Genomic DNA, 72,089 nt, shown 5'->3' with positions numbered 1-72,089 from the left:
GCTTTACTATACGATCAAGGGAAAGAATACACATACCTTTGAAGACTCATCTTCAATCTCCCTTGATCACGAACGCTCGAACAGACTCCAATACTCCAGCACAGGAACGCTCGAACTCAGCAATCTCCAAGATCACGAACAATCGGCAACCACCACACGAATACCACGAACTCATCGAACGACCTCCAAAAACCTCGACGATGTCGAGTTGAGTACGACACCACTACAATGGCTACCTTGGTATTCTCGGTGTGAGAATCCAAAAGTGTGGGCTCTGTGTGGACTTGGTTAGAGGACGAGACCAGAGGAAGAACAATCATGTAAACGATTGAGCAAGTGGGAGATAACAAGTCTATTGCATAGACGATGCCCAATCGTTTAGAAAAAGCTCTACGATCGTTTAGCAAAAGCTTTGCGATCGTTTAGCTAATCGGTCAGCTGAGTGATTTATCGTATAGAGTCACTCTACGATCGTCTAGTCTTTTTTCAACTATCGTTTAATCTCATTCACTTGACAGCCACCGTGAGTGATTTTCGAGAATAGAAACTCAATCATCAACTACTAAATTTAGGAAAATCTTTTTCCTTTTATCTCACAATTACCATGAAACTACCAATAACCTCCCACTTAATTGATTATTAGAGAAAAAAAAGATAATCATCCAATAATTAATATTATTATAAATATACATAATAACCAACTTACCATATTATATTTATAACCTATAATTTTAATATTTCATCTCATGAAACATATAAACCATAGTTCTTTTTCTATTTCATGGTCCTTAATGTAAATCTCATATACCTTAATCCTCCACTAGGTGTATCCCATACATCACAACGATCATATCATATATAATTGAATTACCTCTTGTCAATTTGAACATTTCAAATCAATACTAATAACTGGTTCTCAACTTGATTCCATTGAGCTACCAAGGGGACCTTATGAACCTGTAGCTCGAAGCTCCAAGGGTACATGAATAACTTACTAAACTCTTTAGTCACGATATCCACCATCCCTTAATTGCCAGGTATCTACTAAAGACCGACAGCTGAACTCTCCTTACTACAGATATATTATGTGTCCATATCAACCAATCAACAGTACGGTAACCCTTCACAGATCGCTTGTAAGTACAGCTGGGCCTATAACCGTTATGCCCCTATAGTTACATCTAACTCTTTAAGTACCACCGATCCCTCTAATGAACATAAGTCATAATCCTACTATGACTGAGTCCTCTCTTCCAAAGAGAAGCTGTGGCCACTATGTTCAAGCCCTAGAATCAGCCCTTAAGGGAGCAATTTATCTACTTACCCCTGCTTTGGGAAGGAGTGAATTCCATCTTGTGTAACTGAGTTCTCAGCTCCCAAATTAGACAAGTCCCCAAAAAGGTAGGCAAGTTAGGTCCAATCTGGCTATTCTCACTCATACTAATCAAAGGGTCGCCTTCAAAGACAAGAGTTTCCAAAACACTCAGGATTAAGGTCATGTTACCTATGGTCGTTTAGGTGAGATTTAAGTCTTCAGTATCAATGACGTTATATACAAAGATGAATCATCTCGTGGTTCGGTCTTATACAAACTTTTTGTATAGGGCCCTCCCGTTCACATGTCTCCACATGAATGGTCATGATCTACCATCTGTAGTAGTTCATAACATTTGCAAACCTCTACAAAACGGGTCGTATCCGTAGTATCACCAGGATCAGGAATCCCTCCTTAATTCTTATACTACAAACCTATTTAGGTTATCACTTAAGGCATGATCTACTTGTATATCTCATATACATGCTTAAGTTTTCATACGATAACTATGGAGCTTTGTTTATTGGATATGAGTAAATTCCATATAAAATAACTCTTATTTTATTCATAACAATGTATATAAATCACAAACAATGAGACTCTGGGAGAATTATGACATCAATCCCAACAGAAAAAACTCAGTTAATAATTTTAACTAAGTGACTTTTTAGGTTTGCCCAATAGTAACATTTACCTTGGATAGTTTAACAACTTTTGATCATCATCTATTAAACTATTTAACGGAGTCTTTGACCAAGTATCGCATGCTTGCAAAAAATCTATCTAATTCACCTTTTCAGGTAGGTTCCCAGGTAGGGGTGTTCCGTTTCCGTCAGCTTAAGTACCCCAGCCTAAACAGAACCCACCTTAGACAAAAAGTCCATTATAGATAAATTTAATACAATTTTAATCTTTTATTCCAATTAATTTAATCTTATTAAACCGATTTAAAAAGATTAAACCAGGTTGCTAATCCCATTTGAACCTTGAACTTAGGTCTATCTCAATCCAATTTTAAAACCCTTTTAAAACATGAGTTCACCCTAAGTCCACATAACGCTTATAACAGAAACAACCAAAACTATCCACAATGAAAAGCAAACATATATAAGGGATTCATAATGCTTATAAACAGCTTAAGTGTCATGCTCCATGCATTGTTCATTCATTGCTACTTTTTATATAACACTTATACAAAACAACAACGAACCAAGAAAACAGGCTTCCGTTCACCCTTATATTATAACGCTTATAATATAAAGATGATGCATGAATATGCTTACTGCATGCATAAATATAACTCCTATATTTCATGATGCATGTGAATGCTCTCTTGTAATTTCATCATGCCATATTATAACACTTATAATACATGATGTATGAATAATTGCACAACCTAAGGTGGGTTTCAAATCTATATGTCATACATTATGTCTTATAAACCACATACATCTCATGTATATGAAGCAAAAATTGATGAACCAGGATATTTCGCCTCATATCCTCAAAACAAAAGCTAACTATTACAAAAGCAAAGAGTCACCGGTTCAAACAGGCGAATCGGGTCTTGAACCGTCCGATCGAAGTCTGCGTCTCTACTGGTCGTGTACCAAAAACTCAAGTGATCATCTACACGAAAGATTAAACGCTTTACTCAATCGTTTACCAAATCTCCTAGAGCTAAACAATCGTTTAGCAATGATTGTGTACCTTTTACTATGCGATGAAGCATGAGGTACGCGATTGTGCAGCGCGCTTAGCAATGCAAGCCTTATACGATCATCTAAACAACAACGATGCGATGAAGCACTAAGCGAGCGCCTAAGTATCGTATATTGCGTGATCGTGTAGTCAGTAACTATGCGATGAGGCATGCTAACTACACGATCATTTAGTGCATACGTCTTTTATTAGACGATGAGCATCAAATGCTCCCACTCGATCGTTTACCTCTAGCGCTACGCGATCGGGAAACCAACGCTACGTGATAGAGCAAACACTTTACCCCATCGTTTAGCATTATTTTAATAAATACTACACGATCGCATAGAAAAATCTACACGATCGTTTAATTAAATCCCAACGATCATTTACCTGAAGCTACACAACACGACCAACTCTTGGTCTTGTTCCTCGCTGAGAACTGCATCTCCATGCTTTGAAACTTCATCGCGAACGATTCAACAAACTCAAACACTTGGAATTACAGACTTGATTGCTTGTTAATTATGCCCACAAACACAGGGACCCTTACAAATTAACACTTTGTAATTGAAAGAAAGCTTTAAACAGAGGCAATTAAACCCTAGACATTCATCAATGCCATCCACAAACGCATTTAACAATTAAACGCAATGCAGAAAACCCACTACGACTGTAAAAGAAGTTCAAAACAGAAGAGAAATTTGGAATATCAGAACAACCTGGCTCTGATACCAATTGAAGGAAATCGGACAGGAGGATTTTCATGAGCATCGAAATGATCATTCCAAATTCCATTCATATTTGAACATACACAATTACAATCAAGAAACGAAAACTTACAAGTCATGCACAATACGAAATTACATCATGCTTTAAAATAAGATCAACGGAAAGAATATCATACCTTTGAAGACTCATCTTCAAATTCCCTCGATCACGAACGCTCGTTCAATCTCCAAGACTGCAACACACGAACACTCGACCACAGTGAGCTCCACACAGCATGATCAACAGCGACCACCACATGAACACTGCGAACACAACGAACAGTCTCCAAAAACCTTGACCTTAGTCGGGTTAAGTACGACACCACCACAATGGTTACCTTGATATTCTTAGTATTAGAATCCAAAAGTGTGGGTTCTATGTGGACTTGGTTTGAGGAAGAGATCGAAGGAATAACAATTGTGTAAATGATTGAGCAAGTGGAAGATGACAACAGTCTATCGTATAGACGAATGCCCAATCGTTTAACAAAAGCTCCGTGATCGTATAGCAAATGCTCCGAGATTGTTTAGCTATCGTTCAACTAAGTGAACTATCGTATAGTGTCACTCCACGATCATTTGTCTCTCTTCAGCTATCGTTTAGTGAATCTTATTCACTTGACAGTAATTTCATGAGTCTTTCCTGAGAATAGAAACTCTCACAACATCTACTAAATTTAGGAAAACATTTTTCCTTTTATTTTACGGTTACCATGGTAGTCCCACTCAATTGGTTATTAAATAAAAAGATATAATTATCCAATAATTAATATTATTATAAATATACATGATAACCAACTTACCATACTATATTTATAACTTATAGTTTTAATATTTCATCTCATGAAACATAAAAACCATAATTTTTTTTTATTTTTTATTTTTTTATTTTTTTTATTTCATGGTACTTAATGTAAATCTCATTTACATTAATCCTCCACTTGATGTATCTCATACATCATACCGATCATATCATATATAATCGAATTTCCTCTTGTCAATTTGAACTTTTCAAATCAACACCAAGAACTGATTTTCAACTTGAATCCATTGAACTACAAAAGGGACCTTATGGACCTGTAGCTTGAAGCTCCAACGGTACGTGAATAACTGACTAAACTCTTTAGTCACGGGATCCACCATTCGTTAACTGCCGACACTCCACTAAAGACCGACAACTGAACTCTCCTTACTACAGATATATTATGTGTCCATATCAACCAATCAACAGTACGATAATCCTTCACAGATCACTCGTAAGTACACTTGGGCTAATAACCGTTATGCCCTTGTAGTTACATCTAACTTCTTAAGTACCACTGATCCCTCTAATGAACATAAGTCATGATCCTAATATGACTGAGTCATCTCTTCTACAGAGAAGCTGTGGCCACAATATTCAAGACCCGGAATCAGTCCTTAAGGGAGCAATCTATCTACTTACCCCTACTTCGGGGAATGAGTGAATTACATATGAGTTTTCAGCTCCCAAATCAGACAAGTCTAAAAAAAGTTAGGCATGTTGAGTTGAAAATATGGTTACTCTCACCCATACTAATCAAAAGACTACTCTCAAAGGCAGAAGTTCCCAAAACACTCAGGATTGAAGTCATGTCACCTATGGTCGTTTAGGTGAGATGTAAGTCTCAATAGAGACTAGTCATATCATGGTTCGATCTTATACGAACTCTTTGTATAGGACACCCCTGCTCACATGTCTCCACATGAATGGTTAGGATCTAACATCTGTAGTAGTTTACAACACTTGTAAACCTCTATAAAGCGGACCGTATCCGTAGTATCACCAAGATCAGGTATCCCTCCTTAATCCCTTATACTACAGATCTTTTTAGGTTATCACTTAAGGCATGATCCACTTGTATATCTCATATACATGCTTAAGTTTACATATAATAACCATGGAGTTTTGTTTATTGGATATGAGTAAATGCCAAATAAAATAACTCTGATTTTATTCATAACAATGTGTACATATTACAAACTATGAGACTCGGAGAATTAGGACACCAATCCCAACAAGTTTAATTCTACCTCAACTACTTCTTTTCACTTAGGCCAATCTTTACAATTTAAACATTCTTTGACAAATTTTGGCTCATAATCCTCAATTTAAAAAATAATATTATAAGCAGCATTATAAGCAAAAATGTTGTCAATAACTATATTAATTTGATTCCATCTCTTTCCTATCGTGACATAATTATCGAAAAGTTGTTTCATCTTCTTTGATATCCTTGTGAGGAGTCAAAATTTGGATATCTTCTGGAATATCCATATTTTCAACCGAGTTATTGACTACTTTTAATTTTCGAGGATTTTTATCTTTGGAACCTACTGATCTACCACGCTTCAGGTGCATTGTTGACTCATTAGTTATGACAGTTTGTTGTATTGGGATATCAATTTTAAAGGACGTATTTGCAGCTGGTATATGTGACTTAGTCACTTTCTTAGCATTTATAAATGCACCTAGCATTTGATTTGCCATATTTTGCATATTAATTATCTTTTGAACTTCCAGTAAACATTGATTTATATGGGGATCTAAATGAGACAATGGATACACGTTCCATGTAATATCTTTTTCCAACTTATGAATTCCTTCACTTAATGTTGGAACATTTGTCTAATTAAAATGACAATCAACAAATAGTGCAGTAAATACTCACCCATCAGGGGTTCAAGATATCTAATAATTGACAGGGAGTCAAATCCTGTTGGGTTTCACGCCCTAAAACTCATAAATAAAAAGAAAAGTAAATATTTGGTTGTCATCAATAAAGATTATCGATCACAGAAAGTTATTAGTGAAAAACTCTCTCTAAAATTCTCTCAATAAAAATCACACTATTCTTGTGATTTTGTTTTCCCAATTTGTGATTAGTTCCCACAAACCAATAACCCCAATTTCTCAGAGAATAGAGAGGTTCCCAAGTGGTGGTATTTGTGAATTCCATCTCAAGAAGAATTGATCTTTTTATTTGAGTCGTCAACAAGAGTAAGTGACAATTTTCATTCCCTATAAGATTAAATTCCCAAAAGGATAAAGCATGCTTAACCAATTTATACAGTAGGTCGAAATTTTTTATATCTCTATTTTATTCTGTATGTTTTGCTAGTGTATTGGTATTTTGGATTCTAAATTAATTTCAAGTTGGGTCTTGGTTCTTCCGCTGCGTTAGGGCTTTTATCCCTACAGTTAGTATCAGAGCATCTCATTGAATTGATTTAGAAATTTTAAATTTTGCACTGGTTTGGTGGGTTGAATTGCATTGTAGAATGTGGTTTGCAAATGAATATTTAGGGTATAATTTGACTTAGATTCACATGTTTTGATTTGATCAATTTGTAAAGGTCTCTGCGCTTTTTTGGGCGTTTTATCATGTAGTCTTTTGTAAGTCCGTGTCTAGAATCAAGGCTATTTACAATGAAGATCGAGATCATTTTTTGCCAAAAATGGAAGAATAGTCACAAATCTGCCTAAATTCGCTTCCAGATGTCACACAATTTCATGAGGATTTGCGAATTGCGTGGTCCAGGTTGGTTCACGGTTCGTTTCAGGTGGTTCAAGCTGGTTGGGTCTGATTTTGTGCTGGGTTGGCTTGGTCCATAGTTTTGAGGTCTGGATCGAAGCTATTCGGGTCGGTTCGGGTTTGTCTAGTCTGATTCTAAAGCGACATGATTTTTTTTTTTTTATATAATTTTTGCAAATTTAATTTAATTTATTGCTTTATTTTATCCTAGAGGCCAAAATTATGAGTTCATTTGCTATTTAAATGCTTTATGGATGTCATTTAGAAAAATCCCACCATAGGTTAAGCATGATCATGCATTTTAATATATTGTAAGAGTTATAATGTATGTTATTATTGCATGATATATAATTAATTTCATGAGTTATTTAATGTATTTTGTTATGCTAAATACGTGGAATTGCACAAGCATGGTGGATGACATTAAAGAGTTATATTTATTAATGTCTTGTGGATGCTTGTTAGATTTTCATGAATTCTGATTGATATAAGTGTTATATTAATAAAGTTGAAAATCAATTTGCATTGAGCATGACACATCCATAGAATAAATAAAGTCAAGAAATGCATGTGATATGGTTTTCTAATTAATTAGAATTTGATTGTTAATTAATTAAACCATAGAAAGCATTATTATAGGATTAATCATTAAATTTTGTAATAGTTATGAAGTTAATGATTAGTAATCGTCAACGTATAATAAAGAATTGCATGCAAACATAGAATCTTAGGGAATTGGAATTAATTTTAACATGTTTAAAATTAATTCAAACTTAAGATTACACTGATTCTAATAGGATTAGAATTAAGTCTTAGGTTTTTAATAGATTTAAATTATGACTAAGTAGGACAAATAGAACTTAAGGTTATAAGGGAACTCTACCGGTGAAATTCTATCTAGGTTGGAGGTACTTAAGATGACGGTTTACGGAACACCTCCTATCTGGGAACTGACCCGGAACTTAAGTTGAATTAACCTTAGTCTTGTTAGCATGCAATGTCACTAGGCTAATTAAAGGGTTTAATTCACCTAGAATATTAAAGTAAAGACCTTATTATAAGAGTTATAATAGACATAGACTTAGATAGACTCATTAGCCCGAATTTTAACTAAGTATAATAAAACCCTAAAACGGTAGAACACTTTAATGAGAGAACAATGGTATCCTTTGACATGGAATCTCTCCTAACTGAGCTACAATGTAGTTAGAGAGGATAAGCAGGTATAGGATGTTTTTTAGTTTTTTTTTTTTTTTTTTTTTTTTTAAATAAATATTTAAGTTTATATATAGTACTTTCTCTCACAAGTTTTTATGACTTGTTATTCAATTCTTAATATTTTCATAATTTAAGTCAAGTTCTAAAAACAAAAAGAAAAAATAGTTTCCAGAGACTTGTTTTTATTTTTAAAATTTGACTATAAACTCAAGTGTTTCTTTTAAGATAAATGAACACTATAATAGAAAATAGTAAGAGGAACACACATAAATTTCAGAAATAAAAAACTAAAAATGAAATCCTCATCAAATAGGGCTTAAGAGATCTATTAAAGATTTATTAAGTTGAGAGATCTATTGGCATAAAATTTAAAATTGAAAGACCTATTAAACATTTTAAAGATCAAGAAACTATTAGTCACAAAATTGTTTCATAGGTTCTTGAAATAAGTCTTTTTTTTTTTTAGTACAACAGTAGTGAGGATGACAAATAGAACCTTCAACCTCTAAAGAATAAAACCATGCTAACTATTCTTGAGCTAAACTCATTTTGGCTCTTGAAATAAGTCCTTGAACTACTAAAAGTATATAATAAGTTCATAAACTATTAAATACAAAGACCTAAAATAATTAAGAATTTATTCGACACAATTAAAAGTTTAAGAATTTATTAGACAAGTCAAAATGAGCATAATTCAGTTGTAAGTGGTATGTACTTCTTCCTTTGAGGTTGAAGCTTCCAATCCCTCATATCCTCGTTTGTACTAAAAACCTATATTAGACAAATTTGTAAAGTATAAAGATCTATTTGACACAACATTGAAAGTTAAGATACGTACTTAAACAATTTTAAAGTTTAAAGACCTATTAGAAATAACTATATCATGTTGACTCAAGTCGTCTTTCTTAAATAAAAATGTCATTTTTTATTGTTTTCCAATAAGAGAGTAGATGTCAATTAACATATTCGTGTTGGCCATATAAATATAATTTTAAATGCAATTTTTAGTACAAAAATTGTAAGAATATGAGATCAAACCTCCAATTTCAATGAAAATAATACATGTCAATTATCACTGAGCTAACTATATTTTGACCCGTTTAAATACATTGTTATATAATATTTTGATTAAATAATACTAATTACAAAAATATAATTAATTAATATAGAATTATCAACTAAAATATATTTTACTAGATAAACTCATTCCTTCTAAAATAGATTATTCGAATTATGATTCCTTGATTACATAGGACACATGCCTGATTATTTATTATTATTATTTTTTATTAATTATTTCTTCTTCAACCTCTATCTTTCTCTTGCATTTCGCTTTCATTTAATCTTCATCTTCCCCTTACCTCTAGCTTTTCTATGCAGAAAAAAATGGATTTCTTAATACAACATATTGATACTCTTCTTCTTCTTCTTCTTTTCCTTCTTTTTTCTTTCTCATTCTTTCTCTATTTATTTTACAAAAAAATTCCACTACAAAATTTGATCACAATATCATCGTAGCTAATCGATTTGAAATCAAAGATTTGCATATATACTTTATGGTGGGATTAATTTTGTTGACAATATGTACAGTAAAAAAATCGAACCTCTAATTTTAAAGTTGATATTACAAGCATTATATCAATTAAGTTATGCTCATTCTTACGAAATCAATAAGTAATGAATACAAAAAAAACGTAAAAAAGAGTGAATCAATACACAAATTTACAAAATCGATAAGTCATGGGGTAAAGGGAGAATAATTTCATTAGAGAGAATGTTATAGAATATAGAATGAATAACATCACTAGGGTTAGAGAGTTTGTATAGTGCATTCTCTAAACCTTGAGTAGAAAAGGAAAATAATTAAATATATGTCGAATACTTTAACCATATATTCATTGGTCAAGGCATACTTCTCTAAACCAGTACTTGGTCATTCGAAGCGTCATATAACATATTCAAGGCATTCCAACATTCATTTGGGTCACAAACTTCAAAGTTAGGGACTAAACTTATAATTTAACCATATATTAATTTGGTATATTTTGATTGATTAAAGAAAAAAAATATTTTCTTTTTAAAAAAATCATTTTTATTTAATTTGTTTTGATATAAACTTTTTAAAATTAACTTTGTAAGTGTTTCAAAAGCTGTCTTGATTAGTTGCCAAATACTTTAATTTTTTTTTTTCAAAAATGACTTATTTTCAAAACTAGAACACTTGAAAAGTTAAAACAAACACACCATAAAATCTCTGGATTAAAAAAAAATTATAATTATATTTTAAGTTGCAAGTATTGTCCATAAACCTCGAGACTTGTTTTTATTTGGTTTCTGAATTTTCTAAATTGTCTAATAAATCTCTATAACAAAAGAATTTAGGTTGAATACTACTTTGTTCCATTATACTTTCATAGATGATTCATTTTATTCTTCTACATTAAAAATGTTCACTTTAGTCCTAACTTTCAACGGTTCAATTTGTTCCTTGATATTAGTATACTATTAAAAAATTAATAAATTTATGAGGTGTCATTTTCTATGAAACTATTAATTGACTCATATGAGAAAATACTTAGTATTACTGTGGTATGAAAAACCTCCATTCATTATTTGCCACAATAGTCAAATTTAAGAATGATGTGGAGTCCATGAAATAAATAAATAATAAATGAATAAATTATTTAATGATGTATCAAATAATGAAGAAAATGAGATGACTAGATTTGTTTGCGCTACGTAGTTATTTTAAGTTCCAAATAAGATAGGTCAAATAACATCCCAATTTTTTAAAACCTTTAATTTAGGTCCGTTTGGTGTTTTTTTGTTTTTTGTTTTTGAAAATTAAGCTATAGACATTACTTCTACCTTCAAATTTCTTCATTTGTTATCTACATTTTACTAATTATTTAAAAAATCAAGGTAAAATTTGAAAACTAAAAAAAGTAACTTTTAAAAACTTGTGTTTGTTTTTTAAATTTGGCTAAGAATTCAACCTTTATACGAAGAAAGTTACAAATCATAATAAGAAACATGGAGAAAATATATTTAATTTTCAAAAAGAAAAAACAAAGAACTATGACCTTGTTTAGTAACCATTTTGCTTTTTGTTTTTATTTTCTAAAATTAAGCCTATAGATACTACTACATCCAAATTTTTTCTTTTGTTATCTATTTTTTTTCTTACCAATGGTTTAAAAGACAAACCAAATTTAGAACTAAAAAAAGAACTTTCAAAGAGTTATTTTTATTTTTAAAATTTGGCTAAGAATTCAACTATTGTATTTGAAAAAGATCCAAATCATCGTAAAAAATTTGGATGAAATAAGTTTAAATTTTAAAAAAATAAAAAATAAAAAATAAAAAACCAAAATGATCATTAACTTTTAATAAGTTTTTATACTTTCTTAACCAATTTAAAATTTTCAAAACTTTGAATCTTATATTTCTTAGGAGTAGCAAATTTGACTGAAATTGCTTCGTAACACAACACGTATCTCTGAATCCATGTCGGTTTCTTCGCCGCTTCCTCCGTCGGCGTGGTTTCTGATTGTCAATGGAAAGAAACATCCAACCCCACATCTTCGTTTTATCCCTTTCTTCAACCGGTATCAATTTTCTTCTCCCTTTCTCCATTTTCCTCATCACACTACGATTTTTTCTTCTTCATAATCTGTTGAAATTATCTTTGTTTCTCTACGTTTTGGGATTTGATCGTTGCATTTGTCTATCTTTTCATAGTTAATGTTCACAGCCAAATTTGCCATTTTGGTTTAGTGAAGGAGTGTTTGATTATTGGAAGTGGGGTTTCAGTACAACATTTAATTGTGGTTTTAATTGGTTTATATAAGCTTTGCCATTTTCTTTCTTCATATTCTTGGTTGCTCTGCTTGTAGATGATTTAAAAAGTTGCAGATGAAGTGTTTGATTGTTTACTCAATGAAACGAAAATGGGTTTCATTCTGAATTTCCGATTCTTACTTGGATTATTTTGAACAGACTTCTTGGCCCTTGAAAATTTCCTTGAGCAAGATGGCTGAGGTATGATATAGTTTAAGTTTCACTTCTAACTTTACTTGAAACATTGCTGTCTTTCTTTTCAGTTTATGTCCACAACTATTTCACTCTTAAATTGCTCTGAAAATTGCCAACTTGTAAAGAATGAGTGATGTTTATTTTGTTTGTGTTTACAACTTCACAACACAAGGAGGAGTCTCACAGGGTTGTATTGAATTTATACGACCTTAGCTGCGGATTGGCTCGGCAGTTCTCCAAACCATTGTTAGGGAAACCCATTGAAGGCATATGGTAAGTGTTGAGCTTTGTTAAGATGTTATGCTGTTTACATTATCATTAGCTTTGTTTACATGTACACTTTGATGAGTTGATCTTATGAATCAAAATTTATAAGCCTCTTTTATTGAGAGGTTTGGGCAGTACAAATTGTGCTATTGTTGTGATATCATTATTTAGTCTTTTCATCCCTAACTTGAACTGGTGTTAGAATAATGAGCACTACTTACCCCTACACTAGTATGATATTCTCTCAACAGCACATGAATTTGCTTTCAATTTATGTTCAAAAGTCTGTGTGATATTCCTGATTGTGATTGTTAAATGATATTGCTCTCTTCTTGATAATTCTCGACTTGAAGTCAACTTGTCATATACCCTCAATCTAGAGGTAAGATGTTCTAATACTCCCGCATCACGTTTTGAGTTCTGTTGAACTCAAAGTTAATTCTCACCTCAAAGAAATCGAACTTACCCTTCAATAGTCATCCATATGCTAATTCTCTTCTGCATTGATAGTTACTTCTTATTTATGTTAATCCTCTACTTCATAACTCAAATTCTGTATGATGGAACTTGACCACAATTTCATTATGGAATAATCAATGCTAAATAAGGATTCATATACTTTTCAACAATGGTTTGAGTCATCGGAGGATTTTCTGAAGAAGACAAATCCGTAGTATTTGCCGTGGTAGGGTTTGGAATCTCAGTACTAGCCATGGATGTTCAGCGAAGACGACGACACTGGAGAATGAAGAACTCTCAGAGAAAATAAATTTCTACTGATACCATATTATAACTTGGGAGAGTAAATAAAACTTGCTGTGTTTATCTTATTGAAGAAAAGCTATATAAATAGCTAAGGAAGAATTCAAGTGGCAGTAACAGAAAAATAAGCCGACTAACTAAAACAATTACTCAATACTGACCATTTTTTGGTTGCACAATCCTCTATTTAAAAAAAGAACCATTGAACCCTCTTCAGACAAATATGTAAGGTACCCTCCATTCAAAAACATTCTATTGTCTATTATAATGATACAATATTGTCCAGGTTTGCTAATATTCTTTAGTCAAAGTACCCCATGTGTTGGAGATGTTAGGTTACCATAACATATACTGATTTTGTGAGTGGTTGATTCTTTAATGCATTTCAGGCACACTGGGATTGTAGTGTATGACAATGAATACTACTTTGGTGGTGGAATCTATCACAGTCATTCTGGAAATACACCCTTTGGAACACCAATTGGTGTCATTGATTTGGGCATTACACACATCCCGAAAGATGTGTTCGAAAGTTATCTGATCGAAATCAGCCCACGTTATACAGCTGAAACTTACAGCTTGTTGGGTCACAATTGCAACAACTTTAGTAATGAGGTTGCACAGTTTTTGGTCGGTTCGACCATCCCAGAGTATATTCTTCAGCTTCCCAACGAAGTTAGAAGCAGTCCCATCGGCAGACTCATGCGTAAGTTGGGATAAAGATGACAATCATAGATTCTTTCAAGTCAATACATCTATTCTTTATTCGTGATGTGTGTTTGTGTTGACAGTGCCGATGATTCAGAACCTAGAAACAACATTAAAATCTGGTGCAGTTCCTAAAGCTCCACAGGTCAGGCATAGTCAGCCTGCAATGACATCAGCTCCTATATCAGTCTTGGATTCTAACATTGAGGAATCAGCAGGCGGTGCTGTCGGACAGTCTGGTGGTGGTGGTAGCAAGGCAACACAGTCTGCCGAGCAAAACACGACCATAGAGTTGACACATCTGTCAACAGAGCTTGCTGTAGGGGCAGGGCACCCGAAGTCACCTGGGAAGACAATTGATGAAAGTCTGCTCAGGGATGCTCGTGCCATGATACGAGACAGGATCAAGTGTGAATTTGTATCAATCATGGCGACCGGGAAGTATCGTGCAAGTGAAGCTGCTGCCCTTGCAGCCAAGAGAGTGATGAGCAAATATAATAGCCATACAAGTGTTGCAGCTTCACAGGACTAGAAGGTAACATGACATCCTTCTTCCTCCAATGTGGTTCTAGGATAGATCAAGGATATAAGTAGTTAAAACTTTGCTTCATGTACAGGTAGGGAATACTATTGAGATAACTGTTCATCTGCGGAGATTAAACATATTAAGTTCATCTAATAGCAACTTTGTTTCTAATTTTCAAAATGAAAAAACAAAAGCGTTATATAACGTGTTCCATCTCAATTATTCTGACTTGATAAAAATTCATTTTCGAAATTTCGCATATCGGTGTAATATCCGTTCACTTGATTGTAGTTGGCTCTCTATTTCTATTCATAGTTTTTTTTTTTTTTTAAACATTGCAAACACTATCTTGAAGTATAGTGGCAGTTGTAATTGTATCCTTAAACTTTCCATTTTAAAAGTTGAGCCTTCAAACTTATATAGGTATTAAAATTGGGTTATATTGGACCATCAAAGTTGTATAATTGTATAAATTACAACGTTTGTATAAGTTTGAGGGTTCAAATTTTATCGTTCGCGGGTTAAATTTCTACAATAATTGTAAGTCTGAGGTTCCAATTTTAATACTTGTAGAAGTTTAGAGACTTCATTTTTACAATTGAAAGTTTGAGGGTGATTGCTACCAACATTAAGGGTGGTTTTTGCAATTTGCTTTTTTTATTTTTTATTTTTTCTCTTTAGTTGTTTTCTCAATAGAAGTTTGGTATTCATCCAAAGAAAAAAAATTGCAAGATGATATGTATGTATGTGTGTGTATATATATACATGCACGTGCACATGTATATATATTCTTCTTGTTTAATTGCAACTCTGCCCCTAGCTGTTATAGTCCAACCCACAATTCTCTCGCCTATAAGATATTATCCTCTAGGTAGTATCTTTACTTAGTTGGAAATTCTTTCTTTAGAGAGTTTTTATAGGCTTGTTCTTTGATTGTCGTTGTATTTTATCATTTTTTTTTTCTCAATCAAAGCAGTTACTTCTATCAAAAACATATCCTTTTCAAAAACCCTAGTTAAGTTTCGAAGCTATAAATAGATAGTTTAAAACTTATTTTGATCATTCAACTAAACTTTCAAGCTGTCCATTTTGATTAGTAAGAGGTGTTTGGAGCAAAGAGTTGGTTATTGTAGTTTTAGGCTATTATAGTTGGGTCATAATAGTTTGTATTTGAGATGTAGATTATTTTAGTTTAAGAAGGAAATAGTAAACATTGTAACAAAAAATTAAAAAAAAAATGATAAATGTAAAATAGTAAAAACAATACTACTAACGGTTTTGAAATAGTGTCGACTGTAGCAAATTGAGGACTATGAAATAGTATTTTATTATAGCAAAAGGTGGTTATTATAGTCTCAGATAGACTTTACCCTAAACGTCCTCCAAATTTTTTTTTAACTCTTAGAATATCTACTTTACTTATTTAACTTCAAAATAAGTAACCATTTCAGTCCTTATTTTTATTTTGTTTTTAATGAATTAATGACTGTTTTTGAGTACATGTACTAATATGAGCACAATTTGAGACATACAAATTAGGTTACGTTTGGCAAATCTTAATTATTTTTTGCCTTTAGTAAAATAGATTTAAATTGAATCTATCAAAATCACTTTTAGAAACACCTTGATTTTACGTTGATTTTAAAAGTACCATGCTTCTAGTTTTTAGATTCTTTTAAAATCATTTAAAATTTTTAATTAATATTTAGTTTTCAATTTTATACTTTAAAGATGAGATTTATTTTATATACTTATCTATTTTTTATCTAATCAAATCTTTTTCCATTTTCCATTAGTTTATTGCATCATTTTTTTAGTACCATATTCATTTTTCTAAATAAAGTTATTTTCCTTAATATTTAAAAATTGATCTATAACAAACAAAACTTATCATGATAAACAATTATTTAAATTTTTATTACAATTTTTTTAAAGTTGATTATAGATATTTTATTTATTATATCTAAAATAAAATGTTTTGGTATTTATTTACCAAATACTCTAACCTACCTTTTCAAGTTTAAGTTGAAATTTACTAAACATTATTTTACTTGATTTTTTCTAAAAGCACGGTTTCTAGTAATTATTTTAAAAATCACAGCAATCCCTAGCTGTCTTAGAAACAAACACTTGAAAAGTGAATATTAGGTGGAAAAATAATATTGCAAGTACTAAAATGATTATAATAAAAATTGAGGAATTACAAACTTGAAAATATAGACCCTATTGGTAATTATTTTGTTTTTTATTTTTATTTTTAAAAATTAAGTCTATGGACACTATCTTCACTTCCAAGTTTCTTCTTTTGTTATTTACTTTTTCACCAATTGTTTAAAAAACAAGCCAAATTTTGGGAACTAAAGAAGTAGTTTTAAAAAAATTATTTTTGATTTTAGAATTTGGTTAAGAATTCAAACATTGGAATTAAGAAAAATGTAAATCATTGTAAGAAATTTAGTTGAAATATACCTAATTTTCAAAAATAAAATGGTTACTAAACGGGGTCGTGTTGTTTTTTTTTAAAAAAAAAAAAAAATCAAGCATATTTCATCCATATTTTTTACAATGGTTTGCATCTTTCTTTAGTATAATGGTTGAATTCTTAGTCAAATTCTAAATTCCAAAAATAATTTTTTGAAGGCTACTTTTTTTTTAGTTCTCAAAACTTGGCTTGATTTTTTAAACTATTGATGAAAAATAGATAACATATGAAAAAATTTGGAGGTGAAAATAGTGTAACTTAATTTCAAAAACAAAATTAAAAAAATAAAATCGTTACCAAATGCGTCTTTAAAAATCGGAATGGTTTTAAACTTATATATTTTTATGTTATGTTTGTGCCCATCTCTAATTCAAGTACTTGTTTTTTTTTTTCTTTTGTGGAAATTAAAAGATTATTGAAAGGGGACGTAAAAGATTTTTTTTTAAAATAGGTTTCTTACAAACAATCAATCAACAGATTTTTAATATTAATATGGTTATTTTCAAAATTTATTAGAGAAATATTGTTGTTTTGGGAGTTCAAGGCTAGAAGTCGAGGGTTGAGGATTCGATTAATGTAGAGGTTGAACGTTGAGAACTCGACAAACAAAGAAAAACTTGGAAACAATATGTATATTAGGCATACATAAGTCGAAACTGTAACCCTCGACAAGGAAGATAAGTGGGTGAAGGAAATCTCGCTAATTTTGTGATGGGGATCTCGCTCTATAAGGAAATCTCGCTAATTTTTAGGTTGTCGAAGGTTGAAGTTTCGACATACATAAGGTGAAACTTCAACCCTTGACAAGGAGATAAGTGGGTGAAGGAAAACTCGCTAATTTTGTGATGAGGATCTCGCTCTAGAAGGAAATCTCGCTAATTTTTCATTAATGATTATTAGCTTTTTTTTCTCATTGGTCATGTGTGTATATATATATATATATATATATATATATATATATATATATACACATGACCAATGAGAAAAAAAAGTGAATACAATTGCGAGCCAGATCCTGCTCATGAGCGAGATCAAGCATTTCTTTAACAAATTGTCTTCCTAGCGATGCTCACCTTACCAGCGAGATTCAGCCCACAATTCTAGTGAGATTCCCTTCTAGAGCAAGATCTTCATCATAAAATTAGCGAGATTTTCTTCACCCACTTTTCTTTTATTGTATATTCAATTTTTTTTTATTATAAAGTTGTACATTATTCTTTTAATTAAGTTGTGCATTATTTTTCTAATTGAGAAACAAATATTTTTTTAATTGAGAAATATTTTTTTTTTTTTTCAAATCATGACTTTAAACCCAGGACTTGTTGATCCCGATGTTTTATAGGACCAGTCCATTCATCGATCATCTGTTGTATGGCGAGATCGTACTACTGGAGAAACATTTTGCAGGCGTCGAGAGGCAGTTCTCCAGTACACTATCTCGCTCCACCCTCGAATACTACCGCTACTGCGCACATCTGGATTCTATGGGTTGCTAGATTAGGATTTATTCAGTTGAACTGGCATCTGATCACAACCTTGGTCGAGAGATGGAGGCCCGAGACGTATACATTTCATATGTCTGTTGGAGAGTGCACTATCACTCTACAAGACATAGAAGTGTTGTTGGAGTTACCTGTTGACGGTGAGCCGGTCACCGGAGTGATGTATGATGATTGGTCAGAAGTTTGTCAACTGTACCTCGGTGCGACCCCACCTGTCGACAAGATTAAAGGATCGAGGTTAGTTTAATATGGTTAAGAACACAATTTCGTGAGCTCACAGATGATGTAGACGAGGAAACCATCATAAGATATGCGCGAGCATATATACTACAAATGATGGGTGGAAGTCTGTTTTCAGATAAATCAAGTCATTTTGTTCACTTGATGTTCCTGCCACTATTAGCTAACCTCCATGATGTGGGACGGTATTCGTGGGGTGGAGCATGCTTGGCATGGTTGTATAGGCAACTATGCAAAGTAACTAGACATGAGGTTTGAGAGATAGCTGGGCCTCTCATATTTTTGCAACTATGGGTTTGGGAGCGATTTCCAACAATGGCTCCACAACTACAACATGTTAATGACGCTCAGTTAGTTGAACGAGCCTACGGTTCTCGGTATGTTGTTTTAATTCAATTTAATTTTTATATCACTGATCTAGTTAATTTAAATTCTAAATTATCAATTTAAAAATTTAGGTGGAGAGACAAATTTTGTGTGACTAGGACAACCACACATGTAGTCAGCCAGTATAGATACATGTTTGATTTGCTTCAACCTGAACAGGTACATTACACTGAACCTAATTGATTATTTTATACACATTTTTATTGTATTTGTCTTTAATATTCTCTAATATAATATTTTGTGTTTCAGGTTATTTGGGAGCCGTACAAAATTATTATGCATACTTTGCCTAATTTTTATACGAATGGTCAAAACATATGGCGGATGATAAGTCCTCTCATGTTTTCACATTGGTGAGTGACATCTTCCTGACAGGGTGATGAGACAATTCGGTTTTCAGTAGGATGTCCCATCGCCTTGTAATACTGAACCCATATTGTATGATATTGACCTAAGGATGGAGATTGATCCGAAAAAGTTGCACATTTGGTAGTGTGATGGCACTATCGTGCAAGGTTTATTGCAGTGGGGGTTTCTCTTGAACAGTTTGACACATATGTCACTCCAGAATATATTCATTGGTATAATATCACAAGGCGCTACGTTACTCGTCCGGGAGCAACTGTGGGTCATCTGGTAAATGAATGAATATTATCTAATTATTTTTAATTTAAATTTATTTTAAATATTGTCTAATTGTTTTATAATTCACAGAGATCGGATAACAGTAGACTCTGTGAAGTTGCGAATGATCCGAACCAGGTTCTTGCTATATGTAGTGACAACCAAAGCTATATGAAGAAAATTCATTATATACACGATATACCTATTGTTTCTCCACCAGCTCCTAGACGTAGAGGACCTGTTTGGGAAGAGGATGAGTTTGATGAGGTTGCACATAATGTGGAAGAGTTGCCCCCTATGATGCAGATGTAGAGTCAAACTGATTATGTTAGTCCGATGATGATGATGCCAGCATTTGGTTCAGGACATTATGACTCAGAGGCTGGTCCTTCGTCTTCATACGTGTATGGACATGGTCGGGGTCGTGGAGAGCATAATGAATATTTATATTACGAAGCGCCTGCAGAGGTACCAGAGCAACATTAAGAAGAACCTGAGTAACCTTAAGTTCGAAGTCGACGACGACAACCAGCTCGAAATCGACGACGTCCGCCTTGTGGGACACATTGATTTTTGTAATTATTTTTATATAAATGAGATATTTAATTTACATTTTTTATATTTTTATGAGATATTATTTTTTTTAATTTATTCTTTTTAGAGTTTAAATAAATTAATAAAATGTTTTTAGAAATTGTTTTTATAAAATGAAAAATTAAAAAAAAAAAAAAAAAAAGGAAGAAAGAAAGAAGGTGGAATGTGTAATAATTAAAAAGGAAAAAAAAAAGAAAATTTGTACAGATGACCCAAAAATTGAAGTGTACTCTCGCTCTCTATCAAAATCTTGCTATCTCGCTCTCGCTCAAAATCTCGCTCTCTCTTACTCTTCCTTTTTCTTACTCTCTCCCAATACAAAATTTTATTTTAGGCGATGACATCAGCAAGGTCGAGGTTCAAAATTCGACATATCTTGGTCGAATTTTAAACCCTCAAGTTATTTAAAAAAAAAAAAAACAATATTTTTATAAATAATTTGAAAACAACAATATTTTCCTAAATAGTTTCTAAAAGGACAATATTCTTTTAATTTTCCCATCCATCAACGGTGAATAAAAAACAACATAAATGAATAAATTAAAATAAAGCTATTTTCAAATAAAGTTCATAATGGAAAAAAAGAATTATATTTCACAAAAATAAAATAAAATAAAATAAAATAAACTTTGGAATTTACATTGGATGCTTTTAATGTATGTCTTATCAAATATTTGGATTATGACTTATGAGTTCGCATGCAATAGACCAAATGATGCAAAATTCACTTTCTCTTTCACAACTTCTAAAAAAATAAAAATAAATAATAATATTTTTTTTATATAAAAAAAGCTTATTTTAAACATCTCAAAAAAGGCATTTTCCTTTTTTTTAATGAAAAAATAATTATTTATACAAATTTGTGGAATGATTGGTGTCCAAGTTGCTAACTTATCTCTTGTTCATGATGTGTTTTCCACATATCAAATCAAAACTTTTTTTTTTTTCATTTTTCATGATACATCAATTTTATATATTTTGTGAATTTTTTTTCTTTTTTGGCTCATGCATGAATCTGTGAAATTTTTTAGATTTTGATTTGTTGTGTGTTTGTCTCAAATTAATTAATTTGAATTGATTTGGATAATTAGCTATATGATTTGTATATAAAAATGTTTTTTTTCCTCTCTTTATAAATATAACCTTATGTTAATGAGTAGTGGGATTAAAAACATTGATCTATAAAAAATATTAATATCTTTAAGCTAATTTAACTACAGATAAACCAAAATGAAAATAGTTCAATTGATATGAAGTTTTGAACATCAACCTCGAGATTAAATGTTTGATTTTCCTACCTAACATATTTTTTAAAAAGTCATGGACAAAGTTGTGCAAGTATCACTTGACCATTATCAAGCGAAATAAAAGGCATAGAAAGTCAGGTTTCATTTGATAATCATTTAGGTTTTAAAAATTGTGTTTGTTTCATGAGAATTTCATCTTTACTAAGTAAAAAAACAAAAACAAGTTTATTTTGAAACTATTTTATTTTTATTTTTCATAAATTGACTTTAATAAAAAAGTATTCATAAAAAATAGACAACAAAATAAATTATAAATCAATAGACACAAAAGTAGCGTTCATAAACTTAATTTATAAAAGTCAAAAGAACCATAGTTTAACTTACAAAACAACTTTTATTATCGATTTCGAGGATAAATGTTTGATTCTTCAACTACATATATTATAAAATAATGTTTAACTTTCTTAGATCAAAGATCAAATGATTATCAAACAAGTGTAAGATTTTAAAATTTTATGCCTGATTTGCCTACCTCCCATTTTCAAATTTGAAAGAGTATATATAAATAGAGAGAGAAATTAGAATTTAAAATTTTGCCTATCAAAATTACTCAAATTTTCCTACCTCCTAATTTCAAATTTGAAAGATTATATATAATACAGAATTAGAATTTAAATTATTCTTATTACTCTCTTTCTATTGTTCTATATCTCTCGTATTTTATTTTGATTTTTATACATGTTTAGTGTCTATTGTGCAAAGAGTTTATTGGAAAAAAAAAAAACCTTAAAAAACATATTTGGTCTTTTGAAAGTAGCAATTTAGCCCTTGTTAGATAACAAATTTGTTTATTGTTTTTTAAATTTAGGCTTGTTTTCTCCTTAAATTTTATACTATTGTTCTCGTGTTTCTGGTAGAAATACTTCAACTTTTAATCAAATTCTTAAAACAAAAATAAGTTGTTAGAAAACTATTTTTTTAGTTTTCAAAATTTGACTTGGTTTTTGAATACACTAATAAAATAAAGTGGATAAACAAACTATAGAAACTTATAGGTGGATGTAGTGTTTATAAACTTAGAAGTTGTTTGGAGCTCTAAGTTGAGTTTTGAAGTATGAAAGTTAATATATCTACGGAATTAGGAAGTTTGTATTTGGGGTTTAGAGTTGAATCATTAAGTCAATAGTATCTAATGCAATTTTTTGTTATATAAAAAAGTATGATTTTTTGTGGTGATTTTTTTTTTTTTTTTTTTGCCTAACTTTTTGTTTAATTAGTCATTTGCCCACATATTTTTCCAAATTTTGAACATTCAATTGAGATGTCAACTTAAAACTATTACATATATTTTACAATTTTACATGTAACCATTGTACTTAAGGTAGACAAAATTCTCTTGTTTCATACAAACAACAAAACTACAATATACTTTTGTATTAGTGAAATGTATTGGTGTAAACTAACATATTGTTTATACTATCAACTTCGAGGGCAAAAGTTCGATTCCCCTAGCTCACACTTTAATACAATACCTTTGCAAAAAAAAAAAAAAATATTGGTGTAATAAGCACACAAAAAAGTAGGTTGTTAAAGGGATTTAGGGCTTTTTATGGCATCCTGTGTCAAATTGTAGGTTAGGGTTTATTATGCATATACGTTGTCCCACATTGACTAAATAAGAGGATGATCATGATAATATATAATGGGTGACAATTTTTCCAAGGTATGAGATATTTTAGGCAAAAGTAAAACCCTGACTTGGCCATGTTCATAGGATTCTCGAGTGTTGTAGAAGATGCAATTCAAGTGGTGAAATATTTTTCAAAGATTCATTTGCATTCAAACACTTTTTTATAAAAACTTAGAAAAATATAAATGTGTTTAATTAAATTTCTTCCAAGTGTTTTTATTCATAAATTTGTTTGGTTTGGCTATGTGCATAAAATGTTTCTATTAATATTAAACTACTATATAAGATATGAATATTAAATACTATGACCTAATAAAGGGGTAGTTGCATACAGTTGAATGTTGAAGGTAGTCACTAGAGATAATTGTTGAAAGTGATAGGTAGTTTCCAGAATATGTTGTAAGGCCAGTAGTGCCGACAATAGTTGTTATTGGAGTCACAGGTGGTTGTCAGAGAATATTGTCGACGCTGATTGTCCTTGGAGTACTTGGTCGTTGACGGTGGCTAGTGGTGGAGTCATTGGAAACATTAGAATGAGAGAGAGAAAAAGGGGAAGAATGAATTCCTCGATAACTGTAAAAGTTTCAGTAGTGAATACTTTGAAGTTGGTGATGTTGAGTTATTTAATATCGACTTGTGAAGTTGGTGGGTCAAACACTGAGTTGGGTTAAAAACCTAAGTCAATACCCCAAACACTCCTAATTTTCAAAAACCAAAAACCAAATGGTTAATTACCAAGTGAAGCATTGGTCAATGAACTTTAGTTTGCAATAATTTAATCCCTATGTTTTTCAAAATTATTGTAACAGTTTAGTGATTGAATGTTATTATGCATATACGTTATCCTAGATTGACTAAATAAGATGATGATCAGGATAATATATAATAGATGACAACTTTCTCCAAAGTATGAGATATTTTTAAGCGAAAGTAAAACCCTGACTTAGTCATATTGGTAGAATTCTCGAGTGTTGTAGAAGATGCAGTTCAGGTGATGAAATGTTTTTCAAAAAGTCATTTGCATTCAAACACTTTTTTATAAAAACTTAGAAAAATATAAATGTGTTTGGTTCAATTTTTTCCAAGTGTTTTTATTCATAAATTTGTCCAAGTGTTTTTATTCATAAATTTGTTTGGTTTGGGTATGTACATAAAATGTTTCTATTAATATTAAACTACTATATAAGATGAAAAATATTAAACATTATGACCTAATAAATGGGTAGTCGCGTACAGTTGAATGTCGAAGGTGGTCGCTGGAGATGATTATTGAAGGCAATCTTTGTTAGAGATAGTTTCCAGAATATGTCGTCAGAGTGAGGGCCAGGTGATAACTTGTAGAAATACAAGTTATTTTTGCTCTTAAGTTGGAACAACTAAGGTTTTTAATGATAGATTCTTCTCATTTTTAGAAGCATGGATTTATTCAAACATTAACAAACTCATGCAAAATAAGTTTTATTACTAATATCGAGGCACTAACGCATTGTATTGCAGGATTTCAATACAAGGATTAACGCTAATGCATTAGACAAGTGCCGCAGGAAAAGCTCTAATGCATGGGCCATGCATCGGAGGGAGTTCAACACAGAGAAGATTCATTGCTCCAGGCTGATTATGTCATATCACCACTTGCAAGTATGGGCACACCTGCAGCAAACGGCGTCTGAAAAGCTTCCACGCAGCAGGCGGCATCTGAAAAGCTTCAGAGAGTCAGACGGCTAATCAGGGCATGGACTTTAATGTTAACCAGGACATGGACTTTAATGCTGCCCATTCACCAAGTGGACATGACCAGCGCCTATAAACAGATAAAGTCCCTTCAGAGTTAAGAAGTTCGAAAATTATAAAAATCCTTACTTTTTGTATATTGTAGTCATAACTCTAGTTCTGTAGAGGCTGTGTTGTGGTGCTAGACGATTAGAAGGGTTAAGAACCACCACCACCACCGGTCAGGAAGCGGAGGAAACCATTCTTGAGAAAGATACGTCATCCAATTCCTAAACAAATGATTATACACAACGAGATTGAGCCAAAGAAATACAAGAGATTATATTCTTTGGCTTGACTCAGTTTTCTTCTTCTCATTTATCACTTTCATTCCATTTGATTAAATATTGCTTTTGTAAAGACTCTGTTTCTTTATAAAATTCATATGTTTGATCCATCATACTTGCCATTGTTTATTTCTTGTTTATGTTGAATGCATTAATACTTTATGCACAACTTCATTCTAAAGCTCAAGCCAACTTGACAAATTGGTAAAAGCATCTTTTAACTTAGATTGTTCGAAAGAATAAGTAAGCTGCATTAAGTAGGACGCCTAGTATAACTAGAGATAAACTTACTGGTGTCTATTGCATTTTATGTTAGACGCATGCATCCTAGAGATAGACTTTGTATGTTATTTGCATTGAGAAATGTTGAATGAAGTTTGACGCATAAACAAAAGATAAGCAAACCATCCCATCTCATTCACACCACATCCTAGTTGTGTACACTGTCTTAGACCGATGCGTCCACTTACCTTAAACTTCATTTTCGCATGATCCATCATTCACTACTCAACTCTTTTGCATCTCTTCTACAGGCACAACAATTTGGTGTAAATAACACATTTCTCACATTTATTTAGGAAAACCCCTATAGTAGATACAACGCAAGGTCTGCGTTTGGTTAACTGAATCCCTGAGTTCGACCCTGGACTTACCAAGAACCTAAATTAGATTTATACTTGGGTCTAGTTTAGGAAAACTTGAACGTCATTAGAAGGAGTTGTGTGCGTTTTGCTGCAAATATCTGACACCCCAACGCGTTACATTTACTTAAACGCATCGAAGCATAAATATATCACTTATACTTAGAACTTATTTCTCCAATTTATTTTACACAATACACTCCTAGAGCAAATCACGATAGCAACGAACACCAGCAGTGTCGACGATAGTTGTTATTGGAGTCAGATGTGGTTATCAGAGAATATTGTCGTCGCTGATTGTCCCTAGAGTACTTGGTCATTCACGGTGGCTAGTGGTGGAGCCATTGGAAACATTAGAAGGAGAGAGAGAACAAGGAGAAAATTGAGTTCCTCAATAATTATAAAAACTTCAGTAGCGAACACTATCGAAGTTGGTGATGTTGAGTTATTTAATATCGACTTGTGAAGTTGGTGGTGAATTGAGTTAAAAACCTAAGCCAATATCCCAAACACTCCTAATTTTCAAAAATAAAAAACCAAATGGTACGGTAATTACCAAGTGAGGTCTTGGTCAATAAATTTTAGTTTGCAATAATTTAATCCCCATGTTTTTCAAAATTATTGTAACAGTTTAGTGATTGAACATTATTATACAACTATTTAGTCATTATATTTTCAATTTTGGAAACACTTTCTAAACACTTTCAAATTTGTAACAATTTAATCCCTATTGAATGCCAATTTTTATTATATTGATTTTTAATTAGTTTATCAATATACTTATGTTATAAATGTCATTAAATCTTAATAATTTTTTTAACGATAAATACTATATTGTTTATAAATATTAAAGTTCATGGATTAAATATTTACGCACAAAAATTAAAGGATTAACTTGTTATAAAATTAAAAGTACACAATCTTATTCCGTTCAAATTTAGGAGCAAAATTGGTCACTCTCTAAGGTTTGGTGAAGATTCATCTTAATAGCTACCCAAATGTTTCACTTTCAATCAAAGGATGGTGAGAATTTCCAAAATTGAGATACTCCCATATTTGATAAAATGAACCTAAAGCCAAAACTCTTTTTATATGCATGCATTTAATTAGGATATCCGCATTTTCAAAACCTAGCACAAGAGACAAAAGTAAGGATATGGAATACTTTGACTTGTGACATTGTACATCTTTGGTCTTAGAATTAAAGAAGAAGAAAAAATATCATTCAAATCAAGAAAATCACATGCCCCATATAATAAATCCATGTATATCTTATCGATTCATATTTATGTAGTGATATTTCAATTTCCAATTGTCCATTTACATGTGGTGGGTACAAATTTCCTTTATTTATAATATTTTTAGAAACAAAAAACATGGATCTACCATCCATATTTAATCTATGCATGTTCATACACTATTTTTTTGTAATTCATATATATAGAACCCATACATGCATGTCAAACATACATTTAAAAGACTTTGTCTTAAGCTCAAAGTTTTTTTTGTCTTCATGTGGGGAAGATATATATATGGTATATAATATATATATACACACATATAAGGTGGTGGAAGAGATATCTCATATCAAATTGGAGGTCTTAAAATGCAATTATAAGGGTATGGGTCCAAAAATAATGATCCCTAAAGTGACCCCACTTAGAGGGTGGTGGACAATAATATTCTATATGCTTTTTAATAATTATATTGTCATCTTTCATTTCTAACCCTAATCCTCTTTTTAATCCACTTTTTTAATGGTAGAAGTAGAAATTGGAAAAAGTAAAAATCAGTCTAACTTTGGATTAAGTTTTAGCTTTCCTAAATTCATAAATTCAAGATAAGTCATGAATGATTTTAAAATGGTTAAATGTGCATTTTTATTGTCACCTTTAAACACAATTCCATATCACCATAATTAGTTTTAAATGATTAAAATCATGTTTTAGACTGATTTTAAAAATGACAAAAGTGTGTTTAACCATTTCATTATTCTAGAGTTAGATGAAGTCGACTTTAGTCTAGAATACGATTTAATTTTTCAAGAATTTGATTTATGATGAGTTGAATCAATCCATCTATGTTAAGAATGAAAATTTTAGTTCAATTAGTTCAATATTGTTGGTTTTAGGACCAACTAAGAACTAAACCAATCCAAACCAAACCATTCCAGTATATACAAAAAGGAACAAAATTGAAGTCCAAAAAGAACAAAACCAATCCATCTATCGGGTTGGTTCTTAGTTTTTTGCATTTCTTTTTTTTCTTATAATTTTTCATTTTTATTTATGCTTTTGTTATCACTTGATCGCTATTTTTTAAATTAAAGTTGTACCTTTTTTTCCTTATAAGTTGAAATTGAATGTTTATGATTTTTATTTATAGCCTTTCTCTAAATAACAAACATGCATCCCCTAATAAGTGATTCTTTTTCTAAACAACAAACATACAATATACAATAATGCTAAAAGCAACCTTTTATTAGAATTTATTTTTAAAGGTATATATATATATATATATTTCGATTCAATTTGATTTATATTAATTTTTTTAAGAAAATTCGAATTGCATAATTTTTTTCATATATAAATTAAGATATCTAATTTTATACTAAAAATCAAATTAAATCAAACCAAACGAGGAATCATTTGGTTGAATTTGATTTTTTAATTTTTGGTTGCCCTCCTAATTTATATACCTTAATTTTTTTTTTTCTTAAAAAGTATTACTGAATTGCAATCAATTCTTTTTGACTCTTTTGTTTGTTTGCTTTATGTCGTGTGACAAAGTGAAAAGAAAGAAAAGATGATGATGATTATTTAGCTAAGTGCCGAAAGGAAAACAATCTACTTTTTTTTTTCTTTTGGCTACTTTTTCATATTGGCATCTTATATAAGTTTTGTTATTTTGTCCCCCACTCCCATTTTTTTTGCTTATTTCCTACTTCACATCTCCAACAAATTGGTGAAAATATTCCTTTCAAACACCCCCCCCCCCCAAAAAAAAAGGTGAAAATCAAACCATCTAACTTTTATAATGGTGGCAATAGATGTATTTATCCGTTAAAACTACATTTAAATTGACAATTAATTAGAAAAAAGGTTAATATATGTCTGCCATGTTCTAGATTTTAGGGCTATGAGATGAAATTAAATAATTCAACAAAATTGATTAACTTAAATCAATTTTAGTTCGTTTGAGTATGATATATCATAGTGGTTGTATTACTGATTTTGTCCTTAAACTTTCATGTTTGTGCCTAGTAGGTTCTTGAACTTTTAAAAATGTTAAATAGACCTGGAACTTACATTTTCCTGCATTCTTCTCGACCTACCACATTATGTACTTTTCTTGAACCGCTTCTAAAAGTGAAGACTCTTCCTACAAACCAATACGGTTACTCAAAGCTAGATACGCTTAATTTAGGAATTTATATGATTGATCCAACGAAAAGGAAAGCGTGCCTATTTAGTAACCTTCGATTTTTTAAAGTCTTTCTTAATCATAATTTCATATTCTCAGATCTCTCATTCGAATGTGATCTCGGCTCATTCTCTAACCATTCTAAACTCGAGCATTACATAATAAGTCCCAGCATATTTAGCAATTTTTAAAACTAAAGAATCTACCATACATATAATTAAATTTGTATTTAATAAAACATTAAACATTGAATTTTGGTCTAATAATATGTTCGTGAATTTAATTTATTAAAAAAATGTTGAACGTTCAAATGTTTATCAGATACATCAAAGCTACTTACGTACTTACTAAATAATTTTAAGAGTTTGAAGACCTATTAAGATTTATTCAAATTCATAAAATTTAAATTTTAAAATTAAGATTGATTCAATATAAAATTTTAAATTTACCTCAATTCATGCAAGTGTTGACGTAGTCACAATATAGACTTTGTAAAATCAACTTATGAAAGGAAAGAAATTTTTAATTTGGTAATGATTCGTGTCTAAAAGAAATTAAACAATAATAATTTTCATTCAAGTCTATTTTTGCCCTTTTCAGAAAAAATTATATATATATATATATATATATATAGATCTTAAATTTTATAAAATTTCATTAATTAGTTTGAAGTGTCAACTATCAAATTGATGTTACCAATTAATCAATAATTACAACATATAACTAAGAAGCAAAATTACAACCACAATTATAATTTTAACTATCAAATCAAAGCTTATGGCTATGGGCCTATACTTTTGGTGGAATTTCCCTTTCCAAAATATGTAGAAATAATTTTAGGAGAAAATTAATAATTGGACTAAATTACAAAAAAAAAAAAAAAAAAAAAAAAAAAAAAAAAAAAGCTTAACTTCTTAATTATCCTTTTGTATACAAAATCACATTTTTTTAGTTGTAATATTAATCTCGACCATTTATAAATGTTTTATAGCTATTCTGGGAGTAAAAATCAAATAAAAATTTTGAATAGAAATGAGGACCTACCATGAGTCTATGGTACCACTGAAATGAATGTGATAGTATTTAGGTCTCAATTTTTATTTTAGGTTTCGACAATATTATTATCGATTCCAATTTTCATCAAACATTCTAACAAACTTCTACTACTATAATAGTTTTGAAACGTTTATGAAATAATAATATTACAATGTTTTAAAAGGATTTAGATATTTTTTTAAATGGGAGAAAAGTCCTACTTTTTATAATTTAGTCTAATAATTATTATACAAGTCACTTGATAATTTCACGCGTTTTCAATTTTTAGATCACATTTGATAACGCTTTCATTTTTAGTTTTTAGTTATTGATGTTATATTTATTTATTTCTTAATTTCATTATTATCGAATCGTTATCTAATTTATTCTATAAAGATTTGAATGCATAGTCAAATTATAAAAACAAACCTAACTTTTCAAAAACAATTTTTTTTTTTTAATTTTCAATTTTTTTAAAACTTTTAAAAATATAGGTAGAAAGAAAAAAAATATATAGGTGGATGTAGTATTTGTGCAAGTAGGGATTTTCAAATAATCTGACAACCCAATTCGGACTACCCAACTAAAAATGTAAGGGTTGGATTGGGTTAATTTTGTTATTGGTTTGCATTGGGTTACTTTTTTCTAATTTTTGTTAAGTTGAGTTAGGTTGTGGGTTGGCTAAAAAAAATTTGGGTTTACCCAACCCAAGCTGAATTTTATATATATTAATAATATATATACATATTTGTTTAAGGTTTGATTACTCTGTATTCATTACTTTGTGATTTTTTAATATTTTCTTTTAAAATTGTCGTGATATTTGTCTTTGTTTAAAATTTGCAATAAATATTATAGATATTTGATATTTAACATTTGAATTTTATGCGATTTTAGTTATTAGTCGTTGTTGTATATAAATTTACATATTTTTAATTAAAAAAAAAGTTATAACTTGAATTTTAAGGGTTGGGTTGAGTTGAAGATTTTATTTGGGTTATTTGGATTGTCAACCTAATCAACCCGAATTTTCGTGTTGATTCTAAAAATATGTTCAACCCAACCTATATACACATCTAGTGTTAATTATAAGGTTGACTTTTAGTTACTCGCTCTTGGGTAGGCATGGTAATAAGTAAAGTTGGAGGACCTAAGTGATATTTTGAAATTCTGGATGGACAAAAAACAGAGATGAAAAAGATTTCTTTTTACAGTTCATAAGGCTGAAGGAGAAGAGTTTGAAAATGAGATCATAATTTGTCAAACTAAATAACGACTTTTTTCCCGCTCATTTTTTTTAATTATTTATTCTTTCTTTATCGATTCTTTGATCTCACAGTTTGGAATTGATTTTTGACTTTTCCATTCAAAGATTGCAGATTTTCTTGCCCCTTTATCGCGCTTGTTTGCCTGCTCAAACAGGGAGGAAATGATCACAGAGAAAAAAGAAATAGAAAGGAAAGGAAAAAAACCCCAAAAAGAAGGCACAAAGTTAGTGAATCTAGTAAGGTTTGATGGGATTGCAAACAATTTGTGGAGTGTTAATCAAAGGCATGACCCACCAATAAGGTCCCATTGCTTTGGACAATTGCAATCTATTGATTTGCAAAAATGCACTCCACCTGTTTGACGACAATGGCCAAAGAACTTCTTCACCTTTCCCCAACTGGGTCTCTATCTCTGTCTCTGTCTCTTTACACTCTCTGTTTCCCAAACCCCACCATCGATTTTTTTCCCCTAGTGACCTTCTACTTTGATCTCCCTCGGTTCATTTCCTCCGAATGGACCGAACCAACATGCTGCAGCTCCAGCAACAGTTGTCTCTCGCCAAGTCTGTGCGCCACCGTTGCAATGAATGGTTTGTTTGTTTGTTTGTTTGTTTGTTTGTTATCTTTGATGATCTTTTGGTATCTATAGTCATTAGCTACCTCTTGAGTACATGTTAATTTAGATTTTGTGCTGTTGTGTGTACTTGCTAACTTGGGTTGTTGGTTATATCCTACTACCTATGGTGTAATGCTGCCATTTTGGTCATTGTTCTTTTGTACTTTCTGCTATTCTAGCCCTTCAGGATCTCTGAAATTTTGTTATGTGGGTGCTTGTTATTTGGTCTAAATAGTTTTTTCTGGTCGTCCCTTGAATTTTGAGCTTGGTCTAGATGTTTTGGATTGGAGTCCTTATCTGTAATTATTTTTTTATGTCCTTGTATATTCTTTCATTTCTCTCGATGAAAGCATGCTTTCTTACAATCCCTTGAATTTGAATGTTCTGAGGAGTCGACATGTGCTGGTTTTCACTGAAGTTGGAGATTTTCTATGCAAGCAAGTTCTGTCCTGTTTGGGATTTGTTTATGGTATATCAATTGATGTCTCACCTGGCTCTGGCTTCTGAGTGTTTTGAGATGATCTATATGCTGCTTTGATTGACTGCCATCTCTAGCGTTGGTTTGTTGACTACATGTTTGCTATATTGAAATTCTAGATATATTTTGGCTACACAATGTTGTTTACTGTGCCGTGTGCTAAATATTTGTGGAAACTCTAGGTGGGTGCTAACTGCTAATTGATGATGATTATCAATCCTCTCAGCAAATGTAAGCATTTCTTCGTTTGAATAATTGGCTATTGGTTCGTGTAGGATTTTTCGTGATGTTCCTAGCGATATTACAATAGAAGTGGCTGGAGTGACATTTTCCTTGCATAAGGTGATACTGAGAACTTGAATTATTTAGTTTCTTAGTGTAGTTTTCTGAAAAATGTGTTCTCATCCTGCAAAAATTCGTTGCAGATTAAACTTGTAGAGACAAAGCATTCATGTGTAATTGTATATACAGAAAAATCCATTAGAGTTTTAGATTATTTCTTGAACACATGTTCTGCCTCTGCTAGCTCAAATCAATAGTTCCTAATGAATGTCTGGTTTAACTCGATTACTAAATGCAGTTCCCTCTCGTCTCTCGAAGTGGGCGGATTCGAAGGTTAGTTGCAGAGCATAGAGATTCTGACATCTCGAAGGTGGAGCTTCTCAATCTACCAGGAGGGGCTGAGTCTTTTGAGCTGGCAGCAAAATTCTGTTATGGGATCAACTTTGAAATTACTCCGGGAAATGTTGCTCAGCTATGTTGTATATCTGATTATCTTGAAATGACTGAAGAGTTCTCAAAGGATAATCTTGGTTCGCGAGCTGAAGAATATCTCGAGAGCATCGTCTCCAAGAACCTTGAAATGTGTGTTGAAGTGTTGCAGCAATGTGAGAACTTACTCCCTCTTGCCGATGAGCTGAAAGTAGTTAGCCGCTGCATCGATGCAATAGCATCGAAGGCTTGTTCAGAGCAAATTGCTTCAAGCTTCTCACGCTTGGAGTATAGCAGTTCAGGGAGACTTCACATGAGCAAGCAGGCCAAGTGTGATAGTGACTGGTGGATTGAAGATATCTCTGTTCTTCGTGTCGACTTGTACGAAAGAGTCATTACTGCCATGAAATGTCGAGGGGTTCGTCCTGAGAGCATAGGTGCATCCTTGGTGAATTATGCTCAAAGAGAGTTGACAAAGAAATCCAGCTTATGGAACCCATCTGGCCAGACAAAAGTTGATTTTGTTACAGGGTCAAATGGTCAAGAAAAAATTGTTGTCGAGACAATAGTCAGCCTTTTGCCAGTTGAAAAATTGGCTGTTCCAATCAATTTCCTTTTCGGGCTTTTGAGGAGTGCTGTGATGCTTGATTGCTCTGTTGCTTGCAGACTCGACCTCGAGAGAAGGATAGGATCCCAGTTGGATATTGCTACTCTTGATGACCTTCTGATTCCATCCTTCAAACATTCAGCTGATACTTTATTTGATGTTGACACAGTTCACAGGATTTTGGTAAACTTCTCTCAACAAGACGATAGTGAGGAAGAAATGGACGACGCCTCTGTTTTTGAATCGGATAGTCCTCGTTCGCCATCTCAAAGTGCATTGTTTAAAGTATCCAAACTAGTGGACAACTACCTTGCTGAAATTGCCCCTGATGCAAACCTCAAGCTTTCAAAGTTCGTGGTCATTGCAGATTCCTTACCTTCACATGCACGAACCATCCACGATGGATTATATCGAGCCATCGATATCTATCTTAAAGTACGTATGTGCATCTTTTTTCACCATCATGATCTCTTTTCCTGCAGACTAAGTTTGAATTGAGTGATAACTCTGGAAATCAAAACACTTGAAGCCAAAAAGCTTCCTCCCTAAGTTAGAGCATCATTGGAGTAGATTGGACCAACCATTCATGACTGTTAAAGGTGACTCTTGTGTATATAAGTGTATACACCATAATTTGGCCTTGTTAACTGGGTTTGAAGAATACTTTTGTTTGGTTCTAACTCCCAAAGGATGGTCCCGTTGGCTAAGGTCCACGGCCTCTAAGTAATACCTACTCAGAGGCGGCCGTCTATTTGAATCTTCGAGTGAGCTTAATAAGAAAAACTCTTAGATGTCAAATTAACTTAGGAGATCTTTGTGACCCTTTGACAGTCCGCGAAGAAGATTAAAGTTGAACCTCTTAAATCGGCTATTCTTCAATTCTTCATGGTTTCAATATCTCACATGCTGCACCAAGTTCTATAATTGTATGTCTTTTGATGTTTTCATTATGATTGAATGATTTATTTTTGGTTTACCACAGGCTCATCAAGGTCTACCAGATTTAGACAAGAAGAAGCTTTGCAAACTAATAGATTTTCAGAAACTTTCACCGGAGGCCAGTGCTCATGCGGCTCAAAATGAGCGCCTTCCTCTCCAATGCATGGTTCAAGTCCTGTATTTCGAGCAACTAAGACTTCGTAATGCATTGTCGAATTCTTGCGGCGACGAAGACTACAAACCTTCGCATCAGTCGTGGCGGATTAGCAGTGGTGCATTGAGTGCAGCAATGTCTCCACGAGACAACTATGCATCACTTAGACGAGAAAACCGCGAATTAAAACTTGAACTGACACGGCTAAGGATGAGATTGAATGATCTCGAGAAAGAACATGTTTGCATGAGGAGGGACATGCAGAAGTCCAGTTCTCGTAAATTCATGAGTTCTTTCTCAAGGAAATTTAGTAAAATGAGCTTGTTTCGGCATAGCTCTTCAAGAGGTTCGAGTTCGCCATCAAAACATTCACAGAGGACAGATTCTAAAGTGATTGAAAGAACATGTACAAGTGCAGAATAGTTCCAATTTACATCACTTGGTGCAATGCAGAGTCTCTTTTCTTTGTTAAGTATAATGCAAGTTCTTCCTTTTTTTCTTTATTTCAATCTACTTGTAACTTGTAAATGATTACTATTGCCAAGAACTCTTCTTTGTTGATGATGTTTTTGGTAACTAAATCTCAATAGTATTGAATGTTATAGACCAACTTTTTCTTAAAGGTTCAACATGCTATTGTTTGGAATGTTTCTGTTTGGAATGATTCTATCACTAGATTTCATTTTTTGATTAACATTTCAAGAATTATCTCAATAATCCATAAAGAACAGTTTCATCATCACAAACTCAATATGATTTTATTTGCTTCTCTTTTTCCTGCCCCTTTTTTGCATTTTTATGGGCTATTTGGACCACCAACTTCTTAAGTTAATATAAACAATTCAACTGAAGTTTGCACATGTATCGAGTAACTCTTTTTTTTTTTTTTTTAACTTTTCACATTTATCAAACAACTTCATTTTCTCTTCTATCTCTACTTTTTTACATTTTCCAATTAATTTCACTTTTTCTTTTTTTTTTTTCACTTTTCACATTCACAATTCTAGACCTCAAACAGAATCTTACTAACCCCAACATATTAATTCCAAACTTTTATGGATTATTTGAGATAATTTTTGAAATGTTAATATAGACTTCTTGCCTTCTTTAAACCATTTCATCGTCATTTTTAATCTAATCTCAATCTTCTAACGGATTATTTTAAAAGAAGGTTAAAATATTATTTTGGTCCATATACATTAGATTTCATTCCGTTTAGTTTTTATATTTTTAATTATCTTAATTTAATCTATGTACTTTTAATAAGTATTAAATTTAGTCATATAAAATTGATTTTTATTAAATTTGATTAAATAATAATAAATTTCATGCAAGTATGAATATATAAAGTGAATGCTAATAACGATTTTTTTACCGGAAATTTTTATAAATAGAAAGATCCCGAAAAATGTAAAAAATTTTAAATATTTTTTTATATTTAAAAAGACCCATTTTTTCTTTTTTGAAAATCAAAATAAACTAACATTAGACTATACTTTAGAAAATTGGGACAAATGAAAATATTGGGTCTAAAATTGAACAAAATCCAAAATACGATGATCAATAGAATATTTCAACTTTTTTTTTAGTTTTCAATTTTGCTCTACATTTCTTCTAACACCTATAACTACTTAAAAATTTTCTGCTTTAAATGTTCTTCACTCAATGGTAATTGGCATGCATTCCTTCTTGAAATTAGAGATTCAATCTTCCCTTTCATCGATTGTCATACTAAAAGAAATGTTTTCTCATGTAGTTTTCAGGATCAAGAGGGGGAAATGAAATAACAGGTGTAAGTGTACAAGTACGGTACACATGCTCAAATTTTATTATGTCTCATCTCCTTGGGAAACTAGAAGTCAGTGCATTAATGAAGTTCAAGGAGAAAAAAACCATAGAAGAAATGGTCTTTACTCCCAATAAATTTTTGCAAGCAAACAGTAAACAACAGAAAGTAAGCTTCAGACTCAGAAAGACAAGAAGAAAATGCTGAACAAAGGAAGTTGACATATTCTTTAGTGGCATCATACAACAAGTTTCAAGCAAAGTATACTCATTGGAACAAAATGAACCAATTTTCAAAAAAAAAAAAAAAAAGATATAGTTTCAATGTTTAAGTTGTTTTGGTATAGAGGTGGATGCCAAAAGCCAAGCCCAAAATTATCAGGGGAGCAAGAAACTGGAGGACCTTGATAATGAACTCTGGTGTCTTGTCTTGGTTGTATAGGGGTTGCTTTGGAGGAGTGTACGTTCTTTTTGCAGGAATAGTTGAGCTATCGATATCGCCTACGTAAAATTCTTCCATCATTGCTCTAGCAGCGCTACTGTGCCCAACGTCGAAAAAATCATTGGTTGCATCCTTACCTGTAGATAACAAGATTTCATCATGTGAAGAACCACCATTGGTATTTTAAACAAATCTTATTAGGTGCATATTTCAGTGAAAAGTTATAGTTGTTTGTTTCTCCATACCAACTCCTGACAACAAGACTTCATCACCACCAGGATGGTCTTCTAGGAACTTTGTTACATCATACACCTGTTGGATTAAGGCATGAATTGAATGAAAATGATACTAAACAAAACTTAATCAGTAATATACGACTCCATTTGGTTTTCAGTTTTTAATTTTTGAAAATTGAGTCTATGAACACTCCTTCTACCTCTAAATTTCTTGCTTACTTATCTACTTTTTACTAATATTTTAAAAGACTAAAAAAAATAGTTTTTAAAAACTTGTTTTTTATTTTGGAATTTGGTTCAAGTATTTAACTTCGTAAAAATTTGAGAAGAAATAAGATTCTTTTTAAAAACTAAAAATCAAAAGCCATGGTTGCCAAATGGGGTTTAAAAGACATCTTTTGTGGAGCTAAATAATCATTCATACTGCTCCATAGTTGTCTCACCACAAACAATATGCAGCCAAGAAGCCTGGATGCAAATCTGATATGGGAGAAAGAGGAGAACAAAATTTTAAGGTAAGAGAAAAACATGTAATTTTGTTTGCCTACCAGTCTACCACAGAAATTAAAAGTAAACATCATATATGGATGGGAAGTCAAATACTCTTAAACCAGAGAGCTTGAACAGGTAGATTATTATTTAATGAAAAACCTGACTTTCATTGAGGCATTAAAAGAACGAAAAGGAAGCCGAACTACAAAGGGCTTTAATTATGTAAAATGATACCTAACCAATAATTACAAAAAAGTCTAGAAATAAAGGAGAATCTAGCAATGGACCAGACATCGCCGGAAGAACTCTCTCTTTCTCTTGCCAATTCTATTATTTCTCTCGCTTCACGAACCCAAAAATTCGGTGAACAACTTGTCTACATACACCAAAGAAAGACTCAGAAGCCCAATTCAGGATCAAACAGAACACAGAACAGTAATCTCATTAATGAAACTCAATCAGCCAAAATCAAATAGATCAAGTGGAATGTTTAAACATATAAGCTAAAAACAAGAGAAGGATAAGGAACCCATCAAAGAGAAAAGAAGAGACAGTCCAGTCAAGTAAAATGAGACCTAGCCAATAATAATTACAAAAAAGCCTAGAAACCGAGGCTAAAGAAGATACAAAGAATCTAACAACATCGCTGGAAGAACTATCTCTTTCTCCGGAGACCCACAAAATTCAGTGAAACTTGTCTACATACACCAAAGTAAGAGTCAGAAGCCCAATTCAGGATCAAACAGAACACAGAACAGTAATCCCATCGATGAAACTCCATCAGTCAAAATCAAATAGACCCAGTGGAGTGCTAACCATATAAATTAGAAACAAGATAAGAATGATCCAAAAAAGAGCAAAAAAACAGAAACCCATCAAAGAGAAAAGAAATTGAAGGCACATTGACAAATGTTCAAACACCTTATCTTCAATGATCAACCAGCAGTCGTTGCGATTGTCATGAGAGGCAACCTCAGCCAAAGAGAAGACGGTGCGGCCGCCCATGGTCGGAGATTGAAAGTGTAGTGTAATCTGAGAGGCAAATCTGTGTTGTTTTGAAGGTAAAAGGGGGCGAAAGAGATGGAGGTTTTGAAGGGTGATGGTGGGAAATGGGGTTGGTAAGACAGTGAATCTAAAATCACTTTATTTCTTATTGAGCGTTTGGGTAGGTAAAGGTAAGGCCGATGCAATGCCATTCTCATACCAACCATTCTTCCCTTTTTCTTCCTTTCTATTTTGCTTCTTCACAACAGTATGTTGATATCCATGGATATTTTTTTAAAAAAAAATTTAAAAAAATAAAAAATAACATTTTTTTTTTATGTTTTATGAATTTCTTATGATAAAAATAAATTTATTGATGTTGAAGCTATAAAAATGTAGAAATATTATTAAAATATAGACATATCGATGAATATTTAATATTTCGATTGGACTATACCTTTTTTAAGTGGTAGTTGTAAATATATCATATAACACAATATAAAAAAATTGCAGATATAAGAGTTTATTAGCGATAGAGTATCACAGATAAATTTTGTTATTTTTATATATTTTTTAAAATGTTATTATATACTTAATTATTAATTCTTAAAGTATCATCCATTACAACTATCTTTCTTTTAATTGCGGTCTGACTTTGTTAGTTCAATTAGTCAATAATAATAATGCATTTTTTAAAGAAAAAAATCTTCCTTGACATGTTATATATATGGTGGTTGGACCACTTGGTTTGGCTAAATGATTGCAACTTTGGAGAAAAATTTTAGATTTTTTAATCTTGAGAGTACATTTATACAAGACATTTATCTTCGAAAATATATTTTTTCAATATTAATGGACCCCAAATTATTTTTAAAAGATAGACATCGCTACCAATAAATGGAAGGACTATACATACTTCTGGTACTAAAAAATTTTCTGTCCAAGTAGGTTTATTCTTAAATGTCTAAATTTAGTTTTTTGTAATTTTAATAAATCTCGAAATTAGTCATTATAGTTGGTTTGAATTTAATTTGTATCGAACTTGATTAAATAATAATTATTAGTATTTTCAACTTTGTCCTAAAAAAAATATTAATATTTTCATCTAAAATAAAAATATGTGAATATATTTCTAAAATTTATAGAGAGATAATTAAACGAAAATTATTTTATTTTAATAAACTAAAAGTAAAGACTAATTTTAAAACGTGTGATAATACAATAATTAAATTTAAATATTTAAAAATATATTGACTAAAATGAAACAAGATTCAAATGCAATGACAAGAACGATACTTTAACTTTAAGTATTTTACATGTTCTTGTAAATTTTAGTAATGGAATATTTTCTCCCTATAAACAAAGAATTTGTAAATATGAATTTTTTTTTTTTAAATCTCATTATTAATCTTTTTCATTATTTCTAATTTGTTCTTATTTTACAATGCTTTTCGATATGTACACTTTACTTCATGTGAGAGCTTCATTCCGTTTCAGTTTCAAATCATCTAATATGTTTAGGTGATATATCAATAATATACATGACAATAAATCAAGAATAGCGAAGGGATTTTAGTAATAATAACAATAATAATGATAATAATGGTGGATATTAATAGCACACATTTGAATAAAAACTTTTTGTTCCCCCACTTTAGTATTAAAAGAAAATCATGTCCCTTTATTATTCCATTTCCATTGCTAGTTGTACACAAAAACATTAAAAAGAAAAAAAAAAAAAATTGTAACATGGGGTTGCTTCTTCTTCATCAACACCACCATCATAATCAACAAAATTTATTAAATAACATGAGTTTCATTTCAAAATGACAAATCCAGGAACTTTGTATCAAAGACACAAATTCATATAAAAAGTTTTTTTTGATGTGATTCTTAAATTTTGAAAAGGTCTAATAAATTTCTAAATTTTTTATTTTATTTTTAATAATTCACGGTGCTTTAAAATGCATTTAATAAGTTGTTGAAATTTTCTATATGTGTGTAATACTTCCTTAAATTTTTTATTTTATATTTAATAGGCCCTTTAACCCATTTTGAAATTGGTTAAAATCTCGGGTTTCTACATAAAAATTGGACATAATATTACATTAATGTTGGAAACTTTCAATATTTACAAATAAGTGGCATTATATAGACATTTTTATATTATTTGAAGATTACCATAATAACCTTCCAGTATTGACATATATATTTATTCGAGATACATAATAATAAAATACTAAAAAGGAAAAAATTGTCCAGAAAATTTGTTATTTTTAATTTAAATAAGTTTCATTTTTCTACACCATCTTTTTTAGAAACTATTTTTTCTAACATCTTCCTTAGATGTTCTTAAATGGAGGAATTCACATAATAAAAATATTATTTTGTCTCTCGTTTGAGTGCCTTCAATTTTATCTTTATTTTAAACACATTTAAACCGGAAATTTCAAGATTTTTTTTTTTAATAATAATGAGAAGAAAATATCTCTTCATATATATATATATATGGTGTTTCTTAACAAATATAAAAAATTGTGTTGAATCTTTTTTTTAATAAAATATTTTTCCTTTAAATATTATTTTGTATAAAAACTTTTTTTTTAATTTACTCATTCTTAGTTGCAAAAGAAATATATCAACGGAAATTAAGGATCAATTTCTGTAAATTTCAAATTCAGATCATGATGTAGACTAAACTATAGATAAGTTTAATAATTATTAGTGAGGCATTTATGGTATAATAGCAAATGAAGCAAGAATAGTGTGGTTCAAATAAGGAAAAATGTATTTATAAAAAGAAAAAAATATTATAAAAATAAATAGATGTTCATTGTTTAGTGTTCTAAAAGTCATGTGATCAATCTTTATGTTGTCCATGTGCTTATAATTATTCATGTTTGGTGTTCATGTAGTAGCAACTTATATGTCAATGTTCTATTCGATGGGATGGAATATAAGACCACATCCTACTTGTCACTTCGCTTATAAATACTGTCATTTGGTGGATCTTAAAATAACACACATTGGTGAGAATTCCACTTCAAATTTTCACTAAATTTTCACATTATTATATTATATTTTTTCCATATCTGTTGTGCTCCTCAATTTCATAATAAGCACCTGTTGCTTCCATTACTGAGTCCAAAAGGTAAGTCGATTTTTTTCTCTTTATTATAATAATAAATTAATTGTTATTGTGCATATTTAGTACATATTAAATTTCTAATATAAATACAATATTTTGTAATAATGTTGTCATGAAAAACCTTACAAAATTAGAATTCGCAACCGTTGATATTAATGACAATAATTATTTACCATGGGTACCTGATGCCGAAATTCACTTAGATGCTATGAACTTGTGAGGAACAATTAAAGAAGAAAATACAACATTCAGTGAGGACAAAACCAAAGTTATGGTTTTTCTTCGTCATCATCTCTATGAGGGATTAAAAATTGAGTATCTTATAATAAAAAAATCTCTGTATCTTGTAGAAAAAATTTGAAAGAAATGTATGATCATTAAAAAAAAATAGTTATTCTTCCTAAAGCTCGTTATGAGTGAATGCATTCAAGACTATAAGATTTTAAATAAGTTATTATAATTCCGCATTATTTAAACAAAATTGTTGTTATGTGGAGAGAAAATTATTGATGTTGATACATATCTCAAATAATGAGTTATTTGAGATATGTATTAATTACAATTCCACGAGAAAACATTTTTTACATTTCATATCTCAAATATGCTCTACAACAGCAATATCGAGAGAAATGTTTTAAACTATATTCTGAACTAATTTCATGTCTTCTCGTGGCCGAACAAAATAACGAGTTATTGATTAAGAATCATGAATCTAGACTAACTTAAACAACATCATTCCCTGTGAATGTTAATAACCATGGTCGAGATCGTGGTCGAGGTCATGATCGTGGCAGAAGAAGAAATTATTATTATTATTTTCATGGTGGTAATTTCAAAAGAACCACACAAAATGATGATCATAAAGGAAAAACTCCACAAGATAAGAGTTTAAAGAGTGTTGAAAATAAATGTTTCCAATGCAGAATGACTGGGCATTGGTCACGTATCTGTTGTACGTCAAAACACTTAACTGGCCTTTTATCAAGCCTTCCTGAAGGAAAATGAGAAAAATGTGGAAGCAAATTTTGCATACCAGAATAATGACATATTTGACTCATCCCATATGACAAATTTGGATGTGGTAGACTTCTTTAAACCTCCCAAAGAGAAGATAGGCACAGTTGATGGAACTTCAAGCGTTTCTTTTGACTTTAAGAATATCTAACCTTAATGTTGTTGTTTTCTTTTACCTATCTTCATGTTTTTTTAGTAACTTTTGTATATTTTAAGTATTGTTTTTCTTATTGTAATAATTTTCTTTTAGTGAATAAACATGGATCATTTTCATATATTTGGTGATTAAAAAATGAGCAAAAAAAAATATATGTCTTACAAACAGTGCAACTACACACAATACTTACAAATAAAAAATACTTGTCCAAATTGACAATGTTGAAAATAAAAGTAAATATAATATCAAGTTCTGCAAACTTGATCGAAGGTTTTGGAAAAGCAAATATTATTTTTCCTAGAGGAATAAAATTTACAATTGACAATGCATTGTTCTCTAGTCAATCAAAGAGAAATCTCATAAGTTTTAAAGATATACGTTGCAATGGTTATCATATTGAGACTGATAGTAAGAATAATGTGGAATATCTATATATTATCTCTACTGTCTCAAATGAAAAATGTATACTGAAAAAGTTGTATGTTTTATCTTTTGAATTGTATTATACTCATATACGAGAAATTGAAATATATGCAACAATGAACTTGAAGTTCATGATCAAGATATATTTGCTATTTGGCATGATAGATTGGGTCATCCAGAGACTATAATGATAAGAAGAAATTATTGAGAATTCAAGTGGACACTCATTGAAGAATCAAAAGATTCTTCAATCTAATGAATTATCCTGTGATAGTTGCTTTCAAAGCAAATTAATAATTAAACCATCCACAGCTAACTGTATATTGGACCATCACCAGATTCTTCGATATTGATCATATTTCAATAATTGTATTGGGATTATTGAAGGTACACTCATATATCGGTGGTAGCATCTAATGGAAAGCATAATTGTATATTGGTCGAAAGAGTATTACCAACTAAAACATATAATTGTTTGTGATTTTAACATGTGGTTTATAATATATTTGGGTTGAATGGGAAGTTATCACTTATAAGGTTAGGCAGGTTGTTCCTTGAGATTATTTGAGATACACGTAAGTTGGTCCGAACACTCATGAAAAAAAAAAGTAGAATAATGTTAATTTCATTTGGTATTTATTTCTAGGTTAAAATAACATTTTGGTCTCTAAAATTAAATTTGTTCAATTTTGGTCATTGTACTTTTAATTGTCCAATTTTAGTCTTGTACTTTCCATAAATCCTAAATTTAGTCTCTCAGAGTTAATTTTTACCAAACTTTGTTAAATAATAATAATAATTTTCATGTAAGTAAATATAATATGTGAATATGTTTTCAAAATTTATAGTAAAAGTATTAATAGATAACTTTTTTAATAAAAAAAATAACAATAAGTTAGTAATGAAGACTAAATTTAAGATTTATTGAAAGTACATAAACTAAAATTGGACAACTAATCTACAATGAAGTGTTTTGAAGTTCGTCCAATTTCATTCTCTATATTTTATTTTTATTTGTGGATTATAGAATCTACACGATAATATTTTTCTATAAAAATAACGAAGTAAATCCTTACTAATAGAAATAAAATAAAGATAAAATATGGAAACTGAAATTGAGCAAACTTCAAAGTATATGGATTAGATAATTTTATTTTTATTTTATTTCTATTAGTAAAGGTTTACTTCGTTATTTTTATAGAAAAATATTATCTTGTAGATTCTATAATCCACAAATAAAAGGATACTTAGGTTGTTGTAGAGGTGAATTATACTATCCACGTGAAGAAAAAGCATTTAATCATAGGCATGCCTATATAAGAGCTGGAAAATTGAGAGAGCATTTGTTCTTTTCAAGTCTTAAAATTTTAATTTAGATATTGAAAAGTTATTCAAAAGTGGATAATTGATCAGAAGTTGTGTTTGTAAGTTTAAAATTTTAAAATAAAAAATTAAAATAAAGATCTTGTTCGATGACTATTTGAATTTTCGTTTTTAAAAGTTAAATTTATAAATAATGTTTCTATCTATGTGTTTTTTGATTTATTGTCAATTTTTTAAGGATGCTTTCAATATCTAAATTAAATTTCGAAAACTTGAAAAAATGATTTAAAAAATATGTTTTTAAAATTTGCCCATGAATTCGAATGTTTCCTTAAAAAATTGAAAATCGTAGTAAAAGAATGATAAGAAAACAAAACAAACTAAAAACCAAATAGGATGGGTTTAGGATACTATTGAAATCCCTTCGTTTGTTCAACAATGAATTAGGCTTCAACACCCAATTTAACACCCCTCTCATAATCATCCCAAATACAATTCTTTAAGGGCAAGTATTAGGAGAAATCGGTTTAGTTTTATCGATTTTGGGACAATTGAGAAGAAAGAATCTAAATTGATGTCCAATAAAAGAATAAAATCAATCGATTGATTTTAATTCGGTCCGATTATTATCGGTTTGATTTTTTATTTTTGGTCTTTTCTTTTTCTTTTTCTTTTCTTCTAATTTTTCATTTTTATGTTGAATGAGTCCTTTTTTCTCTTTTTCAAATTATAATTGAACTTATTTCTTTTTTTATAGATTGAAATTGGATGTTCTTGTTTATTTTCTTGGCTTTATTCTAAATAACAAACATACATGTACCATAATAATAATGGATCTTTTTTTTATAAACAACAAATATACATGCATCACAATAAACTAAAACTACTGAAATAGACCTAAGGTTAGAATTTATTTTTAATAGTATATATATACACTCGGTTTCGTTTGGTTCTTATTAGTTTTCTAAAACCAATCCAAACCAATAATTTTTTGTTTTCTCTGATTACAAACCAAAGATGTCTAATTTTATACTTAAAAAAAAAAAACAAACCATCCCAACGGATCAGTTTGGTTTACATTAGATTTTTTTTTTTTTTTGTCACACTCCTAACTACACAATTAGCCTATTGCAAGCCCAATTTTATCCTAATGTCAATTTCTCTAAGAATATTAGTTATGTAACCATCTTGGATTAGACTAGTGGTAGTGGAAACATTAAAAAAATAAAAATAAAAGGTCAAAGGGCTAAGGGGACATAGGTTCAATCTATGATAGCCACCTACCTATGATTTAAAACTAAATGTCATAGGGTTCAGGTATGTTGTTCCATGAGATTAGTTGTTGATCCTTCGACCTCTAGTTTTTTGTTCAAAAAATAATAATTTTAAACTAAATCGAACTGAACGAATGCTTCAATAAAAATAGAATTGATTTGATTCAGTTAGATTATGACAATTATTTCAATTTGGTTGGTTTTAGTTTTCATCCTTAGTTTGGGGATCAAAGCTGTGAGCTCCACTCATTGTTCGACCTAAGGAGTTTGTGGGGAAATTTGTGCGGATGCCCAAATTTTTTGCTCCAAAATGTCAAATGACCCATTTGTAAAAAATAATGTCAATTGACCCTCTGCTTACGTCATCACGGTATGAGATTACATGAATTGCCCCTGATAATCGTCTCACTCTCGCTACTTGGATCTCGCTTTCACTGTCTGTCTATCTTCAATTGTGATGAGATTGTTTGTCACTATACGATTGATGTGACAATTTTCACGATATTTGTCTACAACTTAAAATCGTTAACACGTAACTAAATATGTAATGGTGAATTCTTTAAAATCTAAATTTCATTTGAACTGCCATTTTGTTGAACGGAGATTTATTGAACGAGGTTTTCCAGAGCAGAGTTTTTCGGAACCAAACGAAGTTTTCAGAATGGAACATACTTTTCTTGAACTTGATTTCGTTGGTGTTTGTAGAAACATGGTCTCAAAAAAGGTATGTAAATAGACATTGTAAATAGCATAACGAAAGGGGTGTGAGAAAGAGCGACAATAAGAAAGGTGGAGAGAGAGAGAGCGACAACAAGAAAGGTGGAGAGAGCGACAGCGAGAGAGTGAGATTGAGCAACAACGTGAGAGCAAGAGGCGCGAGAGCGAGAGAAATTGGGAGCGAGAGCACTTGGGAGCGACAGCGAGAGAGATCCATGTGTATTACTATCTGCTTAATAGAAAAATGTTCTCTTGCTTTGTAGGATGACAGGAAAATGTGTACTAATTTGATACGAAGGTCATTGGGATGAGAACCAAAATTTGTATGTTGGAGGCGAGCTAACAGGAATCGTTGTGCCTATTACCTTGAAGTATAAAGAACTTAAAGCTCACATTTACAGGATTGCAAATGTAAGTTGCTCAGAGTTTGATGTTATTATGAGAGTTAAATATAAGCTTGACTTTGAAGCCCCTCCATACTACATACGGAATGACGATGATGTTTACTTCTTTCTTTGTCGGGACGATCTTTCTAGAGTTCAGCTATATGTAACACTAAAATCATATCACGACGAAAATGTGAATATGAGTCATGATGGTATAGGTGTAAACAGACAATACGAGGCATCATATGAGCTTAATCGAGAAGATGGTGATATTCCATTGTTTATGAACACTCAACTATCAATATTATCAATAGACAATGACAACATTCATGCAGTGGACTTGGAAAGAGAAACTCAATGTAACGGACTTGTGCTTAGTAATGAGAGATCAGCAGGCTTGAATTTTATGGATTTTGGTCCTTCATAAGAGCGTGATCCTTTCGTAGTTGATAATGAAAGATCAGTAGGATTGAATTCTATGGACTCTGGTCCTTCAAAGGTGCATAGACCTATAGTGGTTGTTACTGAGAGATCAGCAGGATTGAATTCCATATCTTCATGTCGTAGAAGGGAATTGATTATGCCTGGTACATCTTCATCTAAGACAGATGTTAAAGTTGATCAATTTTTTTTTAGTAAGAGTGATTAAAAATGATATTCTCTATTCTGTGCATAAACAATAATTTTGAATATAAGATAAGGAAGTCAACTAAGTCTTTGTTTACTGTTAAATGTATAGAGGATAATTGTAAATGAAGTCTTCGTGCAGTGAAAATTCTAGAGTGACATATTTAAGATTACGAAGTATATGCGGCCTCACACATGTTCTATTGGAATTTTAAATCATCACCATAAACAAGCAACAGCTGCGGTAGTTGGTGAACTAATCAAAGACAAGTTTACAGGCATAAGACGTGTTTATAAACCTCGTCACATCGTTGAGGAGATGAAGAAAGAGTACGGCGTAAACATAAGTTACGATAAGGCGTGGCATGCAAGGGAAACCGCTTATGCTCTCGCTAGGGGTACTCCAGAAGAGTCGTACGTTGTTTTACATACATATGATGAAGCGTTAAAAATGGAGAATCCAAGTACAAAGTTTGAAATCGAACTTGAAAATGATGTCCATTTTAAGTATATGTTTATGGCATTAGGACCTTGTGTTAGAGGTTTTTCAAGTTGTCAACCTATGATAATTGTTGATGGATTGCATTTGAAAGGAAAATATAAAGGGACCATGTTGGTCGGCGTCTCTATGGATGGCAACAACCAAGTTTACACACTAGCATATGCCATAGTGGATAATGAAACTGATCGAGCTTGGAAGTGGTTTATGTCGAACTTGAAGTGTGCCATTGGAGAACCCCCTAACTTGGTGTTTGTGTTCGATCGAGCGGTATCTATTGGCAATCCATTCGTGCGGTTTTTCTCACAATATTTCATGGATTGTGCACCTACCACCTAGAAAATAATATTCTTTCCAATTTTAAGGACAACACAATTGTTGGGATGTTCAAGGATGCAACCAGAGCATTTCGTATATCAGAGTTCCAAGCACACTGTGACCAACTACGTACTTTTCGAAATGGTGCAATATCGAAATATTGGGAGGATATTGGTCTTGAGAGTTGGGTGTGTGTTTACCAAACATAACGAAAATACAATAACATGACGTCCAATAGTGCAGAGTGTTTTAATTCATTGACCAAAGAATATCGACAGCTGCCCATAATGTGCTTGTTGAAACTTGTTCAAGGCCTCATCCAGTCATGATTTTATGAACCGAGAAATTATTGGGCATCTCGAACGATGTCACACTCGAACTACTGTAAAAACCAATTAACAATTGAGTGTGACAAGGGCAAACGATATCGAGTTGAGCCGATTGATTGTTATAGGATCCATGTGCAGGATAACCGATTAGACGATATTGTGAACCTCCATACGAAGGAATGCACATGCAAGGAATTTGACTCACTCGATATCCCATGTGTTGCATGCAATTGTGGCTGCGCGAGAACGAAACATGCCCATCCATGGTTTGTGCAGTCCATTCTATAGCGTTGACTCCCTCATGGTTGCTTATGCAGAACCCGTAAATCCACTCGGTCACATATCTGAATGGAAGAGACCTCCGGGATAAATGGAAAAGCATATTGCACCGCCTATAAGAATGGTACAGGTCGAGCAACGAAGAGTATAAAAAATACCATCAAGAGAAGAACAACGCAGACAAATAAAATGTGGTTGGTGTGGAAACTATAGGCATAATCGACAAAACTGCAGTGAACCGCTCACGTTCGGGTGACTTATTGATTCTAATCTAAATGATTCAAATGTCGGTCGATTGTAATTGTTTATGTGCCACTTGTCTTTGTAATTGTTTATATGTCACTTGTCTATGTAATTGTCTACGTGTCACTTGTCTATTCACGAATCCTCAAAATTGTAACATTTTATGTGCTACTTTAATCCTCAAAACTTTAATTTTCTATGTGCCACTTGTCTATTTACAAATCTCTTCAAATGTATCGTTTATCTCGCTCTCTCTTTTATAAAATTAATTAAATTTTTGGCTATTCGTGAAACATTCTAGAAATGTCTCACTCTCGCCAATCTCGCTCTCTCTATCACTTGTAATCCCTTTTAAAATGTCTCGCTTATAGTTTGATTACTAAAGTTTGTCTATTCATGAATCTCTTCAGAAGTCTCGCTTATCTTGCTCTCCCTTTTATAAGTGTAATTAAATTGTTGGCTATTCGTGAACCATTTTGGAAACGTCTCGCTCTCACTTGTAATCCCTTTTAAATTGTCTCGCTTATAAGTTTGATTATTAAAGTTTGTTTATTCATGAATCTCTTCAGATATCTCGCTTATCTTGCTCTCCCTTTTATAAGTGTAATTAAATTGTTGGCTATCGTGAACCATTCTGGAAACGTCTCGCTCTAGCGAATCTCGTTATCACTTGTAATCCCTTTTAAAATGTCTCACTTATAAGTTTGATGACTAAAGTTTGTCTATTTATGAATCCCTTCAGATGTCTCGGTTATCTCGCTCTCTCCCTTTTATAAATGTAATTAAATTGTTGGTTATTCGTGAACCATTCTGGAAACGTCTCGCTTTTATACGAGATCCTATTGTTAATAGCAGGGAACGTTGCCACTCAAAAGAGCAAGGTAGTTGTGCCTTGTATAATTCAGAAGGTGGAGTGAGGGACGACGAATCTGAAGGGGACCAAAACATCCACCAGCCTACTTATATCCCTAGCGAGGATATGTTTCATGATGTGCTGGTAGGTGACGTACGTCCTGAGCCTGAGGAGGAGTGTTTTGTCCCGGAGGTTTTGGGCCACGGGGAGGGAGGCAATGTTGATCCTAGTGTATATTCGTACCTGCGGAGAATTAACAGCTCAATATCGAGCTAGGATACTCGTGTATCGAACTTGGAGATGGACACGAGAGACATGAAAGCACAATTGTCAACTATTTTGTCTCTATTACAGTCTATGAAGGGTTCCACGGTGTTTGAGGCGACGAGGTTTCCCATTCCACAGATAGGCCACGATGCCACCATGTCCCCCATCCCGACTCTATCTCGGTCACTCACCAATCTGTACATAGGTCACCTACCCCACCCGTACGTAGGTCACCTACTTCACCTCCACCTAAGTCACCTATCTCACCTCCACCTAAGTCACCTACCCCACCTCCACCTCTCAATTTATCTGTATAGCTTGATATCACGACCTCTTCTAACACCCTATATCTCGATTCACAGGTATAATCATTATGTGATTCGAAAATTTCTTTCTTCATATTTGTTATTCAACATGTTCACTATTTTGTTATATTTCTGTAGGTTATGGTCGAGAGTAGAAAAACAACACGTAAGAGAAAGGTTGTTGATAAATACACACCTCCCGTCGAACAAAAAAAAAATAACAAAAGAGAAGAAAATGGTTCAACTTCCTTTGGATCGTCCAACTATTAAGTACCCTCTCCCTGGGATACCTACGATATAGTTTAAAGCAACGATCCAATACTCCTTGGAGTATGAGGTTCCAGCTGTTATATTCAAGGAAATGGTGAACTAGATTGCCGATAAGAATAAGGACAACGAGGTTCGAGAAAATGCATTTCAGCCATTATCCAAATCCTTTTTCCAGGAGTTTACTGAACCAAGTTCATGGGTTGAGTGTGACGTAAGTTTACGATCTTTATCCTTTTTACCAAGTACATACAGTTTACTCCCCTCTCGTAACATATATCTTGTTCTGGATGCAGACCCTAAATATCCTATTTCAGTTCATGAAATATAAATTCTATAGGCGACCAGACATATGTATGCCCCATTTCACCATCCTACCAATTGGAATAACGATAACCATTTACTGCACTTTTGAATAGGAATACGTTAGTTGACTATTATGTGTTTTTAATGTTCTTTTCGTCGTGTAAAGTCACCTAAATTCTCGAGATGGGGTCTACAAATATATTAAGAACAAGTCAACTTTGCATGTTGTCGTAGCATGGGGGGAAGAGACGTTACCGGATTATGTCATGGGTAAATCGATGTCAAGTGGTCAGATGTGGACTTCGTATATACGACAACAAAAATCGATCAACATTGGATGTTCATAGCATTCAATTTAAATAAAGGCCGGTTGTTCGTATTTGATTCACTACCGTCCATGACATTGAAGAAGAAGTTGGAGTCTTTTCTTGAACCGCTGACTTACACTCTACCTCGTTTCTTTACTACTGTGACTTGAAACGTTGGAAGTCGGACATCGAAACGTCTCGTTGGAAGATATCCCGACCTACCTCTACGAATACACAGCACGAGTCGTTAGATTATGGAATATTTGTTGCAAAATTCTTAGAACATTTAGTGGCTAACAGTGCCTGTAATAACTCAGGATAAGATGACTAACTATAGGATGCAATTGGCATGTCAATTGTGTACGAACACTCCATATTATTGACATACATGTATATTGTGTATATTATATATATTATCGATATAATTTTACTAACATGTTATTTAAAATATTAGTGTAGAACTACCATGAATATAGAAGATTCATTCATGAATAGCCAACAAATTAAATTAAACTTATAAAAGGAAGAGCGAGATAAGTGAGACATATGAAGAGATTGATGAATAGACAAACTTTAGTAATCAAACTTATAAGCGAGACATTTTAAAAGGGATTACAAGTGATAGTGAGATTAGTGAGAGCGAGACATTTCCAGAATGGTTTACGAATAGCCAACAATTTAATTACACTTATAAAAGGGAGAGCGAGATAAGCGAGACATCTGAAGGGATTCATGAATAGACAAACTTTAGTCATCAAACTTATAAGCGAGACATTTTAAAAGGGATTACAAGTGATAGCGGGATTCGCTAGAGCGAGACGTTTCCAGAATGGTTCACGAATAACCAACAATTTAATTACACTTATAAAAGGGAGAGCAAGATAAGCGAGACATCTGAAGAGATTCATGAATAGACAAACTTTAGTAAACAAACTTATAAGCGAGACATTTTAAAAGGGATTACAAGTGATAGCGAGATTAGCGAGAGCGAGATACGCGAGAGCGAGATGTTTCCAGAATGGTTCACGAATAGCCAACAATTTAATTACACTTATAAAAGGGAGAGCAAGATAAGCGAAACATCTGAAGAGATTCATGAATAGACAAACTTTAGTAATCAAACTTATAAGCGAGACAATTTAAAAGGGATTACAAATGATAGTGAGATTAGCGAGAGCGAGATTCGCGAGATCGAGATATGCGAGAGCGAGATGTTTTCAGAATGGTTCATGAATAGCCAACAATTTAATTACACTTATAAAAGGGAGAGCGAGATAAACGAGATTTCTGAAGAGGTCCATGAATAGACAAACTTTAGTAATCAAACTTATAAGCGAGACATTTTAAAAGGAATTACAAGTGATAGCGAGATTACGAGAGCGAGATTTGCAAGAATGAGATTGGCGAGAGTGAGACGTTTCCAGAATGATTCACGAATAGTCAACAATTTAATTGACCTTATAAAAGGAAGAGTGAGATAAGTGATACATTTGAAGAGATTTGTAAATAGACAAGTGGCACATAGAAAATTACAGTTTTGAGGATTAAAATGGCACATAGAAAGTTACAGTTTTGTGGATTTGTAAATAGACAACTGACACGTAGACAATTACATAGACAAGTGACATATAGACAATTACAAAGACAAGTGGCACATAGACAATTACAATCGACCGACATTTGAATCATTTGGATTAGAATCAATAGGTTGCCCGAACATGAATGGTTCACTGCAGTTTTGCCGATTATGCCCGTAGTTTCTACACCTACCATATTTTATTTGTCTGCGTTGTTCTCCTCTTGATGGTATTCTTTATATTCTTCATCGCTCGACTTGTACCACTCTTCTAGGTGGTGCAATATGTTTTTCCACATATCCCAGAGGTTTCTTCCATTCAGATATATGACCAAGTGGATTTAAGCAACCATGAGGGAGTCAACACTATAGAATGAACTACAAAAACCATGGATGGGGATGTTTTGTTCTCGCGCAGCCACAATTGCATGCAAACATGGGATACCGAGTGAGTCAAATTCCTTACATGTGCATTCCTTCGTATGGAGGTTCACAATATCGTCCAATCGATTCTCCCGCACATGGATCCTATAACAATCAATCGACTCCACTCGATATCATCTGCCCTTGTCACACTCAGTTGCTAATCAGTTTTCCCAGTAGTCCGAGTGTAACGTCGTTCGAGATGCCCAATAATTTCTCCGTTCATAAAACCATGATTGGATGAGGCCTCGAACATGTTCCAACAAGCACATTATGGGTAGCTGTTGATATCTTTGATCAATGAATTGAAACACTCTGCACTATTGGACGTCACGTTATCATATCTTCGTTCTGTTTGGTAAACACATGCCCACATTTCAAGACCAATATCCTTCAAATATTTCGATATTGCACCATTTCAAAAAGTACGTAGTTGGTCCCAGTGTGCTTGGAACTCTGATATACGAAATGCCCTGGTTGCATCCTTGAACATCCCAACAATTATGTTGTCCTTAAAATTGGAAAGAGTAATATTTTCTAGGTGGTAGGTGCACAATCCATGAAATACTATGGGAAAAACTGCACGAATGGTATTGTCAATAGATACCACTCGATCGAACACGAACACTAAGTTACGGAGTTCTCCAATGGCACACTTCAAGTTCAACATAAATCACTTCCAAGCTCAATCAGTTTCGTTGTCCACTATGGCATATGCTAGTGGGTAAAGTTGGTTGTTGCCATCCATGGAGACGCCGACCAACATAATCCCTTTATATTTTCCTTTTAGATGTGATCCATCAACAATTATCATAGGCCGACAACTTGAAAACCCTCTAATACAAGGTCTAATGCTATAAACATATATTTAAAATAGACATCATTTTCAAGTTTGATTTCAAACCTTGTACTTGGGCTCTCTATCTTTAACGCTTCACCATATGCATGTAAAACAGCGTACGACTCTTCTGGAGTACCCCTAGCGAGAGCATAAACGGTTTCCCTTGCACACCACGCCTTACCGTAACTTATGTTTACGCCGTACTCTTTCTTCATATCCTCAACGATGTGACAAGTTTTATAAAAACGTCTTATGTCTGTAAACTTGTCTTTGATTAGTTCACCAACTACCGCAGTCGTTGCTTGTCTATGGTCATGATTAAAACTCTAATAGAACATGTGTGAGACCGCATATACTTCGTGATCTTAAATATGTCACACTCTGGAATTTTCACTGCATGAAGGCTCCACTTACAATTATCTTCTATACATTTAGCAGTAAACAAAGACTTAGTTGACTTCCTTACCTTATATTCAAAATTATTGTTTATGCACAGAATAGACAATCTAATTTTTAAATCACTCTTACTCAAAAAAATTTGACCAACTTCAACATCTGTCTCAGATGAAGAGGTGCCAAGCATAATCAATTCCCCTCTACGACAAGAAGACATGGAATTCAATCCTACTGATCTCTCAGTAACAGCCACTACAGGTCTATGCACCTCTGAAGGAGCACAGTCCATAGAATTCAATCCTACTGATTTTTCATTATCAACCACGAAAGGATCATGCTCTTCTGAAGGACCACAATCCATAAAATTCAAGCCTGCTGATCTCTCATTACCAAACACAGGTCCGTAACATTGAGTTTCTCTTTTTAAGTCTACTGCATGAATGTTGTCATTGTCTATTGATAATGTTGATAGTTGAGTGTTCATAGACAATGGAATATCACATTCTTCTTGATTAAACTCATATGATGCCTCGTATTGTCTATCTACACCTATACCATCATGAATCATTTTCACATTTTCGTCATGGTATGATTTTAATGTTACATATAGCTGAACTCTAGAAAGATCATCCAGACAAAGAAAGATGTAAACATCATCGTCATTCTGTATGTACAATGGAGGGGCTTCAAAGTCAAGCTTATATTTAACTCTCATAACAACATCAAACTCTAAGCAATTTACATTTGCAACCCTGTAAATGTGAGCTTTAAATTCTTTATACTTCAAGGTAATAGGCACAACGATTCCTGTTAGCTCGCCTCCAACATACAAATTTTGGTTCTCATCCCAATGACTTCCATATCGAAATAGTACACACTTTTCTGTCATCCTACAAAGCAAGAGAACATTTTTCTATTAAGTAGATAGTAATACACATAGATCTCTCTCGTTGTCGCTCCCAAGTGCTCTTGCTCTCGCGACTCTCGCTCTCAATTTCTCTCCCTCTCGCTGTATCTTGCTCTCATGCCTCTCGCTCCCAATTTCTCTCGCTCTCGTTGTATCTCGCTCTCGCTCTCACGTTATCGCTCAATCTCACTCTCTCACTGTCACTCAATGTCGCTCTTTCCACCTTTCTCGTTGTCGCTCTTTCTTACACCCTTTTCGTTATGCTATTTACAATGTTTATTTACATACCTTTTTTGAGACCACGTTTCTACAAACACCAATGAAACCAAGTTCAAGAAAAGTCTATTCTGTTTTGAATAACCCGTTCTGAAAACTCCATTTAGTTCCGAAAAACTCTGCTCTGGAAAACCTCGTTCAATAAATCTTCATTCAACAAAATAACAATTCAAATAAAGTTTAGATTTTTAAAAATTCACCATTATATATTTTGTTGTGTTAACGATTTTAAGTTGTAGAAAGATTTGTGAAAATTATCAAATCAATCGTATAGAGACAAACAATCACATCACGATGGAAGATAAATAGACAGCGAGAGCAAGATCCAAGTAACGAGAGCGAGACGGTTATCAGAGGCAATTCATATAATCTCATACCGTGATGACGTAAGCAGAGGGCCAATTGATATTATTTTTTAAAAATATGTAATTTGACATTTTGGACCCAAAAATTGGGTCATCCGTACAAATTTCCCGGAGTTTGTGGTCCCATGACTAGAAAATATTAATTTTATGACTTATTGACTTCTTAATACTGTGGGCTTAAGAGTTCATAACTCCTCAAACTTTATAACTTCACTAGTTATCCCTAATGCTCCATGAAAGGATAAAAGTGGAATTTTAAAAAGAAAAACAGAAACTGAGTCAAGCTAAGGCCAAAATATTTCCTAAAAATTGATATTTGTGAAATATATGTTTGAAAACATGTTATTTCTTATAAATTTTTGTTTTTTAATGCATATAATGGATTCAAAGCTTTTAAATTTAGTAGATGATATATATTTTAACCAAGAAAGTTATGTTCATGTCAGTTCTTAATCTACCTTTATTTTATTTTATTTATTTTTTATGTTTTATTATATTTATCTATTAATTTACAATACGTAGAATCGAGGAATTGAGCCTCTAAATCTAAAGACTATCACGTTTTGGCATGATTGTACCTTTAATTAATACTTCATGCTCGATGAACTTTAATAGATGCTATTACTTCAACCATCTCTTGTATCTTGAACTAAAAAAATCTCTTAGACTCCAGAGGGAGGAGAATACTATATTCAAAAAATGGTTATAATAAATACAAATTTTTGAAAATTAATAGATTAATGGTTTTTTTTTTAAAAAAAGTTGAGCTATACAAAATGTTCTAAGACTTTGACGTATTTATTAATCATGCCTCTAATTTTTGAAAAATTTCATTTTAATCCTGAAACTTTAAAATTATTTTTTGTTGGAGAATTTTTCTAACAAAAATGATAAATGAAAATTGATGTAGTAATTTATATGTAAAATTGAAAGATATGTCACATTATTTACAACATTCTTGTAAATTGACATGATGCCTAACATATCAAATTTTATTATGTGAACATTGTTATAAACAATGTCCCATGAATTGAAATAATGCTAATACCTTGATAAACTATAAAGTTGAACTTTAATTGTAAATATAGTTACATATGCCTTCTAAATCATGCATCTGAGTGTCACATCAGTTCACTTCATGAATATTTTCTTAGCATAATTTCAAACAAACGTTAGTTAGAATTCAGCATTTCAAAATCTAAGGTGATGATTAGATTCATATTAGAGTTTGGATTTTTTTTTTTTTCTTTTGTTTGAGTATAATTTAACTAAAAAAAAACTAATAAAATGCTTCTTCTCCAACAAAACTATTGGAAAAAGATATAAATGAAGCATTTTTAAGTATAATTGAGAAAAGAGATTCCAACCATATATCTCGTGGTTAATAACATACTCATATGCTAATCGAGTTATAATCGATTTGGCGATACAAAGGAAACTTTGGATAGTTTTACATTGCATTGCCTCATTCAATAATTTTTCTTTTTTTAAATAAGAAGATGTAACAAAACTTTTTATTTTTATTTTCCACCATTTCTCTCCTCTTTGTTTAAACAATTTTCTACAACCTCACAACTTTCCGAAAATTGAGACAACCTCTCCTAACCAATTGCTTCCCTTCCACATTCTTCATTCCCTTTCTAATTTAACTCCATTTTTTATTTTATTTTTTTAAGACAAAACAAAAAAAAAAAAAACAAAAAAGAAACAAAAAAGAAAAAGAAATCGATCCAAAAACAAGAGAAATTGAATTAAAAACCTGAGTATCTTCGTCTTCTTCTTCCTTCCGAGCCCCACAGTTCTTGCAGAAGCCATATTCCTGTCAAATTTACATTGGATCCATTGTTCACTCACTATCTGAAGGTGGGTTTCTTTTTTCTTTTGCAATTTCCAAATGCTTTGATTCCGGAGGATCAAGAAACTAAGATGATTAATGCATGAATTCCTGAAGCTTAATTTGATTTTTTTATTTTGATGATCATCTATTTGTATCAGTAATAGGATTTTAAAAAACAGGGGAATTCATCTGAAATACCTGAATTTCTTCTTCTTCTTCTTCTTCTTCTTCTTCTTCTTCTTCTTCTTAAGATGATTAATGCATGAATTCCTGAAGCTTAATTTGATTTTTTGATTTTGATGATCATCTATTTGTATCAGTAATAGATTTTAAAAAACAGGGGAATTCATCTGAAATACCTGAATTTCTTCTTCTTCTTCTTCTTCTTCTTCTTCTTCTTCTTCTTCCTGCCAAGCTCCAAAGTTCTTGCAGAAGCCATTCCTGTCAAATTTTTACGTTGGATCCATTGTTCACTTATTATCCCAAGGTGGGTTTCTTTGAACTTTGGTAATTTCCAAATGCTTTGATTCCACAAGATACAGAAAGTAAGATGATTAATGCATGAACTCCTGAAGCTTAATTTGATTTTTTATTTTGATGATCTTCTATTTGTATCAGTATTTGATCGAAAAGCCAGGGGAATTCATCAGAAATACCTGAATTTCTCCTTCTTCTTCTTCTTCCTGCTAAGATCCAAGTTCTTACAGAAGCCATTCCTGTCATTTTACATTGGATCTCTCAGTTAACAATATCCCAAAATGAGTCAATATCAGAGAATATAGCATGAATTCGTGAAGCTTAATTTGATTATGTTTTTGATAATCATCAATTTGCATCACTAATTAGGTTTTACCGGCAAAGTAATGATCTGTCGGTTCTACTGACCTGGTTTCAATTCCATTCTGACATTTCTTCTTCTTTCTGTGATCTGCAACGATTCGTGAACACGGAAGGTTGTTTCGATTCTCAAATTTCTGATCAGATGTCGATAGTTGAGGACGGCCGTAGCCTGGCAGGCTATACACTCGACGACGTTTTGGCTAACAATAGGTTAGGGCCACCGGCCACTGCTAGGGCCGCCGAAATCCGTGGCCGAACCCTACTGGACATAATCCGCGACGAGGAGCCCAGCGCCGGCAAGGGGCTTTTCGGAAAGGACAAAAGGACTTGGAAGTCTTTTAGAGATAAACTCCGGCTGAAGCGCGCCGGCTCTGCTTGGGTCTCGACGGTTCCGATTCCGACCTCTGATATTCCTGTTCACACCAAACGCTCTCTAATCGGAAGGCGAACTCAAGTCCGTTTCAACACGCATTCATCCAGAAACTCCACCGATAATCAGACTCGTAATCCGTCCGAAGAATCTTCCAAATCCACTCGCCGTCAAATGTCTCGACAAACTTCAACAATGAACAGCTCAAGCGATTCATCAGGGTCCCATTACGATGAATCCTCCGATTACTCATCGTCTCCAGATGCAGCGCCAACTCGAATCATGAGACCGCAAATGTCACGCCATAACTCAGTCCGTGTCTCGAATCCAATGGAGAGTTACACCGAGCCAACAGAACCAGATCGGGATAACCGAATTCGATACTCCAATTTCTCAGACCACAGAATGATGTCCGCTAGAGAAGCCGTCGCAGCACAAGAAGCAGCAGATGCAGCTTCCGCTGCTGCCGCGGCCGCAGCTGCGGCGGTAGCCGCGGAAGAAGAAAAAGAACAAAACGAAAACAACGAGAACGGAAATGAAAATGAAAACGAAGAGTCAACAACCGGATCAGAGAATGAGGAGTCTTCGCCAACGACGGAGCCGGTGAGGATGTCGTTGATGGATCTGTTGCACGAGACGGACAGAGAAATGGGGTTCGAAAGATCGAGTTACGGAATGGGATTTGAAGAAGATTTCTTCGACGACGATGAAGATGATGAATACGAAGAAGATGAAGATGATGGTACTGGTGGAGAATTTACCTGCTGCGTTTGTATGGTGAAGCATAAGAATCCGCCATTGGCGGCTTGCGGCCACACTTTTTGCCGGCTCTGTTCGAAGGAGATGATGGTCAGCCGCGGGAACTGCCCCACTTGCAGCAATTTCATCTCGGAAATCCTTGATGCTTTTTGAATTTTTTATTTTTTATTTCTCTTTTCAAATCATTTGTTTGATTATTTGAGGATTTAAAATTTCTAAGTTTGAGTAGGTAATATTTTTGCCGCCACAAAAATTAGTTAATGTAAAATATCACTTAAAGATTTTTTAATCTTTGTATTCTTAATTGTATATTTATATGAATTATTAGTTTAATGCTAAATTATAGAATATATGTTTTTAATCGTTGTTCTTTGTTTCCAATATACATTTATTCTTTCAAAAAGTTGTAATAACTTTCAAAATTGGTAAGAAAATTATTGGAGCTGTTTGGGGACCCAACATGAGATGATATATCCCCACATCCTATATAATCTCAGTGTTTAGAGGTCTATTATCCTATCTCACCAATTTTAATTGTTTGTGGGCCCATTTTTGGAACGTGTTTTGTATCTCACTATCATTTTTTTTCCGTGTATTGTATATCATATATACTCGATCATACTCGATCAAAACTCCTCGGACATCAGAACTTCTCACATCCTATATTATCTCAGCGCCCCAAACAGCCTCTTAGAATGTTGGTACATGAGTGTATGTGTCTAAATGTCTAATCATTTTCATGTTACTTTGTATCACTATCATGTTGATTACTTATCCAACATTTTAATAGTTTTGAGAATAGTTTTAAAACGTTTATAAAGACCAAGAGTGAGTTTCAAAAGTTTTTTTTTAAAATAACTTAGCTTATTTTATGGTGTGTTTGGAATACATTTTCAAATGTTTAATTTAAAAAATAAGTCTTTTTGGAAGAAGTTGTGTTTGACAACCACTCAAAATAGCTTTTAAGTGTATTTCAATAAGTTCTTATCAAAAGTGTTTAAATAAAGACAAAAAAATTTTAAAACATTTTTTTTCAAGTCAATCCAAAATAGAGTTGGCAACAGGACCGAGAAGGGGCGGGGGATTCCCCATTCCGTCCCCCATGGGAGGTATTTTCCCCATCCTTGCCTCCGTCCCTGCAAATTGAAGGCGAGGACAAGAATGGAGATTCCTCGTCAGGAGAAACGGGTCCCCGCGGGGATCCATCCCCGGTTCTTTTGTTATATATACAATTATATATAATTAAATAAATATTTGTAAAACTAATATACATTTATAGGGTATATATATAATTATATACTAAAAATTCAAAAAAATCAATCGGGGTCGAGGATGGGGCGAGGATACCCTCCCCATCTCCGACTGAGAACTCAGTTATAATCCCCAGTTTGACCCTCATCTCCGATTAACCAGGGATTCCCCACCTCGATCAAGGCGGAGTTCTGTGGGGACCCACCCCACGAGAATTTTTGTCAACCCTAATCCAAACAAACCTATAATTTGTTTGATGAGCATAAAGATCGAATAATTGTGTACTTTTCTTCTCCTCTTAATCTCAATCTTTCAAATTTTAGGTCACAAGTTAACCATACTTCTTTTTATTAGTTTGAGTACAACTGTGGGTAGTATAACCAAACCATAGATAAGATAATTATTACTTTTATTAACATGAACATTTTTTAACATGTGAATGACATAAATTATCGACAAATTAAGTCAGAAGTTCAAATCCTCACTACTACGTATATTTTTAAACTGATTGAAAAATAAATAAATAAATAATAAAAGGTATGATCTTTCATCCCATCTGCTAAACTAAAAAAACCAATTTTTTTGAACTTGTTAACTTTAACACTTACATATGTTGACTTAATCTAATTGGTATTGGACAAATTTAGGGTTTAGAGAACTGGGCCAAATCTCTAAAAGAAATCCAGGCCCAAGTAGCCCACTTGCCAAAATAAGCCTACCTAGTACATAGAGTAAAAGTTATTTATTATGCCATACTAAAATTTTCAAACAAAACAAAAGAAGTGACAGTAAAAAAAGAAATAAAGAATCTTCATCAGAGGCAGAGGGCAGATCCTGAGATAAAAGTTTCTAGTGGAAAAACATTATCCAAACTTCTTTATGAAGCATAAAAAGAAGAGTCTATTGCACAAGCTCAGAGAGCAGGGCTTCTCAAGCACATCTTTTCACCTCCGCTATTCTCTTTAACCAAAGCCTATGAAACAAGATCCTATTTGATTCTCATATTTCCATGGTCAACCAAACAAAAGCAGAGAGAGAGAGAGAGAGAGTGCAATTTTTTAAGCTTTTCAGCAAAAGCATTACAGAAGAGTTTCACAAGGCAAAAGGAATGGAATGATTTGATAATAAACATAAAAATGAGTGTTTTCGAGTCTAAAAATGACATAAATCTTATCGGTGTCGAACTAGAACTCGAACAACCTACAAGAGTTCACTTGGAAGCATAAACATATTAATGAAGTTATATGATTAGGGATTCCAAGAGCAACTCTAGTACTCCTACACATCTCTCTCTTTCTATCTATCCCCACCAAAAATGGAAATTAATCACCTTCTGTACTACTTGGATGGCCCTAACATTTTACAAATCCCTCAAGGATGGACCAACAGGCAGCAAAAAGGAAAGTTTGGATAGCGAGAACCGTTATCCATTGTTTGTTCAACCTCTGGTCCTCATGATTGTGATGCTTCCCTTTCCACCTTCAGTGTGAATCTTGGTTTTACCTACTACAGGCTTTCCAGAGAAAGCTGAAGTTGGGTAAGATTGAGATGGATCTTCGGGTTGATGCTTCAATTTTGATGGTGGAGGTGTGCGGATCCGCTGGTTTATGTCCTTCAAGGTAACATCTCCATGGAATCCACAGGGCTTGATAAAGGCAAATGGGTAGGCAACTGAAGAAGCCAATTTAGTGGGAGTTCTAATATATGACTTCCGACCTGCACATACAGACAAATGGTTTGCAAGACATTAATTTGGATGGATAAAAGTGAAAGAATCATCAGTGACAACTGACACAAAATCGAACATGGTGTGTCACCACCGTAAAGAAACCTTCAAAAGATGTCATCAATTACCATTGACATAAAATATATAGCGATCTCATACTATTCAGGAAAAATGTTAACTAAAAATGTTGAGCAGAATAGAACCTTTAAAGATTATGTTCGGAGGAGCTCGAGTAGGATGATGTTGGACTGCATTGGATTTGAACTCAGGTGCACCATCACAAAACTCTACAAGTTCGAATAAACTAATGTTGTAACAAGAGTGACACTTCAAAAAAAAAAAAAGTTTACTATGAAAGAAAGAAAAAACATAAATAAATGTCACCTGATACATCAATTTGAATGTCTGAAGTTCCAACAAAGTTCCTGAGTTCCACATTATAAGGCATTTATATAATTTAAATTAATAATTTCAAACAAGACAATTCAGATGCACACAAAATACATACAAATCCTCAGGGCTACAATGCATATCAGCATCATTAAGGCATTCAGCAATCCAACCGTCAGGTGAGTGATCCAAATTCTCATGACAAGAGATGAGCACATTATCTAAGACAAATACATAACGATTAGACAAATCCAAGAAGCAAGCAAACAAGGACATCAATACATATTTTTTACATTTAAGTAGTGTATTGTTTGAGACAAACCTGAGAGTTCAGAACACTCAGGAATCCCGTATGAAACTTCGGCGAGAGCAGCCGGACTGGAAACATCCTTACTCTGGATACAGAACAAAAGAACACTTCAAATTTCACATGAATTCCATAATTGACAAGTCTAACATCATATTGGAAGTTTTTGTATCTAAGAGGATCTACTACAAGGCATTGAAAGAAAACTGAACTTACAAGTGAACAATCAGATAGTAAATCATGTAGCTTTAAGGAAAATACAAATGAGAAACATCCTTACTCTGGATACAGAACAAAAGAACACTTCAAATTTCACATGAATTCTATAATTGACAAGTCTAACATCATATTGGAAGTTTTTGTATCTAAGAGGATCTACTACAAGGCATTGAAAGAGAACTGAACTTACAAGGGAACAATCAGATAGTAAATCATGTAGCTTTAAAGAAAATACAAATGAGAAAGGCTTTCGGTCTCTAAATATTTTAGATTCTTTAAGAGATTTAAAAAAGAAAATGGAACCCCTATCAACAAAGCTCCTCGTTAAAGCCCATCTCCTAAACACTAAAGTTTGTCAGTAAGCTCCTCGCAAACAACATAAAGTTGTCAACATAAAGTTGTCAACATAAAGTTCTCCTAAACACTAAAGTTGTCAATTATAAAATATAAACAAAAAAGGGAAAGGAAAGGAAAGGAAAACAATTATGAATCCTGATAAGCAATAACGTATAACAAGTTATACAATTGACAAGTTGGACTCAAGTCGATCTGAATTATTTCGGTCATACAACATGCTTGCTTAACTTGACTTTAAAAAACAAACAAACAAATAAACAAACAGGATGTGCAAATCACTTACATGTGATCTTAGAAATCTTCGATCATACATCATGCTTGTTTAATTTGATTTTTTTAAAAACAAAACAAAACAGGATGTGCATATCACTTACATGTGATTTTAGAAATCTAGAAGACAAATCTTCACGGCAGAAGGAAGCTTCCAAATCTTGTGCAGTAAACTGCAACATCCGCCGTCTCTTCGCTTGTGATTGAGTTTCCCTGGATTCTTCTGATTTCTCGTTCCTATCATCTGAATCCCACTTCTCCACATTAAAAATGACAAAGAACCGAGCACTCTTTACACTAAATACAAGTGTATACATTACCACAAAAAAAGAAAAAAAAAAAGTGATTTACTGGGAAGGAAATGAGGGGTTGGAGGAGGGTGTAAATTCCTTACCACCACACGTAACATGGTATGCCAAGTCCCCACAAGCTTTAACAGGAGTTGTTTCATCAAACACATACGAAAGATCGCCATTTTCGGATACCCCATCCCACAGGCATTCTGATATCTCTACTCATGACAATTAAACAAAAGGATGTTTCAAGAATAAGCAAGTTTAACACTAGGTAATTAGATCATGCATAATAAACAAATTAAACCAGGAAACACTCACCTATATCAGTATCCTTCTGAATGGTATACCCGTCTCCTTCCCAATTCCAAGAATCCCTAATTAAAAAAATCGATAAAGAAACGTACAATTATATACATGCAACACGTATTAACATAAGAGAAATGGAAAATAATCAGTTCAATCTCAACTAAGCAAGTCAAACTACAGAAAGACCAATGTTGAAAAGGAGAAAATTAAACCATAGGGGAGGATTATCTCAACAAATTAACATAATAACAACCATTTATCTGAAAAAGAATTGAATAAACAATTGGGATCCGAGAAAGGACAAGACTGCAAGAACACTACAAACAATATAACAAGTAATTAGCTCTCGATGATATAGTACATTGGTGACAACACAAGTAGTCAAACACGAACAAAAAAGGCACGAAGGAAACAGTAATGCAATGACCCACTACTTCAGTTAGATCCAAAACCCCATCCTCATCCCAATTGCAACCTCAAATAAAAAGCAAAAAATCAGGATTAATAAAAAAAACCAACTCAATCCCACCACAAACTCCCAAAAGTCTCCCCTCCTCCACCACACCCATCTAAAAACAAACCCCAAAGCAACTTCCTCGAAAACAAAAAAATCAACAAGGGATGGATCCTCCTAAAAAGACCCATTACAAGAAATCTTAGAATAAACACGCAGAAACCAAAACAATCGAAGAAACAAACAGATTAAGCAAGAGGGTGATGATTTTACTTGTTCGTGGAGGTATCATCCATGGTTGAAAGATTGACACAAGAACGACCCTGATGAATTGCTGTTGAATGCGATCGGAAAAGAGGGGTTTGAAGAGAGAAACAGAGTTCGGTGGCTGGATTTTTGTGTTGGTGTCTGCTAGATAATGGGGGCTTATGGGCGGAGAAGAAGGAGAAAAGTGCCCACTAACCGAGTAACTCGCAAACCAGCGCTTAGTCCTCTTTTTCTTTTTCTTTTTTTTTTTTCCCCCTTTTTTTCGATATTTTCTCTCCTCTTTTAATTTTTCAATTTTCCTCTTCCCAAAGGGACACAAAGAGATATCAAAGAGAAAACACAGAGCCACGTGACAGTGACAGCACGCTTTTACTCTATGGGTTCCACACTTTTTTTTTTAACCATTATTCATCCAACTATAGTTTTTATTTGTTTACGTTTTCTTCGATAATTATTTCGTTTTTTATTTTTATTTTTATTTTTTAAAATTAAACACTTTCTTGTTTCTTTTAAATTATCAGTCAAATTTTAAAAATAAAAATATTTTTTTTCAAATATTCGCTTGTTTTTTAAATTAATAATAAAAGTAGATAACTAAAGAAGAAATTTGAAGGAAAAAATAATGTCTATAAGCTTAATTTTCAAAAACAAAAATAAAAAATCAAATAATTACGAAATGAGATTTTATTTTTTACGATTCATGTAAAATACATTTGCAAATGATTCATTTACTAACAATTATATGAAAATCAATAGAAATAAATCTAATTGATATTCTTTTGTTGTTTTTACTGGAGTTGTCTAAAATTGGAATCGTGGGCATATTGATGTCGATTACTAGATTGTTTAGAATTGAAATTGTAATAAACTTTATTATGATTATTGATTATTGAGATACCTTTTTATTTTTAATTAGAATAAATGGCTAAATAATAAGGACATATATGTTTTAATTAAAGAAATTAATGATAAATTTAAGAAAATTTATTTGAAACAGCAAAGTTGTTAGAAAATATTTTTCAATATAATGTCACAATCAAATAGTTAATATATTTTCGACTAAAAAGTCAAAGATTAAGTCGTCATTTCTACTTATTGTTGAACTTAAAAAATAATAAAGAAATAAAACTTTGACCTACCTAAATATATTTTAAATGTCAACTTTAATGTCTTTCTTTATTGATAATATATTTAAATTTTCTATATTAGAGAACGAAATTTTATTTTAAATAGCAAAATCATTAAAAATGTTCTTAAATATAACAAAATTGCAAAATGGTAGAATATAATTTTGTTGTCATTTAACTAAATTTGTAAATAAATTGGTCATTTTTATATGAAGAGCCCAAAGAACAATTTAAACTTCCTATTTTTTAAAAAATGTAATGCTTCAAAAAATTGTTTTATAATAATACACTTCCTTGATACATTTTTATGATCATAGCTAAACTTTCAAGACTTTTTTTTTCCCCATTTTAAATATGATTTTAAAAAGTGAAAATAAATTAAATTTATATGTATAAAAATAAAATCGTTATCATATAGTGGTTTTTTTAAGCCATCTAAATGCTTAATTATTTGAAAAATTAGTGCATTTTTCAACTTTTTTGTGACCACTTCATTTTTATATCTCTTTTTACTTAAAATGAAAGTAAAAGTAGTTATTAGTTTAAAAGACATATCTTCAATAGTATAGTTAAATAATTGATCCAACTAAATTTAGAAAGTCAAATTAGGTTAAGGGATAAAAAGGAAAGAAACAAAAAAAATAAAGAGTCCTAGAGGATGAATGTCAATAAATATTTCCCTTTTATTTTTCTTTCTCCTATATTTATACATATATTATTTTTTTTATAACAAAATAGAATTTAGAGAAGGAATAACGAAGAAAATATAATTAATTGTAAAATCTTTCTTTTTAAAAAAAAAAAATGTAGATGAAAAGTGATAGCGATTTTTCATAAAAATAGAACAACAAATCGAAATGATATAATATACTTTTAAAATAATTATTGTAATATAACGATGAATCAATTTTGAAATCACTCATATTTCAAATATACTTGGTAAAAAAAGACCCTCTAGATTCACATATTTTAATCAATCAATCACTTTTCTTTTAGAAAATTCTTATCTTAAATATAAATTATTTAAATTAGTGAATTAAAAGTAAACTGTTTTTTTTTTTTCACCCAAGTCAAAGACATAAATAGCACCTACAAACCTTAATTTACCCTAATTTGGTTCTTCTTTAGAATTTCACCTTCTTCCTCTTCTCCCAAATAAATAGATAAATAAATAAAGGTTAAGGTTAACTTTCAAGATTTTTATAAAAAGATATATATTAGATTTTAGTCCGAAAAAAACGATATCCTTATTGAAATAGATAAAGATTTAAAATAATATCTTTGGGTAGTTTCATTTTGGTTTTATACTTTTAAAACATTTATTTTGATCTCTATACTTTCAATTCGATTCATTTTGGTAAATATACTTTCGTTTTTTATTCATATACTTTTAACTCTAGTTCATTTGGTTATTTAACTATTAAAACAGTCACTTAAATATGAAATAAAAATGAAAATGTAGGGATTAAATTAGTCATTTTTTTAAAATACAATGATCAAAATAAATATTTTGCAAACAATTGAACTTGAGTTTTGTTGAACTGCACCTGTTTGGATCAAATACAAATAGTTGCCAATAAAAATTTTCCATGTAGTAATTTTTGTAAATAATTTTTTTTTAACAAAAATAGTAATACATGAGATTGCATATAACCTAGACTACACATAATCATTATACATTTGTTAGTGTTGTTTTTTTAAATATGAAATAAAAAAGAAAATATAGTTGTTAATAAAAAATTTCATGTAGTAATTTTTTTTCAAAAATAAATTATTGTTTTATTTTTGTAACAAAAAGAATGATGGTTGAAATTACGTATAATGTTCACTTATTAGGATGGTTTTTTCAACCATTTGTAAAACGATTATTGTTTTCTCAATTAAAAATATTATTAGGATTAATTGACATCGCTAAAAAAAAGTTGAAAATTCAACTTTTCACACTAAAAAATAATAATAAAAGTAAGAAGGTAAATATAATAAATACCCACTGCACTGCACACGTGTACGGCAGGATGTGGATGATTTATACCAACTAGTGTCACGCGCACATTGAATTGAGCCGTTGGAGCATTTAATTTTTTCAGCCAATTGGTATCCGGAGAATAAGGTTCAAATTAAACAATATTTTATTTCCAAATATGATTTATTTATTAATGCTTCAAATTCCATTCTAATAAATGTAAGGTTGCATCTCCATGATTATTCCCTCGAAATCTTTAGTTCATTTTTTTTTATGGGCACATTCATTTGATTGGATTATTTTTTCCATTTTGGGTGTTCTGATAATCATTTCAATTTCGGTTTTTCTAACCTTTTATTTAATAATCAAGTAATTGATATGAAAGAAAAATACTTTTTTTTTTAGTTCGATAAATAGAAAAGATTTAAGGGGTGGTTGGCTCACCAACCTGAGTTCAGTTGGTATAATATACAAACTCAGCGTTTGGTACACCAACTTTAAATATTGGAGTTGAGTTGGTATATTTTACCAACTCACTCTCACTCTCTATTCTTCCAATATTTTTAATGGTTCCACCCATCAACCATTGTTAGCGACTATTGTTGTCACACTTCGGTAATTAACTCCAAGCTCTGATAACTACCTCCGATGACAACTCTGATGACCAACTTCAAGTTCCAACAACGACCTTTGGTTACAACTCCAACGACCAACTCCAGGTTCCGATAACCACCTCCAGTTAAAATCCGACAACCAACTTCGGGCTCCGACAACCTTCGCGCGACCAATTCCGAGCTCCGACAACTACCTCTGATGATGACTCTAATGACTCAATTCCAATGACCACCTCTATGCTACCAACTCTAATGACCAATTTTAGGCTCCGACAACAAACTCCGATGACCTTATAACATTTACAACATTTGTAACACTTGTAAAATGGGTTGTATCCATAGTGTTATCAGAATAAGGCACCCATCCTCAATCCAATAAACAAAATCCCAAGTTATTTCATGAGATTTGAATAGTATGTAGTTGATATACAGTGGATTCCGTTCAAGTAATAACACCTAAATGGTTCATAGTAGATGGATAAGGTTGGGTATCTCATCCTAGTAACACTATGGTTACAACCCACTTTATAAAGGTTACAAACAATGTAATCCAAATCGTTCATGTGGAGGCATCAAAGTAGAGGTATCTTATACAATGAGTTTGTATGGATCAAATCGCGAAATAATTAATCTCTCTTTATAACTCTATTGATTGAGGAGATTAATATTATACAAGATGATTATATATAACTTGATCTTAATCCTGGGTGAGTTATGAACTTCTGTCTATGAGGGTTTGTCCTTTGATTTGCATGGGTGAAAGTGACTCGAGTCATCGATTAAATAAGTCTACCATTTTGGGACAGGGAGTTGGGAACGTAATTTCACAAAATGAAATTCACTCATTTCCGTTTAGGAAAAGTAGATGAGTAGTTCCTGAAGAGATCGAATCCCCTGCAGAAGCGTGTGATTGCTTTACTCCAATTTTTGTTAAAGAATTAATTCACATAACATTTAAAAAAAAAAAAAAAAAAAAAAAAACCACAAGATTAAGCATGTTTCCTACTGGATTGAAAGGAGAAGAATATTACCTTTGTAGGACAATTTCTTCAAGTCTTCTCCAATTCTTGATGAATTCTCAGTAGCATGAGCAATCTCACGAACAAAACACCACCAGTTAGTCTTCTCAGCTATCCTCTTGGACTTGGATGGATTGTGGGATCCAAATGAAAGAGAATGGATTTCCATAGGACACTTCTATGTAGATTTGCCTTTTTCTTTGAGATTGATTAAGAAAGGGGGAGGTGTAAGTCTTTTGTATTATTTCTTGAATGAATATCTTCAAAAAAACTATCAAATGCATAGATATATTCAAAACAAACACGTAACTCCCCTCACCCCACTCCTCCACTCTCCTGCAACTACAAGAGAGTTATTTAATTAAATAAAATCAATATACTTCAATCAAATCTAATTTAA

At 32.1% G+C, this 72,089-nt stretch overlaps 6 protein-coding genes across 11 annotated transcripts; 3 read left to right on the top strand and 3 right to left on the bottom strand.

Annotated features, from left to right (window-relative positions):
- Nucleotides 1–11,998: 11,998 nt before the first annotated feature.
- Nucleotides 11,999–15,075, top strand: LOC120077546 (PPPDE putative thiol peptidase family protein). Of its 2 annotated transcripts, XM_039031469.2 has the most exons (6): nt 12,008–12,166; nt 12,558–12,599; nt 12,766–12,866; nt 14,012–14,328; nt 14,414–14,865; nt 14,948–15,075. In XM_039031469.2, exons 2-5 carry the CDS (start codon nt 12,591–12,593, stop codon nt 14,860–14,862), a joined length of 876 nt encoding a protein of 291 aa, XP_038887397.1. In that variant the 5' UTR covers nt 12,008–12,166; nt 12,558–12,590; the 3' UTR covers nt 14,863–14,865; nt 14,948–15,075. The 2 variants fall into 2 exon arrangements, with proteins under 2 accessions (XP_038887396.1, XP_038887397.1); XM_039031468.2 differs by having other exon boundaries at nt 11,999–12,166; nt 14,414–15,075.
- Nucleotides 15,076–32,133: 17,058 nt separating this feature from the next.
- Nucleotides 32,134–36,173, top strand: LOC120078050 (Phototropic-responsive NPH3 family protein). Of its 3 annotated transcripts, none has more exons than XM_039032236.2 (4): nt 32,134–32,636; nt 33,416–33,482; nt 33,721–34,893; nt 35,441–36,173. In XM_039032236.2, exons 1-4 carry the CDS (start codon nt 32,560–32,562, stop codon nt 35,972–35,974), a joined length of 1,851 nt encoding a protein of 616 aa, XP_038888164.1. In that variant the 5' UTR covers nt 32,134–32,559; the 3' UTR covers nt 35,975–36,173. The 3 variants fall into 3 exon arrangements, with proteins under 3 accessions (XP_038888164.1, XP_038888166.1, XP_090169946.1); XM_039032238.2 differs by having other exon boundaries at nt 32,475–32,636; nt 33,323–33,482; XM_090313820.1 differs by lacking the exon at nt 32,134–32,636 and adding an exon at nt 32,803–33,322.
- Nucleotides 36,174–37,538: 1,365 nt separating this feature from the next.
- On the bottom strand, nt 37,539–39,757 carry LOC120078782 (cytochrome b5, seed isoform). 3 transcript variants are annotated; one of them, XM_039033088.2, is made up of 4 exons: nt 39,428–39,757; nt 38,799–38,882; nt 38,024–38,090; nt 37,539–37,915 (listed from the first exon to the last, which is right to left on the bottom strand). In XM_039033088.2, the coding sequence occupies exons 1-4, from the start codon at nt 39,509–39,511 to the stop codon at nt 37,665–37,667; spliced, it is 486 nt and encodes a 161-aa protein (XP_038889016.1). In that variant the 5' UTR covers nt 39,512–39,757; the 3' UTR covers nt 37,539–37,664. The 3 variants fall into 3 exon arrangements, with proteins under 3 accessions (XP_038889016.1, XP_038889018.1, XP_038889019.1); XM_039033090.2 differs by lacking the exon at nt 38,799–38,882; XM_039033091.1 differs by lacking the exons at nt 38,799–38,882; nt 39,428–39,757 and adding an exon at nt 39,213–39,421.
- Nucleotides 39,758–54,803: 15,046 nt separating this feature from the next.
- LOC120078004 (uncharacterized) lies at nt 54,804–60,173 on the bottom strand. Its single transcript, XM_090313957.1, has 8 exons — nt 60,040–60,173; nt 59,811–59,870; nt 59,514–59,595; nt 59,353–59,424; nt 59,077–59,136; nt 56,965–57,099; nt 55,840–56,659; nt 54,804–54,923 (listed from the first exon to the last, which is right to left on the bottom strand). Exons 1-8 carry the CDS (start codon nt 60,053–60,055, stop codon nt 54,804–54,806), a joined length of 1,365 nt encoding a protein of 454 aa, XP_090170083.1. The 5' UTR covers nt 60,056–60,173.
- LOC120078795 (RING/U-box superfamily protein) lies at nt 60,137–61,463 on the top strand. The gene has a single exon (XM_039033113.2). It carries the CDS (start codon nt 60,137–60,139, stop codon nt 61,274–61,276), a length of 1,140 nt encoding a protein of 379 aa, XP_038889041.1. The 3' UTR covers nt 61,277–61,463.
- A 1,957-nt stretch (nt 61,464–63,420) lies between these two features.
- On the bottom strand, nt 63,421–67,273 carry XRI1 (x-ray induced transcript 1). Its single transcript, XM_039031342.2, has 9 exons — nt 66,973–67,273; nt 66,258–66,313; nt 66,038–66,154; nt 65,748–65,887; nt 64,813–64,885; nt 64,609–64,711; nt 64,485–64,525; nt 64,304–64,387; nt 63,421–64,090 (listed from the first exon to the last, which is right to left on the bottom strand). Exons 1-9 carry the CDS (start codon nt 66,993–66,995, stop codon nt 63,813–63,815), a joined length of 915 nt encoding a protein of 304 aa, XP_038887270.1. The 5' UTR covers nt 66,996–67,273; the 3' UTR covers nt 63,421–63,812.
- Nucleotides 67,274–72,089: the final 4,816 nt, after the last annotated feature.

Source organism: Benincasa hispida, chromosome 5 (genome assembly GCF_027475165.1).
Source record: "Benincasa hispida cultivar pf3 chromosome 5, pf3_genome.v1.1, whole genome shotgun sequence".
In the NCBI taxonomy this organism is placed as follows: Eukaryota; Viridiplantae; Streptophyta; class Magnoliopsida; order Cucurbitales; family Cucurbitaceae; genus Benincasa; species Benincasa hispida.
Note: the sequence above shows the minus strand (reverse complement) of the source record. Positions and strands in the feature narration are given on the sequence as shown.

What these genes read in the sequence shown, in the direction of transcription:
- LOC120078050 (XM_039032236.2), top strand. Translation starts at nt 32,560, where the DNA reads ATGGACCGAACCAACATGCTGCAGCTCCAGCAACAGTTGTCTCTCGCC. An exon ending in CGCCACCGTTGCAATGAATG is followed by an intron (nt 32,637 to 33,415) that starts GTTTGTTTGTTT and finishes TGGTTCGTGTAG; the next exon opens with GATTTTTCGTGATGTTCCTA. An exon ending in CCATCGATATCTATCTTAAA is followed by an intron (nt 34,894 to 35,440) that starts GTACGTATGTGC and finishes GGTTTACCACAG; the next exon opens with GCTCATCAAGGTCTACCAGA.
- LOC120078782 (XM_039033088.2), bottom strand. Translation starts at nt 39,511, where the DNA reads ATGGGCGGCCGCACCGTCTTCTCTTTGGCTGAGGTTGCCTCTCATGAC. An exon ending in GAGAGAGTTCTTCCGGCGAT is followed by an intron (nt 38,091 to 38,798) that starts GTCTGGTCCATT and finishes TTAATCCAACAG; the next exon opens with GTGTATGATGTAACAAAGTT. An exon ending in AGTCTTGTTGTCAGGAGTTG is followed by an intron (nt 37,916 to 38,023) that starts GTATGGAGAAAC and finishes TGTTATCTACAG; the next exon opens with GTAAGGATGCAACCAATGAT.
- XRI1 (XM_039031342.2), bottom strand. Translation starts at nt 66,995, where the DNA reads ATGGATGATACCTCCACGAACAA. An exon ending in TCAGAAGGATACTGATATAG is followed by an intron (nt 66,155 to 66,257) that starts GTGAGTGTTTCC and finishes TGTCATGAGTAG; the next exon opens with AGATATCAGAATGCCTGTGG. An exon ending in CATTCAAATTGATGTATCAG is followed by an intron (nt 64,388 to 64,484) that starts GTGACATTTATT and finishes TCGAACTTGTAG; the next exon opens with AGTTTTGTGATGGTGCACCT.
- LOC120078004 (XM_090313957.1), bottom strand. An exon ending in GAAACGTGGTCTCAAAAAAG is followed by an intron (nt 56,660 to 56,964) that starts GTATGTAAATAA and finishes CTTGCTTTGTAG; the next exon opens with GATGACAGAAAAGTGTGTAC. An exon ending in ACAATAATTTTGAATATAAG is followed by an intron (nt 54,924 to 55,839) that starts GTAAGGAAGTCA and finishes AAATATTTGAAG; the next exon opens with GATATTGGTCTTGAAATGTG.
- LOC120077546 (XM_039031468.2), top strand. An exon ending in AAACCCATTGAAGGCATATG is followed by an intron (nt 12,867 to 14,011) that starts GTAAGTGTTGAG and finishes AATGCATTTCAG; the next exon opens with GCACACTGGGATTGTAGTGT. An exon ending in TCCCATCGGCAGACTCATGC is followed by an intron (nt 14,329 to 14,413) that starts GTAAGTTGGGAT and finishes TTGTGTTGACAG; the next exon opens with TGCCGATGATTCAGAACCTA.
- LOC120078795 (XM_039033113.2), top strand. Translation starts at nt 60,137, where the DNA reads ATGTCGATAGTTGAGGACGGCCGTAGCCTGGCAGGCTATACACTCGAC.